The 60,948-nt window shown below is 40.6% G+C and overlaps 3 protein-coding genes across 4 annotated transcripts; all 3 read left to right on the forward strand.

Annotated features, from left to right (window-relative positions):
• The first annotated feature begins 12,386 nt into the window (after positions 1-12,386).
• On the forward strand, positions 12,387-14,728 carry LOC127658295 (apolipoprotein Eb). Its single transcript, XM_052147506.1, has 5 exons — positions 12,387-12,489; positions 12,911-12,975; positions 13,200-13,353; positions 13,512-13,799; positions 13,928-14,728. Exons 2-5 carry the CDS (start codon positions 12,933-12,935, stop codon positions 14,286-14,288), a joined length of 846 nt encoding a protein of 281 aa, XP_052003466.1. The 5' UTR covers positions 12,387-12,489; positions 12,911-12,932; the 3' UTR covers positions 14,289-14,728.
• Positions 14,729-22,160: 7,432 nt separating this feature from the next.
• On the forward strand, positions 22,161-23,721 carry LOC127658221 (apolipoprotein C-I-like). The gene is made up of 4 exons (XM_052147393.1): positions 22,161-22,256; positions 22,879-22,947; positions 23,094-23,232; positions 23,423-23,721. Exons 2-4 carry the CDS (start codon positions 22,893-22,895, stop codon positions 23,481-23,483), a joined length of 255 nt encoding a protein of 84 aa, XP_052003353.1. The 5' UTR covers positions 22,161-22,256; positions 22,879-22,892; the 3' UTR covers positions 23,484-23,721.
• An 8,157-nt stretch (positions 23,722-31,878) lies between these two features.
• Positions 31,879-60,748, forward strand: LOC127657918 (apolipoprotein C-II-like). 2 transcript variants are annotated; one of them, XM_052146911.1, is made up of 4 exons: positions 31,879-31,967; positions 32,526-32,588; positions 33,299-33,455; positions 59,405-60,748. In XM_052146911.1, exons 2-4 carry the CDS (start codon positions 32,540-32,542, stop codon positions 59,583-59,585), a joined length of 387 nt encoding a protein of 128 aa, XP_052002871.1. In that variant the 5' UTR covers positions 31,879-31,967; positions 32,526-32,539; the 3' UTR covers positions 59,586-60,748. The 2 variants fall into 2 exon arrangements, with proteins under 2 accessions (XP_052002871.1, XP_052002872.1); XM_052146912.1 differs by lacking the exon at positions 59,405-60,748 and adding an exon at positions 38,007-38,608 and having other exon boundaries at positions 31,892-31,967.
• The last annotated feature ends 200 nt before the right edge of the window (positions 60,749-60,948 follow it).

Raw genomic sequence — 60,948 nt, forward strand, 5'->3', positions numbered from 1 at the left:
GTAATTTATAAATGTATATTTGAATGTAAAGACATTTATAGCTATATCTTCCAACAGAACATGATACATAAAATATGTTTAGTTTTTTTTGTTATTTCCCAGTTCGCTCTGCTTAGACACTCTCCAAATTTTTGTTAGGACATACCGTGGGTAAGATCAAAAATTCTAAACAATGAATTTGTCCATGAGCATACACAATTCTAATTATGGCCTGTGAGGCTTAGTTATAAAAGATATGAAAGGATTAGTAAAAAATGGTGATATAAAATACACTCCTTAGCATTTTCATTTGTTAATTTATGTCATTTATCTCTCATAATGACACTACATCATGAGTCTGAAGTCGTTTTCAAAATATTCTGATTCACAACCTAGGGATCTAGGGTGGGAAATGAGATGCATCTTAAAAGAGAGTCATCAAGTCGAGAACTTTAGGCACTGATTGGTCTGCATGACGTGGAACAACCCCACCCTGCATCCAAAGTCAGGGTACTATTAAAGAATGTACTGCATTTGTTGAAGGACGCACTTATCGTCTGGTAAATCAGTACGTTCTTTATATACAGTATAGGTGAGACATACTTCATACAGGAATGTGAGCATTGTCCGTGACCTACATATATGATGTAATAATAGCAACTTTGAAAGTAATATACTCTGGTTTTGTTAAACAAGCCCTATTTAAGCGCAAAAAAACTACTTAATTGGCATTAGGGCTACAACCAACGATTATTTTGATAATCGATTAATCTAATGATTATTAGTATGATTATTCGACTATTAGGTGATTACTGCAATGGTTAATCATTTGCTCTAAACCGACTTTTCAGCTTGTGCCTCAACTTAAAAGGTTGTATTAAACGTGCTTACTAACACAGACAAATTTTAAAGGTAAAGAAACGTGTCTATAAAAACCTTACCTCCCCAAAATGTATAGGTAAAAATACCTATAAATGACATTCACTGAATTAAAGGGGAAATTCATATTTTTATTCAGTTTAATTCAGTAAAGAAATTCGCTGCAAAAAATCCTATTGTAATCAAGTGTTTTTGTCTTGTTTTCCATTTAAAATAGTCTAAAAATCCTTAAAACAAGATACATTTACTTGATAAGCAAGATATAAGATCATCTCGGTTACTGTCTTAACCTCTGTTCCCTGATGGAGGGAACAAGATGTGTCGATGTAGTGGCACAAGCGGGGTCGCTCTTGGGAGCCCCAAATTACCTTAGATCTTTGAGAAAAGGCCAATGAAAATTGGTGAGTGGAATTTGCATGGTGGTAGGTCCTGCCCCGAAGGGGAGGAGCTCTACAAACACAGCGACTGGGGCAGAGAGGGCTCTGCCAAAGGGAGATGCGGGTCTACCGTAGGGAGACCGTGCCGCAGAAGTTACATCACAAGCAGAATTTCTCAGCTGAATTCGTGAGCCAGAGGGCTTGGGAGGAAGTACATCAATTGTTCGTGAACTAGCATGGGAGGGGAAAGGCACTATATGGGTCTGGTAGGCCAATGTGATGGCATCCACAATCCAGCATTCCCTTTCCGCTGTCCACCACAACAGACAAAGAGCTGCTCAGAGCGTCTAAAGCTCTGCGTGCGATCCAAGTAGATTTGCAAAGCACACACGGGACACAGCAACAATAAGGCTGGGTCTGCCTCCTCCCTGGGCAGTGCTTGCAGGCTCAACACCTGATCCCTAAAAGGAGTCGTGGGAACCTTGGGCACATAGCCTGGTCGGGGGTTTCAGGATCACGTGAGAGTCTTCTGGACTAAACACAATGCACTTTTCACTGAGAGAGAATGTATTCAGGTCCCCGACCCTCTTGATGGAAGTGAGTGTGGTCAGGAGGGTGGTCTTTAATGAGATGGCCTTTAACTCGACTGACACTAGGGGTTCGAACGGGGCTCTCCGAAGGCCAAACAGGACCATGGAGAGGTCCCATGAGGGAAAGAGGCCTAGGAGGGTTCAGACTCCTGGCACCTCTCTGGAACTTGATGATCAAGTCGTGCTTAGCAAGAGACTTACCTTCCACTGCATTGGGGTGTGCTGCTATAGCAGCTATGTACACCTTCAGGGGGGAGGGGGACAGCCGCCCCTCCAGCTTCTCCGGCAGGAAGGAAAACACAGCAGAAACGCAAGGTCTGTCCAATGGCTGAGGAAGTGGCAGCAGGCCGACATGTTAGCCATGCAATGTGTGCTGCTATGCCATGCACATCTCGGGACTTGAGTCTGAAGCCAGTGCTGTAGCGGTCTCAATCCGAGTGGCGTAACCGCCGCTGAGGACACCATATGCACCAGGAGCCTCGGAAAATATTTCAGTGGTACTGCTGTTCTTCAGAAACAACTGCACGCGCTCGCTTGTGAAGCACCCTAACATTGAGACTGAGTCTAACTTGCAGAGAAAAGAGATCTGAACTGGGCACAACTTGCTCTTTTCCCAGTTGACCTGAAGCCCTAAACAGCTGAGGTGCGTGAGCACCAGGTCCCTGTGTGCACACTGTAACTCTCGGGAGTGCGCTAGAATCTGCCAGTCGTCGAGGAAATTGAGTATGCGAACACCCAATTCCCTTAACGGGGCAAGGGCTGCCTCTGCGACCTTCGTGAAGACACGAGGGGACAGGGACTGTCCGAAGGGGAGGACCTTGTACTGATACACTCGGCCGACAAACATGAAACGTAGGAAGGGTCTGTGTCGAGGTAGAATTGAGATGTGAAAGTACGCATCCTTGAGGTCTATCGACGCGAACCAATCTCGATGCTGGATGCATGCCAAAATGTGCTTCTGTGTCAGCATCTTGAACGGGAGTCTGTGCAGCGCCCGGGTCAGAACTCGCAGGTCCAGGATTGGCAGCACCCCACCAACCTGGGCAGTTAAACCCTTGCTTCACCTTGGCTGGAGGGATAGGCTATATGCTACATGCATTCCAGCTCCCTTTTATACCCATATGTCCAGTGGAGTGGCATACAAATCCCACTCGCCAATTTTCATTGGCCTTTTCTCAAAGATCTGAGGTGTTTTGTGGCTCCCAAGAGCGACCCCCTTGTGTCCCTACATCGATACAACATCGAGTGAGTGACAGAAGGGGAAATCTAGATTTGCTTTAAGAGAATGTCTCTTAAATATTAGTGTATTTTGAATATAAGTGCATTTTTTCACTTGGTTATACTTCGAGTGCAGTGAAGACAAAATATACTTATATTCAATATCTATTCTCTAAAAGCAAGTCTAAATATCTTCTCAGGTGAATGTATCTTTTTTTAAAGGATCTTCTTCGCAAGCCATCACATTATAATCAAGCTGCATTATAATCAGCGTGCAGGCTTGAGGGTCAAGTGTACCCGCGACAAAGTGCATCAGCCGGGTGCAGTTTCAATTTCTCCCCCTTAGATTGGGACATTTGCACAACTCATAGAAGAGGTGCTGACAGCACAGAGAAATGCCAGTTTCAGAGTTTGTAGTTATTTACATAGTCTGCTTCCGTATTATTTTAACTTTAATAAAGCTATAATGCATTAAATATAACTGCATTTAAGATGTAAACGCCAGGGTTTTTAATTTAAAGAAAATTGGCACGCAAGTGTTGCTTAAGCGGAACGGCAGCTCCAGCTCCACTTAGGCTATTCCACAACGAGAGTGCTTCTGTATTTACTTATTTTGTATTTTTGCTTTATAATTCTCTTATACTTTCTGATCTACATCAGCTGATTAGAAGTTTTGAATGTATCTGGTCTGTGAGCTGTGTAATTCTTCCTCTCCTCAGTCAGCGCGAACTGCAGTGCTGTTCTCATGCGTCATCAAGAGTATAATTTGATTTCATTTTACACTAAATGAGATCAAATAACTATTGGGCAACAACATTTTTGTAGCAAATGTTTTATTTTTGACATTGTTGATAACGTCTATCTAATCGTTTCAGCCCTAATTGGCATACTGTTTTTGCCGTACTATATATATAGTAATGAAGTATGCAAAATCAGACACAGGGCTATTACAGAAATACTTGTCCATGCAATTGTTAAAAGTAGGATTATATACTGCAGTGCTCTTTTTCTTGTAAACTCCCCTAAAAACAATGGGGCCTAATTCATAAATCAGCTCAACTAGCTATGAGCGAAACAGCATGTAGCCTACTGTTTCTTACCAAAAACAAAGAAGGCAGCATACTGTATCACTCATGATTCATAAGAACTTCACTGGTTACCTGAATCTAGGTTTTTAATTTTGTTACTGGTTTAGCAACAGTATACCTTAGTCACTGTCTGATTTAGTTTGCTCCTTAATATGATCTTAGATCTACAATTACTGTATTCTACAAAATCAATGGGCAAAACAGAGGAAAGTGGAGAGGCAACATACTGTTATTGTTGCCACAAAATGTTCAAACAAACAAACTCACAAGGTTTTATAAATCTAGTTCTGGTCACATTTTCAAAGGCATTTAAGATGCTACTTTGCCATTTCAAATAATTATATTTATATTTTAGTGCTCTTATTCCCAAAGGGGCCCGAAGGTCCATGAGGACCACGGAGAGATCCCATGAGGGCAAGAGGCGTGGCCTAGGAGGATTCAGCCTCTGGGTGCCTCTGAGGAACCTGATGATCATGTCGTGCTTCCTTAAGGACTTACCGTCCACTGTGTCATGGTACGTCGCTATAGCAGCCACATACACCTTCAAGGTGGAGGGGTGCAGCCTCCCCTCCAGCCTCTCCCGCAGGGGGGAAAGCACTGACCGACTGCGCATCTCCCTCGGGAAGAACACCAATTTGCAAACAGACGCCACTTCAGGGCAAATAGCTGCTTCATATAGGGAACTTTGGCCTGAGTGACCGTGTCTACCACTGCCAGTGGTAGGTCACTTAAATCTTCTGCGGGCCGTCGAGGGGCCAGACATGGAGATTCCAGAGGTCTCAGCACAGGAGTCAGATGGTGCCCCATCCCTGAGAGAGGATGTCCTTCCTCAGGGGAATTTGCCAGTGAGGTGCTGTTGTCTGGGAGGACCAGTATGGGGGCCACGAGGGTGACTTGAATTTCCTTTCAGGGTCTGTGCAAGTAGGCTTACTAGGGGGAAAGCATATATGCGGAGCCCCCGGAGCCAGCTGTGTGCCAGCGCGTCTGTCCAGAGTGGGGCTCCCATCAGGAAATACCAGAGCGGGCAGAGGGAGAATTCCCAGGAAGCAACAGGTCCATCTGTGCTTTGCCGAATCAGCTGGACCACCTGGGGGTGGAGTCTCCACTCTCTACTCAGTGTCACCTGCCATGACAGCATCCATGACAGCATCCATGACAGCATACACTCCTCCTCCGGAGGAGAAGCAGGCGAGTTGTGGCATGTGACTCGGAAGTAAGCCACCTTTACGGTTTTATATATACACAGTCGCCATGTTGTCTGGACAGACCAACACGCACTTGCCCTGGATCAATGGAAAAAGTCTCCAAAGGGCTAGCAGTACCGATAACAACATGAGGCTGTTGATATGCCAACACAGTTGTGGTCCTGTCCAGGAACCAGCAGCTGTGTGCCCGTTTCACACGGCACCCTAACCCAGCTTGGAGGCGTCTCTCGTAAACACGACGTGCCTGGACGCTTTCTGTAAGGAATGAAGAAGTGGTGGCCAATCACCCCGTGCCAGGGGGGCATCCACTTCCTGCAGGGGGCTCTATGCTGTGGCTGAGGACTGGGTTTGGGCTATGGCGAAGCTGCCTTGGCTTTTGCTGCTGCAGGGGGGATCCCTCGGAATCTTGAGCTGTACCGGGTGTGTTGTATTATGTGTTGTATTGCCTCAGTCTGCTTCTTCGCCGCCGAGAACTGCTGGGCAAAGTCCTCGACGGTGCCATTGAATAGGCCAATCTGGGAGATGGCCGCGACTGAGGGTTCCAGTCCAACCCGACACTCGCAGCATCCTGGGCAAGCATGTTTGTCAGCTCTGCTTTGGCCTCAGACTGGGCGGGCAGACCCGAAGGTGGCAGCCCAGTCGAGTCCTCGGCGTGCAACATCGCCACCGCACTCTCCGATGCAGCGATCGAGGACTCATCCTGAACTCTCTTGTCAAGAATATATACACTCTTACTGCCGTCGAAGCGCCCAGGGGCGTACTCTGCACTGACGTGCAGAAGGAGAGAAAGCTGCTGGAATGCGCTGTACATCCAACAGCATATGCTTCTTTCAGAGGTGAATGGAACAGCAGCAGTATTCAGCTCGCTGATACACAACCGCTCTTCTCCGATGAAAAAATCTGAATGATAGTGGGCATTCCTTCTCCTTTTATACCCGTAAGTCAGAGTAGCATGCAAATTCCATCTCGCCAATTAGAGTGACCCCTATTGTCCTTAAGTCGACACAATGTTGAGTGAGTGACAGAAGGGGAACAGCATGTCACTCATATTAAATCAGCTCTATGATGATTAAAAAATAAAAACCTTTAAAAATTTAAATCCTAGACAAGGTGTGATCTCTGAGGACTGTTGGAACAGCAGTGTGTTTATGGCAGACTGACTGGGGGGAAATCAGTATTAGGAAATACAGTATTATACTATTTTGTTATATATATATATATATATATATATATATATATATATATATATATATATATATATATATATATATGCCTAACCTACCCCTTAGTTTTTGTAGTGTTACCTAATACATTCAGGTTAATTCAGTGATGTAAAAAAGTAAAATCTAAAACTAGTTATCGATGTAGGTTATTGGCATAATTAGCTATAAAAAAAATGACCTGTACACTTAGTCAAGAGTTCACACCTGCTTCATATCCAGTCATAAAGATTAGATGTGGTGAAGGGTGCTGCCAAGTACTATGTACTTGGTGTTTTCACTGAATACTCAGCTCACTGTTCTAGAATGTATAAATATGATACTGCTTGATGGACAGGTCCAATAGAATAATGAGCAGAGACGAAGCTGCAGGCTCAACTGCTGTGCTGAACTCAAAGAGAAAGAAGCCAGTAGTGGGCATTGTGTGCATCCTTTCACGTGCTCCTACTGTCGTTCTGTACACCACAAATGCCATCTAGTGGCAGCCCACTATCACTACCAGAAAATGATCATGTTTACTGTACACTATGAATTTAAAACAAATTAAATTACATTACATTAATAAAACTTAATATATTATGTTGTATTAATTAAATTTTTATGAAATGTGTCAATCTTAAAAATAGTCAATAATATAAATTTTATGACTAGGCTGTAGGCTACATTTAGGGTTGACTGAGAACAGTTGTAAATTGTTTTGCTAAACTGCACACATATTTACTAGACCAAACATATGTTTGTTTTTGTTTTTTGTTGTTTTTAAATGAGATTACATCAAAATAAATGTACATACATATATTTCCAAAGTTATATAACTAGTGTGTGAAGACAACTGTTCTTATGCTGGGTACTGCTGTAACACTAACCAGGGATGTTTGTAAAACATTTGTATTGTGATAAGTAAGGAATTAGGCCCACAGTGAATAAACTACTACAGACTTTATACTCATATTGTTTTAAAACATTTCTTATGTTTGCATACGTGTCATTTCATTAAAACACATACAACTTACAGTCACATGGCATACTTACAATGTAATAACTTTAATGAAACTTGCTGATTTTTGTTTGTTCAATAAATAATTGTATTTTTGTGGCCTCATTTCATTGCATTTGTATAAACATTTAACTATCCTGTCAAATCATTTAAGAATGATTTAGAACACTGAGTGGTATTAGAATAAAACAGTGTCACATCTGTCCCGCTTTAACCACGTTGCATGTTTACCTGATTTTCATCTTGCACCTTAGTATGTCCCAATATACATTAATTTTAAGTAGACAAATCAACAATTACACAATGTTAACTTTCATGGTCAGACAGGAATAACAATCTTTTAAAAAACTACAAGATTTAACTCTTGTTACAACTGAACTCATTGCAAGTTCAACCTTTTAAATAGATGCACGAAGACACATGAGCCAACAGTCGTAAACACCCACAGCCAGGCCAAACACACAATGAATTCCACATAAATCCCAGCAGCAGCATGTCGGGAGCTGTCCATGCAGGTTCATAAATATACCTGTTCTGCCATTTCCGAGAGTGTCCCACGCACTTCCATCAGAACAAAAACAACCCTCATCTCCTAAATAGCACACAAAAAAGCAAATCCATTGCCAGAACAATCCATTTAAGCATGTCATTATTATCAGGACACTAGTCAATAGAAAGACATTTGTTTTCACATTTAAAAATCATTGCGTAATTGAAGCAACCTTAAACAAACAGAAACAGTTGGTCTGTCTGAAACAATGAATGACAAACAATTTTTTATATACTGTATTTCTGGTTCCTATAAGTTGACGTAGTAACAGATTTCCCCCCAATGCATTTATTCATATTCTCATGTGACTTAAGAAACACACAAGGACACACAAAAAAATATTATAATGGCACATTGTTACTGTTGACTCACGTATATCTCAGTCTGTTACATGTTAAAAAGAGAGATAGACAATGCCACAGCTTTAGTAAGATGATGACAGTATAAAAATGAAATAAGTGCCAACCATCTACTGTATTTCAGAAAAATAGAATATTCACTTGTTTTTCCAGAGCCAGGCAATGTATAAAAAAAACTGCCAAGCTAGCATTAAACACTGGGTCTATTAACTGAATTCCAAAACAGGGTTATTGCATGTCCGGATTCCAGGAAAGAAAATAATTTTCTTAGACATATTACTGAGGACACAAAGTCCCAAAATACGCATGTTGATCGCCTCCCATTGATGGTCATGAACAATACATCCAATACTACTCTCCAAACATTTTGGACAATAGGGCAAATCCAAAAACAATGAAATACAGTGTCTTTATGCACCCCACATTTAATACATACAAGACATGCATCTGATTTTTTATATTGATTGCCTCCCTTGTACTTGTTTAAGATGATTACATGGTGCTGTGAGTCACCTGCAATATACATGAGCCGCACAAAACAACATTTGGCAAAGAGAAGTGTGGATAAGAGACGTCACATGAGACAGGACAGTGATTAAGATGCAGATGGTTGCTTTCTTTGACACAAAGCAGCTGAGAGCCCTTTGACCTGGAATGCCTGACTGGGGTGAAAACAATGACTAATGTAGACAAACCTCCAAGCGACACCATTTAGGAATGAATCACAAAGCACTCAAAGCAAGACAAGAGATAACAAAGAACTGGAATCCTCACACTTTATAGCTCTTACAGTATGTTTGTTTGTGTTGGATAAATCCTTCTTGGGATAAGCTGCATTTCAGTATATATTATGCATAGGCTGTGGTGTAGCATCTTGGAAGAATAGATTTTATATCGAAGGGGAGCAGTGCAGTTTGGTATATTGGACTTAGAAGTACCATTCCTTTAAATGATGAGTTAGCTGAGGTTACATGCGTTCATCCTTACTGCTCACCTTTCACACATTTATCCAAAAACCACATGACACAAAAACAACAAGGTCCTTTCATGAGCTCATAATTAAATCATTACGCTGAAAGAATTTTTTATTGTTTGTTTTCAAGAGCAGATAGGATTAGACCACATGCATTTTCATCAAGTTCAGTCATTATTGCATAAAATACAACTGAATCAAATAATGACAAATTCCCAACAATGAAAATTCTTTGAAGAATGTCAAAAAATGTATTCACCGCCTCCTAATTGTAAACTCAGAAATAATTTGTCCAATACTTGGCACAGCTCTTCCCCTTATGAAAGCACTGTTATCAAAAACAGAAAAAGGAATTACAGAGGGGGCTCTGTTCGGACTGCTTTCGTCTAAGTAATCCATTGAGAGGGTAATACAAGAGCATGGGAAGGATTGCAGAAAGAGATCTTATACTGAAGCGACCATAACTATCATAAATCTCTTTTTCTTTTGCCTTTTCACAATTTTCTTTGGTCATTACATGTAGTCGAACAGCTACATTTTGTCTTTCTTCTTGTCAGTCATAGTTCAGTAACTTTTCGTATTCAAACTCGGCCCTAGCTTAATTTCAGGAAACATAACCACTGAAAATAGGAATTATCTTTCTATCAGGAAGACTCGCAGACTTGAGTCTTGAGATGACATTTATTTGATGAATATAAAACAGAAAAGTAATGTCTCTCTTTGGCGCAGGCTCCATCTGGCGGTCCGAAGAAGTTGTACTCAGAACCGTCATATCCTGCCGGAGAAAGGAGGCGGGGCGAGGAGCCTACCCCCGTGCAGGACGGAACTCAACTCATGGTGGTGGGGTGGTGGAGGTTGCCGTGCTATCACACTGAAAAAGTCATGTGATAGATTGTGAGCAGGCTTATAAAGCAACGGCTTACATGTGATTGGCTGTGAATTACCCAGCTAATGGTGTGATGATGTACAGCTGCTAATCTTCACGCTAGAACTACACTGCGCTTACATATCTTGATGTCAAGCGTTAGCATTTCGATTAAAAGAAGACATTACATCATTACACTTGCCACATTGGCACAATTCATTGCAACTCTGAATAAGCCTTATTGCTTAAAAGCACTACAGTTTACATTTACAGTTATTCATTTTTTAAGTTCTAAATAAAAGGTTTATTTTCAGGGATGTAGCCTACAATCCCTGATAAACTATGATATTCATCAGAAGTTTCCCTTCATTCTTAACCACATATTGGATGAGCTAAAAAGGAACAACAGCAGATGAAAAATATCTACAGAAGACTATATGAATAATAATTATGTTGAAGTGGACTTCTGCGTGATCCTATTAGGCCTCATCCTCATGTTTGTTTACTCCATGCAGCTGCAGGGTTGAAACAGACAAGGCTGAACAAGGAAAAAGGGACAAGTTAGGACAAGGCTAAACATCAGTGAATATATGGAATTAAATTGTGCTTGACAAGGCTCGTCTCTTGTTGTCACGGAAAAACATAATTACTCAAAACTTATAGATTTGAAAAAAAGATAATAAATCAATCCTGTTCAAATTGTTTGTGATATGTGGTCAGAAAAGAATCACTGAAAGAAATGTAAGGCTGTATTTACTGAGTTAACTGGTAACACTTTACAATCATTTGTTATTAGTTAACATCTGTTAAAAATGTTGTTAACATGAAATAATAATGAAGAATGCGTTTACAGCATGTATTAATATTGTTTAGTTATTAATTATTGTTTAATGTTTCGGCATAAACTGATTCAATTTTAAAATTAGAAGTTGTATTTGTCAACTTAATTTAATACACTATGAACTAACAATTAACAATTGTCATTTATTAACTACTATCAACAAAGATGACTAAATACGTAAAATATATAGTTAATTTTTTGTTTATGATACCTAATGCATGAACTAATGTTAAAGAACCTTTTTGTAAAGTGTTACCAGAAAAGTCGTTGGGTGAAACTAAAGAATGTCTTATCTTTGTTAGATAAAACACTGGGACATTTAAACGTGGAGGACCGTTGTGATCAAGTGGGTGTGGAATCAGCAGACATTCAAGTTATTACTTTACATTATAACTATACTGAAAACATCATACACAGCAATGTTAACAAATGGTATTGTTTTTACTTCTATATTATAATACAGGCCTAAAAATTAAAACATAAAACATGATTTTATTATATTGATTCATATAGGCTATAATTGATTAGGCCTATTTTTTGTATTATCGTTTTTATCCCATATTGCCGTCGCTCGTGTGAATGCTAATATGAATGTGTGTCATTGAGAGAACAAATGGCCACCAGGTCTCCGTAAAGATGCTATCAAGGTAATCTATGTTGACGAGCCATTGCTGTAAATTGAACAAAGGGCTTAAATTGTTGAGTAGCCCTAATGTCGGCGCCTCCATGCTTCAAAGTTCGTATCACCTGCAGGCTATGTAGGCTACAACTGCTAGATTGTCTCTTTAATCATGATGACTTTGTAAGTGAACGTGTAACCTACTGTTCCACTTTTTAAAAGGCCCGTTTGAAAAGAAAGCATCGATTTTACCGATTAGGCTAAACGGTTAAATATTGTTATTAAAACATACGATATTAAAAATACAAACATATATTTTTTAAATGTGTAATAAAGTTTTGAATCGTTATAAATTATAAAAGGCATGCAAAAATGTCTGTTATTTAATCTCTTCAGATTTAAACTCTTGCACTGCATAGCAAGAGAGGCAGAACCTACATCAGCAATTCTTTAGCACGATGTGAGGGGTGATATACCCTCAAAAGCTTTTAAAGGATTAATTAAAATTGCGTAATGTATCTCCAACTGGTGTAAAAAGATGCGGACTTCGCACACATGCTGCAGTGACGCGTGGGATGATGCCTGAGTTCAGAACAAAGGCGAAATCACGTGGCAGCGATTGTGAATGCAGCGGGCACGTCCCGGGACTATATAAAAGAGCTGGCATCCCTTCTCTCTCTACACGGAGAAATTCAGGCTTCTCAGGAGAACTCGCTCTAATCTATTGAGGTAACTTGTTACTGTTAATCTTTATTATATGTGCAAGATTCTGGCATTTGATTGTAAAAAAAACTAATAAAAAGTACTTCTAAGGTCTCTGAACATTTAAACGATTAAATTAGTTTTTATAGGCTAGAAGATCGTTAATCAAGATTTCCAGATGTCAGTTTGTGTATATTTACTGATGGTATTTTTTATGGAACAGTGTCAGGACTGAAATGTTTGATGTTAGCATTATTAAAGTAGGCTATGTGAAGAAACTTTACATTGTTAATATTAAAAGTCTTTCACTGTAGTTTAGAGTCTCAGTTGAATGATAAATTACGTTTTGGTCAATTAAGAACTATAGAGATTCAAATCTATACATGTGATCTATTTTCTCTGCCATTTTTAAGATGTAAAGATTTTTCTTCTTTTACATTTTCTTTAGGTATACTTGTATTTCCATCAAAATGCGGGCTCTGGTTGTGATCCTTGCTCTGGCAGTAATTACTGGTATGAAATAAAGCACTGCACAATCAGGCATTATTTTTACATCTGTACTGAAATACTGAATTAGTAATTTGCAAGATTGGACATTTATGTTTGTAGAGCATCTTTACCAGCATCATCACTTAATTAACTGCAAAGTGTAATTCTCATTTGTCATATATTGCACACAATTGTGAATAATTTAGTATGAAAACAAAGTTTACAGTCTCATTTGCACCCCTTTGCAGGCTGCCATGCTCGTGTCCTGTTTCAGGCTGATGCCACCCAACCCAGATGGGAGGAGATGGTGGACCAATTCTGGCAGTATGTGGCAGAACTCAACTCACATGCTGATGGTGTGGTGCAAAACATCAAGAGCTCCCAGCTTAGCAGAGAGCTTGAGTAAGTCAACATTGTTCAGAAACCCTGTCTTCTAAAAAAACACCACCATTTTGACCACTTAGTAAAGCATTCTGCAAAAAACAAAAATTACTAAAACAACACACATTCATCTTTTCACATTTTCTGTGCATGGCCTGTACAATGCATTGTTTTTACAGCACCCTGATTAGTGACACGATGGCTGAGCTGGGCTCCTACAGTGACAATCTTCAAACCCAGATAGCTCCATATGCCTCTGATGCAACTGGTCAGCTGAGCAAGGATCTCCAGCTCTTGACTACCAAACTGGAGACTGACATGACCAATGCCAAGGAGCGCTCCACTCAGTACCTGCAAGAGCTGAAAACTATGATGGAGCAGAACGCTGATGATGTGAAGAACCGTGTGAACACCTACACTCGCAAACTGAAGAAGCGCTTGAACAAGGACACAGAGGAGATCCGCAAGTAAGTCTGAATGTTTTTTTTAGGTGCTTCAGTGTTTTGCAAGTGGTCGAAATTCCAACAGGTATAGTTTAGCATTCTCTGGATGATTTTTGACTATATCAATTAATCTTCTTTTTCAATTCTTGCAGCACCGTGGCTACCTACTTGGAAGAGATGCAGTCTCGTGCTTCCCAGAATGCTGATGCCGTGAAGGAGCGCTTAGAGCCCTACCTAAGCCAGGTCCAAGAGGGTGCCAACCAAAAATTGGGCACCATTTCTGATTTGGTGAAGACCCAGGCACAGGAGGTAAGCGAGCAGCTGGAAGTTCAGGCTGGTGCACTGAAAGAGAAGCTGGAGCAGACCGCTGAGTCCCTGCGTACCTCACTAGAGGGACGCATGGAGGAGTTGACAAGCCTCCTCACCCCATACTCTGAAAAGATCCGTGAGCAGCTGCAGGTCGTCATGGACAAGATCAAGGAGGCCTCAGCAGCTCTTCCCAGTCAAGCTTAAGAACTCTGTACACTGTACAGTTAGAACAATCTACCGTTAACACCAAACATAAAAAGTAGCAAAGATAGAATGGAAGGTTTCTTTACTGAAATTTTTTCATTTAATGGGAGTGTTAAGAGCTGGACCTGAATTGGTAGTGCTGTCCAATATTGGACAAAATAATAACTGTACTCAACATGTTCATTTACTCTGTATTAACCTACTGTCTGAGGATATCCTTATATTAAATGTCTTTCGTTAGGATACAGTTGAGCAATTTTATGAATCAACTGTCTTGGAAGTTATTAAAGAGGTAATGTTTCCTAGTTAGTGGGGCGAACCTGACATTATTCAAAATAACTGTAAACCAACAACAAAAAGTTTTTAACTGCTGAACTCTCAGAAGATGAGCTTTGTTAGCCACAACTCAAATAAATGCTTGTTTACTTTTTGTGTGTGAACTTTTTGAATGTGTTTGCAATAAATCTGTGTCCAACTACACAACAAATTTCTGATTTGATTCTTCGGTACTGTAAAGTTTCTTTAGTTCTTCACAGTTTTTAAGGACTTTTTTTGGGGTAACACTTAAGGTTCCATTTGTTAACATTAGTTAACAACATTAATTAAGATCAACTAACATTGAACATCACTTTTACAGCATTTAAATTCTAATAAACAAAAAAAAGTTGTATTTGTTTCATTAGTTAATACACTATGAACTAACAATGAACTGTTGCATTTTTAAAAGATTAATAAATGCTGTAAAAAATATCTTGTTAACTGTTTGTTTATACCTAATACATTAACTTAAGTTTACAAATGAAACCTTATTGTAAAGTGTTACCCCCTTTTTTCTTTCTTCTTATTTAATTTTTTAAACTTTTTTAAGTACAAATATTCAATGCAACCTCTCAAATCATATGGGGTTAAGCTACATGCATTACAAATCTAAACCAAAAATCTGCATTTTGTTTAAAATAGCTTTAGATGGATCATTGCATGTCACACTGCAGGACATGTCAACTTCTCAAATAGTTAAATGCCAATATTAGGCTTATATACAACAATCCAGTATAATAATTCCCAGACAAAAGAAACAGAAACCTATTATAGTTAAATGCTTTCCCAAATTATATATATATATATATTATCAGCATATTTGTAATACACTGCACAATAAATTACAAAATGCATAAACAGGCAGTCAATACACTTCAATAATAATCAAACTGTCTTTTTGCTTATTTCTGTCTATTGGCATGTAATCTGAATTAGAATTTAAATAACAGGCAAAGATATCAGTCAGGCTGAAACACGGACTCTGTAACTTTGTACAACTATGGATATGAGGTTGTATTAAGAGTCCGGAACTTATGCGGGTGAATATATTCTAAACATCCTCTCACTCCCCCCATTTCTCAATTCATCTACTGTAAATGTCACACATCTATCTTCCTCCTTTTGCGCTTACAATAGGACTTATGTAGGCAAGACTTACATATACATTTTATGATATTTTGTATAAACACATTTTGGCTCCTCAGCCATAACAAAATCAATTAGGTTTAATACCACACTTTGTGTCCCTCCAAGTTATTAATTGGCATGTCTATTGCATCAGTTTGTGTTCACATGGGTAACATAAATGTAATAACATTAATAACATTACAGAGGCAAAAGTAATTTTGTGGAATTAAAATATAAACTGCAACCAAAGAGAATGTGTAAGACTCATCAAGTTATGTGTGTCAAGGATGAGACCAGAGATCCAAGTGTGGAAGCAAAGTAACAGACTTGATTGTAATTGAAACACAGCAGAGCTGACAAAGCGTGATGGAGACCTGGCACTGAATGCAGTGTGGAGATGGAGAGTGTGTTCATAGGTTTGTGTGCGCTGTGGTAGTGTGGAGCACAGATCCGCAAGAAATCTTCTGGAGGATAGTGTGTTCATAGGTTTGTGTGCATCATGGTAGTGTGATGATCAGATCCGCAAGAAATCCTCTGGAAGATAGTGTGTTCGTAGGTTTGTGTGCATTGTGGTAGTGTAAAGAGCAGAGCAGTATAGAGGGGTAACTGATGACGAATACTTAGGTGAAGCATCAAGGCGAGCGATGCAGCCAACAGGAAGGTAACCACAATCTGTGCGCTCCGGCAAAGACTGGCAACCAATACAGAAAACATGTAATGGGACCAACTAGGTCAGAGAGAGAGTGATGAGTAACTAAACACACAACAACAACAATCTAGCAATGAACCCGAAACAGAGTGGGGTAAATATAGGCAGAAAACAAACCATGGTCAGGAGCTGCGCATCAGCTGAAAATTGGCATGATCAGCATTCCCATGGAAACAACCAGGATTCCCATGGAACTGCTGAATCTGTGTGCCAGCAGCACCTGAAACTCATGAAGAGAACGTAAACACAATGGGACAAACCGGCAGATTCACCGTAAAAGTACCCTCCCCCTTTAGGGACGCCACTTGGCGTTCCCAGAAATGTTACCATGATGAAGATGCCCATCGGAGCCCTTTGTCCGGGCAGCCCAGCTGCAGAAACGCAGCCAGAAAAGGGTAAGGAGAGCCCGCGTTCTCGTCAGACTAAGTCGTCGCACAAATCCAACCCTGCTACCCAGCATTCTACTGGCAAATGACTGAGAGATGTCCGGTCCACCTCTGATGACGACATCGAGGTCTACACAGATACCATAATGTGTTTCATCAGGAAGTGCATAGATGATATAGTGCTGACCAAAACAATATGGATCTACCCTAACCAGAAACTGTGGATTAATAACAATGTTCGGGCGACACTAAATGCGTGGACCTCCACTCTTTATTGTATATTTTTTATATTTTAAACAAGCCAGTTATGCCCTATCAGAGCAGCCAAACATAAGTGCAGGGACAAGATTGAAGGACAGTTTAACACCACCGACTCTAGAAGCTTGTGGTAGGGATTTAATATCATCATTTACATTTATGCATTTGGCAGACACTTTTATCCAAAGCGACTTACAGTGCAATTATTACAGGGACAATTCCCCTGGAGCAACCTGGAGTTAAGTGTCTTGCTCAAGGACACAATGGTGCTGGCCATGGGGTTAGAACCTGTGACCTTCTGATTAACAGCCCTGTGCTTTAGCCACTACGCCACCACCACTCCAAGTCAGTCATCACAGACTTCAAAGGGAATAAAAACTCTGACAAAATCCATGGCTATGTGGGACCAGGGTCTCGACGGGACTGAAAGCGTTTGGAGGAGCCCAGCTTTGTTGCTAGATGCACAAATTGGGCAATGAACCGGTGAATGTCCTGTGCTAGTGAAGGCCTCCAGAATCGCTGTCTAATGAGCGCCTGGGTACAAGCAGCCCCTGGATGGCAGACAACGTTGGACGAGTAGCCCCACCAGAGGACATGTGTCTGGACTTATCGCGGAGCAAATAACAGACCTGTTGGGCACTCGGTGATCGTACTTTAGCCTCTACATCCCAGAACACCATGCCCACCACACGAGAGGTGGGTAGAATTGTGTCCGGAGGGGCGGTTGAGGTCACGATTTCAAAACACTGTGACAAGGCATCGGGCTTAACATTTATAGAGATGATACGGCAGGACGAAATCAAAGCACATAAAAAATTGTGCCCAACGAGCCTGTCTGAAATTTAACCGCTTTGCTCCACAAATATAAAACAAATGTTTATGGTCATTCTAGACCACGAAAGGTACCCCTAAACCCTCTAACCAGTGGCGCCACTCACCCAAGGCCAATCTGACAGCTGGCAATTCAAGAAAAAGGCGTACAGATGCATCTTCCAGTCCGATGACGAGCGTTGCGATAGAACAGCTCTTGAGTCGCGGCAAGCTGGCTGTAGTTTCGAATAAAACAGCGACAAAAATTGGTTAACCCAGAAACCTTGGCAAGGATTTGCGGGAATCTGGTTAATTCTTAACCGGATCCATGTGCACTCCTTCAGACGAGACAATGAACCCCAGGAACGTAAACAATTGCGCATGAAAAGAACACTTCACCTTAACAAACAGCCAGTTCTCTAGCAGTCGCTGAAGCACCCGCCTGACATGCTGGACATGAACACTGAAGAAGGATAAACTGAAGAAGGCACAAATCTTCAAGTCAGCTAATTTAATTTTAATGAATAAAAAAATAATTAACAAAAATATCAGATTAGAGATGTATTAACAAGAAAAAAAGAATGAATACAGCAAAAAAAGCATGTGCTCACCTCTGCCTTGAACAAAACAAATATGTTTCTTTCCACATCTCAACAATCTCAGCTCAGAACATACAGATTTTCACATGTCCTTCTAGGCCTTGTTTTTATGCGGATAGTGGAAGGATCCATTTATCATCGGTTTTTAGAACAAAACTCCTTCTGAAACTATCAGGTCCATGTAACTTGGCTTTTCCTCAAGATCAAAGGCCCTGTTCTCACACTACTATTCTAATAACTCTATATCTCTTTTTGCTATTTTGAATCTCAAGGAAGACGTGTTGAGATTTGCTCCCAAATTCCATTCGATGCCTCCAGGTCTGCTATATAAAGGAACATGCTGTGCCCCTTGTTATAGTGTTCTTTCTCTGCTCTCTTACTTGTATTCACACTTGTAATGTGCATCTGAATAACAAAAACATAACTGTGCACACTGCTCTGAGAGTGCAAACGAAGAAGTAAAAATTGTTTTTTAAATAAAAACCTGAATAGCACTACTGCCAAACATACACCCTTGTACACCCTTCCTCACTCTTTTTACCTATATAATTTCAAGTTATCATCACAATTTAGGCGTAACTGTTTTAGCCCCTGTAGTTTGACATGAGTTCTAAATATGTTAACTAATAATAACTTAATACAAATTTGAAAGAAGAAAGAAAGAAAAAGATTGCATAACCAAACTGAGCTTTACTCCTTAAATGGTCTGTTGTAGTCTTAGCTGAGTGGATCAGCTGATATGCATTTGGTGAAACAGGGATACAGCAACATTCAACACTTTTATTAAAAAACAAATTGTGTCCTGATTGCATGCATACAAGTGTCTGGCAGAAAATAACCCCGAATAACATGTAAATGCTTCAGAACATAACAGAAGGCCCAGACTGTCACAGTCCTGTCACTGTGTCAGTCTGGGTTTATGTCTGACAGGACAACACCTGTCTTGTGTTTCGCTGTCTATTTTTGTGTGGGCGCACAGATTCGCTTCTATTCCCTGCCATGCGCTCTTCAGTCTGTCTTATTTCGGTCCTGCTCACGATCCCTTCCCTGTTATGTCCGGTCTGTCATGTTGTCCTGTTTCCCCTACCCCAGCCTGGATTAATTTTCCCCTTCGGGGTATTTTACATTTATTGTTTTTCCCCATTGTGGGAGTTTGTGTTTGTTTATGCTTTAGTAAAAATAAATGTCCTTATTTTTTAACTCTGCGTTTGGGTCCCGCCTCTGCTTGTCTGACACAGACGTCTTACAAGCTCTAACAGAAAGAATCTGTAATGGCACAGCAAGCTATTGTCCAGACAAGCTGATAGAACTATTCTTGATCCATCAAGAAAAGATATGGGCCATCTTTAACTAGATGAATCTAAAAGAAAAAGAGATGGTAAATTATGCATGCATGACCAGGAAGGCAATAAGCAGTTGGCAACTTCAGATTGTCTGAATGGCTTTAAAATAAAAGGTGCTGGAAAGAAGGCAGTTAACAGTCATAAAAGAAACATTTCACCCCCCACCGACTTTAAATATTCAGATGTGACCAGAGGTAATGTCAGTTCAATGCCTCTTTGTTTGGTGCCATATAAAAAATGTCCTCATTTGCACAGAACCTCACTTCCCCTCTTTTGTGTCTAGACACTTTCAACACTTTTTAAGCTATCAGATTTTAACTGTCAGCAATTCCTTTAAAGATGAAGTCTTTTAATGGATGTGCCAGAGTAAAAGAAAGCATGTAATAATGCAAAAACAAAAAAATAAAACAAAAAAACAGATATATTTTTAACTAGAGATAAAGAAAAAAAAAAAAACAGTTCAGGTCATTGCTCAACAACAACTGTTGTGTGAGTTTGTGTGTCGGTCTTGACCAATATGTTTTCAAGCTGCCCACAGTGAATTTTGTGTGTGCCTCAAATATTTATTTTAGGATTCATGCATTTCAGTTTTATTATAAAATTCCATCAAACTAAATAAATAAAAAAATAACTTTTTATTGTTTTTGTAATTTTTTTTTACACAATTCAATTTGAAGTAAAAATGTTTTAATGTTAATCTTAAAAATAGGCTTATATATATATATATATATATATATATATATATATATATATATATATATATATATATATATATATATATATATATATATATTCTTTTTTGTGTGTGTATATTACAGTAAATAATGCACTGAGTAGAACTTTTGCGTCACAAAATTGCAACTCAGTCATTGTGAGCTTACTGTACTGTAAAATGTACAACATTTTAGAGCCAATTTAACATTTATTATTCCAATATGCCTATATTTCATATTAAAATTAGATAATTCTGAGACATTTACTACCTCTCCAATCCTGCAGCATAAAAGTGAATTAAAACACTATCCAAATTATTTTGTATTTGACATTTATAGCATATTTGACTCTTACGAGGGTGTTGTTTTGGAGTTATTATACTCAGCATATATTAACATGAGTAGGTCCTATTGTTCTATGATACAGTATGTGGAATTGAACACAATTAGGAAGGCTATAGTGTGCATGAGATTGGGTCATTCAAGGTTATTAGATATAATCACCTAGGTGACCTAGATCCATCAAAATCCAAATGTGGTAACAAAGCAGCCGATCAGATGTAACCACACTCTTACATGTCTGTTGTGCTTGGAGGAAGCATCGGGGACTCTGACTGAAAAACTTATGTAACAATGCTCAGATAAACTTCAATTTACCCATATCAATTTTCTATTTAAAAGTACTTTATTGGCATGATTGTGTTTACATACAATATTGCCAAAGCATTAATACCCAAAACAGATAATGACAAGACAAATAATAATGATAAGATAGAATTAAAATAAGGTGCCAGGTAATGAATCAAATAAAATAAAAACTATAATAACAATATACACTATACAATGTAAAATAAAATAAGCATTTAACATGACATTATGAGCATAAGAAAATAAAAGTACTGTGACTGAAGTACATTAAGGCAGTAATTGGTTTCTGAGGGTGTGCAGCTCAAAAATGAATTTAGCTGCAACTGATGCATGATGGTCCTCCCCAGTAAAACCAGCAAAAAATTAATTATCTCTATCTCTATCTAATTTTATGGTGTGGCTAACAGGGTAAATAGCTGTGGAGTTTATCAGTGTCATTATAATGATAAAGCCCAAAATGTTGGGGCTCCATGGCTCATGACAAATGTGCTGTCTGCATTGAAAACTAATACACAATAGTACTTTAAGACTGATAAAAGTCTGTTTTTAATTCACGATTAACAACTAAAATTGAGATTACATCACAGAATGGTATATTTGCTTTTAAATCCCCGATAATGAATGGACGTTGTACTATCCATGGCATCAGTTTACCAGATAAACAGAATAGGCCTATCTGCTGTTTTGTAACAGTACTCTTTTATTTGTAACTGATGTTGTTTCAAAGGTTACTGATACTGGGTTCCACTGTGGCTACATCCTTTATGTGACTACCCAAGAATATCTGATAAAAACCCCTGGAAAATACAAGAATTAAGGCAAACCGTGTTTAATCACCACTAAAAACATATTTACTTTACTTTAGCCATTTGAGCAACTCTGATGTTTGCGACATGACAGAGCACGCAAATAAGGACAACAGTGAAATACGCAGGAGGTCTTGATAGGTCAGAGGTAATGTTATCGCACTACGTCAGCTCGATGCCGCTATATAGGGCCAATCCATCTGTGGAGCATTACAATCTCAACTGAATTCCCTTGAGGGCTACAACAAAGGTATGACCACTTCTATCATATTTTAAAGCTTACTTGTTTTGATAAATTATTTCCAAACTGTTAATATTTTCTATTTTAAACGGTGTAGCTACATAGCGAACTGGGAAAACTATAAAACTTTAATTCCTAATGTCCAACAAGTAATTCATGTTAAGCAGTATATTGGCGACATCTAGGTGTAATGATTTGGCATCGTCGCTAACGTGCAAAGGTTTTATTTATTTATTTATTCATTTTTTTTTTTTTAAGTAGCCTTTTCTTGTTAAATGAATAAAAAAATCGGATCAAAATTGCACATATTGCCTGCTGGGAAATGTTTTAAAAAAATAGCTTATTACAACGTATAACAAAACCCCAACGTTTTACAACACTTAAAGGCCTACTAATTTTCGTATGCTATTGTATTCAGTAAGTAGATCGTTCTTTAAAAATGAATAGGCTATTTCAAAGTTTTTCAAATGGCGAACGAAAAAAGCTGTCCACACCACCTGGTGCTGACGTATGAGGATACTTGCGATTATTTCTACGAATTTATTAAAAAAAAAAAATAACCCCAAAGCGCTCGAAATGATGATTGTGCTTGGTCTTCGGCATTCTAAAGGAGTTATATTTTCTGTTACAGGAAAGACCGGCAAGATGAAACTGTTCCTAGCTGCAGCCGTGTTGATGCTTGTGCTTGCTGCACACACAGGTAAAACATCTGTCCCTTCTCGCTCTCACATTGACTAATGTGTATTGATGAATATTCTCAGAAACAGGCTTCAGTAGCTATAATGCAGTTTTACAGCCATACATCATAGATCCACATGCACAATTTACAACTTAAAATTTAAACAGAGGCCCAGGAGGAGCCCACACTGGAGCAGCGCTTTGCCAACTTCCACACCCAGGTGAAAGATATCGCAGGGGACCTGACAGAGAAGACCAAGAACGCCTTCGAGCAGTTTGAACAGAGCGAGTTCGCTGTCAAAACTAAGTAAGATCATGATGCGCGCGCGCGCACACACACACACACACGCACGCACGCACGCACGCACGCACGCACGCACACACACACACACACACACACACACACACACACTGCATATTTATAAAACAAAATTTTTAAGGTGTTCCTGTTGTGTTATTTTTTTTTTTTTAAATGTCAATTGTTTTTGTCTTGGCAGGAACTGGTTTACTGAGCAGTTTGAGAAGATGAAGCAGAAGCTGGGTGAGGGCTTCAATTAAAATGACAACTGTTGTCCCGTTATCCCTGCAATCACAGACTACCTGATATCACCCAACTCTTTTGTGCCAGCTGGCACAATTGTTACAATTCATGCTGTTATGATCGGTGTGACTTTTGTGTAATCTGTACAATAGTTTATGGTTTTTGTGAGATGCTATGTTAAATATTCTGTAAAATTTTGGAAATCTAAAAATCTGATTTTTTTTTTCTTCAATAGAATAAACAGTGAAAAAAGTACCACGTTCTTGCTGCATTGTTTTATTCACATGAACCAAAATTTCAAGGTAATGTAATATAAAATATTAACTGAATATGGAATAATTATGAATCCATTATTTGAATTCAAATGATTTGTATCGACAGAAATATGAAACATGAAATTGTTTGTTACATTTTTGGTGGTAGTTATTTTTCACAAAAATAAAAAACAATAAAAACATTATATAAGCACACCCTAAAATGCACACAGCATTAACATGGGTCAATCGATATATATACATAAATATATGCACAGTTAAATGCAAATAAGAGGTCAAAGAGCTTCCTCTGTCAGGCCACATGAGATTAAAGTCACTGTTTGTTCACGGTTAATGATCCGTACACTCCTGATGTCAACCTCTCCAGTTCAGCAGTGAGGTGAATGACCATATGACCCCTTTTCCAAGAATTACATCCCATTATAGAATTTCGCAGGTCTAAAAGCAATAAATGCAATCTTTCTTTGCTGTTCAGTGCCTCAATGGATCAAGGTTGAAACCTTTTCATTTGAGCTGACAGCAAATTAAATGATTGCAACTGGTCACAGGAATCATTCAAATATAGTAATCTAATATCTATGTAGATCTCTAGAATTCTTTGCTGCACATCTATGCTTGATTCATTGTCAATAACTACTTCTGTATGCTCATAACACTTAACTATGAATATTGATAACAATACTGCATATTAGCTCCAATCAGAAAGGGAACAAATCTAAAAAAAATAATAATAGAAAAATAATTGCAATTTCATTGCAAGAACTGATGAAGAAAGATTGATAGATAAATGGAGAAAGATAGAAAATCACATGGCCCCATCCCACCTTGGTTGCTAGTGGTTCACCTAAGTGGACACCCCAAAAACAGCTAAATCTTTGCACATCGCTGCACAACTACTGCACAAAAAATGTCATTATGAATGTAAACTTTTATTATTTGTGGAAAAAATAATTGTATCACTTCTCTGCAAATCTGTTAATTAATTTATTTTCTACATGTTTCAGTAAACAGTAGGTAGCGCTTGCATAAAAATGATGTGTGATCTGTGAATTGATTCAAATACTACTGCAGCATGTTTTCACTTATCAAATAAAATTGATGGAACCTGAGACAACCTCAGCACAAAAACATAAAAAAAAAAAACCACAACAGTAAACTTTAAAGGTACAAATTTACTACACACATGCATATAATGTATTCAGGTCTTGGTCTACCCACTGTTGTATATGTGAGCAATTGTTTGAAATCTATCAGCACCAACTAACTAATTAATTTTATTGTTCTATAGATGTCCAGACTAATGCTTTTTGTTCTGGGCATGACACATATTTTATTATTTTATGATGATATGCATCGACAAACCTTAACAGAAATTTCTGTATCCTGCAACATATTTCTAAATAATTTACATCTATGGTACTTAGCATTTATTATAACGGCCAATCCTTTGTCCACTCCTGATCCAGAAGAAGACACTGCTTGTGTTTTAGAAAGGGCAAAGCAGACGTACAGGTACAGCTCTGTACAATTTGTTTAAAAAAGAAAATACCAAATTGCATCTAGTCTCAGAGGACAATACACCCAGATAACTGTGCAGTACATTCCTATTTTGTTTGTGGACATATTGATTTACATTTTGTTTGTGTCTATGTCTGTAGACATAGGTTAAAGTTCTAAATGTTGGCATTGCTGTGGCAGTGCTTGTACTATGAGGAACATATCAAGCCTGTAGCTGACTCTTACAAGGAGCGGGCTAAAGACAGAGCAACTTCCCTGGGAGAGACTCAAAGACAGTGTGTCAGATCGACCTGATATACTTCAAACAGTCCAAGATAACTTTGTAAAAAACATAAATAAAAAAAATGAAGAAGAGCAGACTTAGTATAAGTTTTCAGTAGGCCTATGTTAGTGTGGTAGAGTTAAACCAGACTTCAAACTAGACATTCATTGTTGTCATGCCATTGCAATACAGCACAACTTAACAAAAATGGAAGAAAAAAATATATAGACACCCATGCATATGGTAGACATAATTTAAAACTGAAACTTTATTCATAATTCTATTTTTATATGTTTCCTGTGAACATCAAACTAAGAAATATCACAACAGAGATATGGATTTCAGAATCTTAATGAAAAAATGAAATGAAGAAGTGATATATGTTTGGGAAAACAATTATATTTAAATTAATCAAAAAAGAAAAAAACAAAAACAAAGAAATATAAAAAAGGTCCACAGGTTCTAGATTAGACACGTAATGTTCCAAAGTCGAAAGATTAATGGATCTGACCCGGTCCATTTGGCATTTGGAAAGCTTTTTACAACCTTTGAACAGCCTTTGCTCCACTCTTATTAGTTTATGTACATCAATGTCAATAATATGGATTCTGGCACTCTTGCAAAAAAATAAACAAGCTGTCCAACTTAAGCACAATCAGTAATTTTTGTGCTGAATATGCTGTGGAAAAGTTGCACATTCATTTGTATATTTAAAAAAGGGAAATGGATGATTGAGCAGAGTGGAATTGTTTTTTTGTTGAGAATTTTGAGTCTTAAAAAGTGCATTCATATATTGAATAGATATATTATAAAAGAATGAATATGTTATGTAGGCCTGTATCTTATCTTTTTACATAAGAGGACAACAAAATAACACTTAAAAATAATTAAGTTTAGGTCATCGTTACAAAATGATGCATATTCTGTCATCTTTAATGCAAGTTTAATTAAAATTTACTGTGGTCTAACAGAGAATTTGAACATCTTCAATGAGTGATTTCAAGTATCCTCTACTGCCTTTTAAAAACACATGCACACACACACACAGACACACACATGTTGGTCTACCTATCATTATGAGGACTTTCCATAGACATAATGACTTTTATACTGTACAAACTATAGATTCTATCCTCTAAACCTAACACAACCCCTAAACCTAATCATCACAGAAAACTTTCTGCATTTTTACATTTTCAATAAAACATTGTTTAGTATGATTTTTAAGCGATTTGAATTATGGGGACACTAGAAATGTCCTCATAAATCACATTTATAGCATAATACCCTTGTAATTACTAATTTGTAACTTACAAAATTGTCCTCGTAAATCACAAAAACACGCGCGCACACACACACACACACACTGGACTTTGAGTGGGCAAACCAGTGTGTGCATGTTTGCCCTGTAGGATCAGTAGGTCCATGTGTGTGGGTGTGTGTATGCATGCAGCACAAGTGTGACTGTGTGTGTGTGTGTGTGCGCAATGACGTTTGTTTGGTCAAATGGTCAGACAGATATAGGGATGGAAGGCAGACAATATATACTGCAGACTCAGCTGATGAAGTTGACTTCAGTCCCTTATTTCTCTCTACAGGCATCTCACTAGCACAAGGTAAAGTGAGTCTCGACTACACGCTTCTAATCATGCATGCATTTACATTAAGGAATTACACCTCTAACAATGCATCACTAAATATCTCATTTTGCAGAACACTGCATATTGCAACTATTGCATAAGAAAAATACTACATGACAATTTATCCTCAGTATTATAATGATCATTAGGTTGGTATTTGCGTGTGCATTTAAATATCCCAAATGACAAGACTATTACAGTTACAAACAGGTGATTTTCAAACTACTTTTTGTAGAGTACTTCAAGTGATGTTCTGCAAGAGTGTCATGTCTAAATTTCTTTCTCTTATCTCAGATGAAGCTGACATTAGCCCTCATCCTCGCACTCCAAGGTAATATACCAGTTCTTGGATTCTTGAAAAATACAAGGATGTCTGGTCCTTTTTAACTGGTGCACAACTGAACAACAGAGGGCATGTAGCCTGATCATCTCTATTTGCTCATCATTTAAGATTCTGAGAAAATCAGAGGGAATGTTTTAGGCAGACATAGCTCAGTGAAACTCTGTGACTAAGTGACTACGATATAATTAAAACTAATTGTAATATCAATATAGAGAGTTGAGGGTAAGTCATTTATTAATTATGCCAATCATATGTAAGTTAAAAGACAGACTGAGGATTTGACTGCGTCTCACCAAATAACCATGTTGAGGTGAACAGTTTTTTAGCAGATGCCCACATAGATATACTACATGTTCAGAACTTTATCTGGCCCAATTCCAGACTTGACCTAACCAAGATTTGACCAGTGCCTCAACTGGTGGGCAGCCATGCTGATTTAGTAGGGAATTGTGTACATTAATATCATTCTGAAGGTAGATGTCTTTTCTACCTTTCTCTTTTAGTGTCAGTGTGTGTATATGCACAGAATTACCCCGAGCCCGAGAAGGAGTTGGTGGAGAAATATGAGGGTCTTAAGGCAGTTTTCTATAAGAGGATTCTCAATGCTTATCAAAAGTTCATAGCTGCTGTTGAACCAATGTTAGAGAACACACCCGCAGGTGGAACAACCAAGGAGTACTTTGTGGAATTATCGAAAAGCCCAAGAGTGGATAGCACCATCAAGATTCTCAAGTAAGCATTACACACTGTGTTCTCCTCATATCTTCAACAATCCCTCACCTCGCTTATCCCCATTCCAGCCTCTAATTGTTCTCCATATTTAATCTCTGTGTTTATGACTCTCTGTCATCATCTCCTTGACCATCCAGTTCCATTCAGTAATTCCAACAGATTCTCCTTGATAACAACCCTACCCCTTCATTCATTTCATTTAGCTGTCATTCAGTCCAGCTGTTATGTCTAAATAAAACTGTTGTATTTTGTGTGGTTCTTCCAGTGGTCTGGCAACTGAGCTCGAGCCTGTTGTGGACAAGGCCCGTATGGCTGCTCTTGGTGCTTACGGCCAATATCTGCGCCCCTACATCGGCGAATACCTGGACAAAGCAATCACCAACATCAAGCCAGTGTTGGATACTGTCCTGCCTCAGGAGAATTAGAGCTTGTTAACCACTGACTCTGTGAGACAAGGAAGATCAGTCAAGATGTGCCCAAGCTAGTTATGTTTTATATGTAAACATACAGTACTTCATGCATTGTCATTACTTCAATCAAAATCTATATATGCTTGATATGTGGCTTTGTGTCCAGCATAGCTATTGTGTCAGTACCAGTTTTTCGCATGTATATATTGTATCTGTGTATTTGATACTGTTCTGTTCAATGCAGGAAAGAATAACATCCAATCCAGTATTAATAGAGAATTATGTGATTTTTGTGAGAATCATAAGGAAACAACAAGACTCATTCAAAATAAAAAACTCTGGATTAAGCAAACTCTCCAAAGACTTTGAGAATGCTTAAATTTAGGTTGAATGTGTACTGAAAAACAAACAAACAAACAAACAAACAATCAAACAAAAAAGAGTAAAAAAGGACAAAATTATTTGACATAGAAAAATTAAGATATCAAAATTGAATTGATCAATTTCAACAACATAATTTATAGAATTTGTCTATTACAGAACCAAAGAGTCAGTGTTCTCACAGACATTTCACTCTTCAGCATAATCATCAACAATGAACTGTGGAGTTCCTAAAAGAAGAAATTAAATAAAAATAAAGAAACAATCCCAATAACAGATTCTTATCTAGGCCAGAATCGGGGAGGTGGTTTCCCCTAGTGGCCAGAGCTGTAATTGTTTAATATGGGAATAATACGGTATAGTAATTTAGTAATCTTAGTTAATGTTAATTTCAACATACTAATTTCTTTTAAAAATAAAAAGTTGTATTTGTTAACATATGTTAATGCACTATGAACTAACGATGAACAATTGTATTTTTATTAACTAACTAATTTATTAAAATGTGAATAAATCCTGTAATATTATATTGTTTATTGTTTGTTCATGATACTCTATGCATTAACTAACGTTAACGAATGGAACCTTGTTGTAAAGTGTTACCAAGAAAACAAATTAAATTTATGCATAATTAGGTAATGGTGTTATTTTTGCAGTAGCAGTAACTATATATTGCATGAGTGGGGGCCATTCAAGTATTTACAAAATTATTCGCGGGCCATACAATTGTTTATTGAAATTATTGTAATATTGACCCCAAGTGTGCAAGAGTCTTTTTTCTGCAGTGAGTGTAATGACTAACCCATTTTTAGCTGACCTAGTTCTCAACCAGGGGGACAGGGCCCTTTGGAGGGCCTCTGCAATATTTCACAGTGGCCACAAGATTACTTAAAATTATTTTACATAAGTCAGATTTTTTTTTATTTTTTTTTATTTTTTACATTTCAACATTAATAATGAAAATAAAAAATAAATCAAGATTTAAAACATGTAAATCATATTGCTTTAATTCATCCCCTCAATACCTGTTGGTTTTATTGAAGAACACACAGTTCTGGACTCTTTTTTTGTTTTACTGACACGTCTAGCGTCTCTTTGTAAAATGTTTGAAAAAGGGCTTTGAATGTTTTCTTGTAAAATGGGGAGCCTTATGGTCAAAATGTTTTAGTACCACTGAGCTAACATATCAAAAATGTAAATACTGTATGAACCTATGCTGAGTTTCATATGGGTGAACGTTAAGAAGTAACTTCTCAGACTGGTTGAACTACACGAAGTATTTACATTTCTATCGGGAAGACACGCAGGCTTGAGTGAAGTTTGAGATGCCATTTATTTGATAGATGTAAAACGGGAGGTGATGTCTCTCTCTTTGGCATAGGCCCCGTCCAGCAGTCCGAGGGAGCTGTACCCGGAACCGTCATGTCCTGCCGGAGATAGGAGGCAGGGGCGAGGAGCCTACCCCCCTGCGGGACAGGGCTCAACTGGTGGTGGTGGGGAGGTGGAGGTTGCAGTGTTAGCACACCGAAACAGCAATGTGATAGATTGTGAGCGGACATATAAAGCATTGGCTTACATGCGATTGGCTAGGAGTTACCCAGCTAATGTTGTGATGTACACCTGCTGGTCTTCCCGCTAGAACTACGCTCCACTTCCATTTCCTGCACTCTCTCTCTCTCTCTCTCCCTCCTTCCCTCTCTCTCTCTCTCTCTCTCTCTCTCTCTCTCACACACACACACACACACACACACACACACGCACGGCATAATGTTAATTACTTTCAAGTTGCCCGTCCTTAAAAAAAAAAAAGAGAAAAACTCTGGGTAGTGAGGCACTTACAATGTACAGTAACTGAATGGGGACAATTCGTAAATGTGGAAATGCTCACTGTTTAAGTATAGCCACAAGATGCATGTTAAAATAATTTTAGTGTGATAAAATCACTGACTAACCTTTTCTGTGTAAAGTTATCTCAATTGTACAACTTGCCATGACATGACAATGTCATCCAACAAACATTACAATGTAAACACCTTTACAGCTCAAATAATTCACAAGTTTTAATAGAAGAATAATGGAAATGCTTTCATGAAGTTATAACCTTCAAATATCTGCTTTGAAACCCTCCAAAATATGTCCCCATTTACTTCCATTGTAAGTGTCTTTAATGTAACGTCTATTTTTGCTTCTTTTATTTCTTTTTTGTATTTTTTTTTAAGAAAAGGAGGGAGGAATCAAAAACAAATTCAGTGGTAATCACCATTATGCCACAAATGCTGTTGATTGAGTTTAACTTGTATTGAATCCAGAATTTTCCATAAACACAACGGTGCACAAATAATCTGATGTAAACAAGCTGACGTGTCTATGGTGAAACAGACTTAGGACTTTATCTGGAAACGTGTGGAAGTTCAATTGCACAAAACAAGGGACTGCCTGTATTTATCTGTCTAGAGGTGGTGGATAGGGTGCAGATTACAAAACACGTTATCACCATGTATTATCATATTAGCAAGCACAGAAACAAACCCCCCCTTAGTCTTGGATGAAAAACTGTTGATCGAACTCAGCAATAGACAGAAAGTCTGCTAGTTTAAAAGTGATCAATCTCTTTGCCACTTTTTGTGAAGAGCCATATTTGTTTAACAGGTAATCTCTTTTTAGTTCACCATAGACACGTCAGCTTGTTTACATCAGATTATTTGTGCACCGTTGTGTTTAAGGAAAATTCTGGATTTAATACAAGTTAAACTAAATCAACAGCATTTGTGGCATAATGGTGATCTTGCAACCTACCCCCAGTCAAATACAGACACTCTCACACAATTATCTGAGAGGGTTGCACTTTGGCCCTTGGGTTATCAGGTAAATACCTCTGCACCCATATATAAGATTTTTTGCTGCTGAGCATTCTGACACACTTTCTGCTGAGGAGAAACTGTGAGTACAGCCATATTTTCCCTACTTGTATTTAAGAGTGAAAATGCATAATAAACATTTTTAGGTAATAGGACAGATTTATTATGCTTGATTGCTAAGCAGCTATGGAGGACTCCATCAACCTGCTGAATTCCTAAAATGCACATGGCATATGTCTGAATGGTGGACTTTAAAGTTATTGCAACATTTATCATATGCAAGTTTTAATATCACTGCAGATATAATATGAAGATAGCATACAGATTTGTTATCTTCATATGATTTGAGCATTCCCTAAGTAGGCTCCAACATGACATATGGAACAGAGCCTTTTAGTGTACTTAGTGTACTGGTGTGACTAGTTTTATTTTCATTTATGCAATAGGCAGATGCTTTCTAACCAAGTAAAACCCATCATGTAACATTAGAGCATGTATTTGGCTACTGAACGGATGAAATAACTAGTATGCACTGGAGTTCAAATTGTCACAAGGAATCAATTACTGCCCCTTGTGGTCAAATTTATATTTTCGCTACTGTGCACCCATCATCTGATTACTGTTTTATTAATTCCATCAGATCTGCCTGTCACTATGAACAAGCTACTGGCTATCACAGTGCTCATTGTTGTCCTTGCTCTGGGTATGTACACATGCATGCACTCAACTGGTCTATTATTGAGCCTTTTCACATAGTGACACCTTATTTAGCCATGTAAATCCTGCAAACGTTTTTATATTTAAATTTGTATCATTATTTAGTGTACATTTATAACATTGTGTAATTAATTAAAAGAAGTTGACACTATAGTGATGTAGTTTCAAATACAGCTGCTGAGGTAGTGACAGTAAATGTGGCATTTATCTCCTCAAGTCAAGTTTTTATTTAAATAGCAATTTTGAAAATACACATTATTTCAAAGCACTTTTGCAGAAAATCATACTATAATTACTGTATGTTTTAAATATCCACAGTAAACAGCTTCATTGAAAAACTTTTTTGAAAAATAATTTTTATTTTCCTCTTAAAGAAAGTCGAGAAAACGTTATGTTTTTTATTTCTTCCTTTTGCTGCTGGATCAAAGGGTCAATACTTCCGTGTTCCAAACCCAATTATTTAATGATGGAATAATGAAGAAAGGTACCATACATTGTTCCTGGCGGGCTCCTCAGCCTTACATGCTCCATTAGGTTCGGATTAAGGTGGGGTGGGGTTAGGGCATCTGCTGCCTGCCAGGAACAAACTGTGGCCCCTTTGTACAATGGGCCGAAAATATGAAAAGGACCCATTATTTACAAATGTTTCAATTTGCCTGCATGACCTGAGCACTGAACTTACTACTGCCCCCGCAGAAGCGGAGAGCTTCCGTATGCCCAGACAGGCTGAGGAGGAAAAGGGAACCATTGCCAGTGTGGTGGACACCCTGAAGTTCTATTATGACATGAGTGTTGACACTGCCAGTGGTTATGTAGAGACCATCAAGGACTATAAACTGGAAGAGAAAGCAAAGTAAGTGAAAATGTACAAATTCCTTTGACCATTGCTTAACCTTGCTGATATTTTTTTTTAACCTGAATAAGATGGTTTGCTGGTATTACCTGATTTAAAGGGGTCATGTCATGCATTTTTTTTTAATTATTATTATTATTTTCCTTGAGGTTTTCTCATAATATTAGTAAAAAAAATATTTACAAAAAAATAAACATTCATAATGTAGTATTATATTATGTTTTTTCACCCTGTCTCTGACCCTATATCTGAAACATTCAGTTTTTTGTGTGCTTTTCCCTATAAAGGGAATTTCCTCACCCACATACCATCCCAGATGTGTATGACTTTCTTTCTTCAGTAGAACACAAAAAATATTTTTAGAAGAATATTTAAACTCTGTAGGTCCTCACAATGCAAGTGAATGGTGATTAGACCTTTATAGCTCCAAAAATCACATAAAGTAAAACATTGGTTAAATCCATATCTTCGGAGGCAATAGGTGTTGGTGTGAAACATATACAAATTTAAGTAATTTTTTTACTCTAAATCTCCACTTTCACCGTCTAAACTTAATTTTTACATTTGAAAGTCACATGTGGAAAGTTTCACAATTGAAAGTGAAAAATAAAGTGGAGTTTTAGAGTAAAAATTACTTAAATATTGTTCTGTTTCACACCCACACCTATTATACTGCTTCAGAAGATATGGATTTAAACATTGGAATCATATGGATTACTTTTATGTTTCCTTTATGGGATTTTCCTTTATGGGAATTGGGATTGTATGGATCTGCTGAGCTGAAATATTTTTCGAAAAATTATTGTTTGAGTTCTGCTGAAGAAATATAGTCATACACAGAGGTTAAATTGGGCCAGAGCGCACCGGAGTGCAGCTCCGCCTCCTCAGGTCCACAACACACCCTGCCGGAGTTCAGCTCCGTCTCCTTCAGCACCAAATATTGTTATTCCACTTAAATTATTTTTCATCTCCTGACTCCTGGCAAATACATGGCATATGAGACTGAATAATTAGCAAGACTACACAGAGACACCCAGGCTACATGGAATTATCAGACGTCATAAATGCATTAATCGCTGGTTCAGCACCCCGCCCACAACCATCAAGGGAAAACTGTCACTATTCTAAGACAGCGACGTTACCATGGAATCCAGCTAAGGCTAGAGCGATCGAATATAAAAATAGCATGTAGCTAGAACATGTTATATAACTAAAGCATGTTAGTTTACATGTTAAATGAACTACTAAATGAAGAATAACATCAGCTGCGTGAGCATTTAAAGTAATATATTGATTTTTAACAGTTTGCATATAATGTAGGTGCACGACAGTGACGCCAGACTGCTCCTCTCTGTACTTATATGAGCCCATTAATATCCCATTTGTTACCTAATATTTATACACATATTACACAGAAGGAAAGGCTCCTCATTATAGGTCAGTGTGCTAGTCTTAAATAATAGTAATAATAATAATAAATATATGTATTTATGAAAAATAAATACTAGCTGAAACACATCTTGAAACTTTAAACTGCCACTGTTGATGTCTAATAAATTTTACCTTTAGATTATTTCATTTGAAACTGAAATATTTTGTCAAAATATAACAGTTCCTTTTACTGTAAAATCCTGAAACAAATTGGTAAAGGTGATGTGTGTAATTATTAATATTTTTAACTATTTTGGTAAAGGGGCCACATCGGGTTTTAAGTAGTGCATGGGGGGGGGCCACATTGTAATGCTTTTGAGATACAATGTTCTGCATTGATTTGGTTTTTGTAACTTTTAAGGCCAGAAATAGTTGTGTACTCAATTTTCTGAAGTGTATCTGTGACTAATGGGACTATTCTGCAATTGCCTAAAGTCAGTGGCGGCTGGTGATAATTATTTGGGGCTTTTTTTGTGGCCGAAAATAAATACAAAGCAGTACCAAAAAGCATGTTGACTACTTGAACATAAATTTTGCTCTCCTTTCTTTCTGGCCAGCAAATTTCTCAATGACTCTCTGATTAAAGTCAGTCATCTCAGTAACAAGTCTCTTTCCCATGGAGAGCAATGCCAGTGCATTCAGCCTCTCCTGGGTCATGGTGTTTCTGAGAAACGTTTTTATTCTTATCAAGGTTGAGAAGCACCTCTCAGCTTCAGCCGTGGTCATGGGTGTGGTAATGAGAACTTTTAGGAGAGTCACAGTTTAGGAAAAGACTTCTTCGAGATTATTCTCCATAAACTTTGATTTGATTTGATTTGAAACAGCTGGAATAGGTCCACAGCACCATGGCAGGCTTTGAATTCTTCCTTGCTGTAGATGAGACTGAGCTCTGTCTTCAGCTTGCTTCCACTGAGCATCGGGTATGCTTTCATGGTGCTGCTCAATGCATCTTCAGGAAAGGTATCCTTGTACTCATCAAACCTGTCCCCCTGCAACAAGGTGGCACAGACAAGGTGGTCTGTGAAGGAGAAACGCTCCCTAGTGTGTCCCAGGATGGTGTCACAGACCTATAGAGTTAATTAAATATATATATGTATAAATGTAAGGTAGTAACCTGGAGTAGGCCACTAGTTGTCACAGTTGCAATGACTTTCAGAATAAAAATAGAGCCATTTGAGTTTTTGTCCCATACAAGACAGTAGTTTTTGGTGGCTATATATTTCATTTAATCATTTATTTTTATGTTGCCAATTTATTATTTTTGGGATGCTGTTGTATAATATTAAAATTATAATTTTTGTAAGCATTTATACCAAACAAAAATGTTTTCTTGAGTCTGTAGAATATGATATGTGGGCAGGACATCTCTGCAGCACAACAATAATGTAAATTGGTAATTTGACTAATTTCTATAACAAACTCACCTCTGCTGCGATTCTTTTACACTCTACTGGACTGAGCGCCCGGCGCATCTGTATTGGACAAGAACCACTCCTTTGCTCACCAATGTTTTTTTTTTTTTTTTTTTTTTTTAGCGAACTGCTTTTTTTTGTAAATCAGTGACAGAGTTTGGTTTAGCTGCTGCCATTATCTCTGCGAAAGTGATCATCCTAGCAAAGTTTTGGCAGAGTCGCCTGCACACTCGCAGAGCATAGAGCATTAAGTTGAATGACAGGTAACGAGAACCAATCAGATTGGATAAAATAACATGTATCCAATTCTGATTCGCCAGGGACGCAGCGACCTGCGCCCGGAGGAGAATCTTTAAGAAACCAATTAGAGACCAGCTTCAGGTCACATGCTGCCCGAAAATTTAATGACTCAGATAGACATCCATTTGTCCGGCATCCCTCGCCCATTAAACCGCATGAAACATATTGAAAAACATAGAAAATAGTTAACCGATTAAAGCCAGTTTTTATTAAATGCTGAGGCTCTTACTACCAGCCTGCAGATTGTACGAGTAAATTATTTAATTTTTTTTATTTTTATTTCCATTTTTATATAATTTTTGTATTCATGTATATTTCTGGAATTTTGATGGGGGCGGCGCCCCAGCACCCTCTATTGACAAGCCGCCACTGCCTAAAGTATTGTATTGCGCTACAAAGATAGATACTTTTCTATCAGGCATTACAAACCTCAATAAAGGTGGAGATTATAATTTTTTTTTTCCAACTCTACTTCCCTGTTAATTTGTTATACAGTTTTACTAATAATAATAAAAAAAACTTTATAGAACGTTTAATGTTTCTCGCAAAGCGGGCGAGTTTACTCTTTTTTTTCTTTACCCGTTTACATGCTAAAAGTGTCGTGATGCGTTTCTCCTCGATGGTTTTTCAACACTCAACAGAATAACACAGGCTGCATGAATATGATAAATAATTACTGCAAGAGTTACATTTACATACAGGTGCGAAGGGACTTCAACGTTTCTAAATTGTACAAATAAAAAATACATTTACATATTCGTCTCTGGCTTGCAATATTTTCAAACATGTTCCTTTCATACATTTTACGAGGGTGAAATCCGTTGCCTGCCTGTTAACATTCAAGATAAAAAATTATAATAAAATAAGTGAATTGTAAAGTATTTGTCTTTGTTTGAATAACTACTCAACCCTACCTTACACATTAATACTGGAAAAAGAGCCCCTTTGGTGTAAAAAACAAGTCATTTTACGGCGGGATTTTGAATGATGACCATTCACGGTAAATAAGGGCTCCCCCTCCCTACAAAAGCCAATTTAACCACTGGTCATACACCTCTGGGATGGTATGAAGGTAAAGTAAATGATGAGAGAATTAACATTTTTGGGTGAACTGTCCATTTAAGACTTCAATATACAAGGCCACTATTATGACTAGCTAACATCTTTGCAGAGAAACCTCTCTAAAACAAGCCAATTGTTCAGCCTGAACTGGCGGGGAGAAAAACAACCAGCTTTGTTTGGTTTTAGCTTCTTTTTCCAGCAGGGCAACAGGTACAAACCTTGCACAATGACTTTTTTGTTCATGACAACCTGAAATTTGCTCAGTATATAGAACTTTTGGTAGCATAGGAGAACAAAACTCATAGTCATCTTTTTCACTCTGACAAATCATTTTCCCCTCCTCAAGGAACCTGTATGATGAAACAGTCAGTGCTGTAAGCACCTATGCAGGCATCTTCAATGACCAGATCTACCACATTTTCTACTCCCAAGATAGCTCATAAGGCCCAACTCACATAGTAGCACACCTCACTAGAACTCTACATCTCTTCCTTGTCCTGAGTCTGTCACCATGCTGGAACCACAATTTCATGAACCTGCAAGAAGACAGCACAGGCTGACTGTTGAACCTATCTCTTAGCGGTCTGAGACCTCTGCCCTGTCAACTATACAGCAATATACTTCCAAAACATGTACTGCACCCTGCCAAACAAAGTGGACGTATATGATATGAAGTTCTGGGGAGAAAATCCAAAGGTATAATCCAATTGAACCTCAAACTGTTTTTGGCTGAAGACCAGAGACCCTACACTACTAACTGTTATATATCTGGCGCCCCCTATTGTGCGGCAAGGTTAAACCAGAATGTGACTGAAATATTGACTGTTAAATTGTAGTTGATTCCCAAAGATGAAAGATGAAGATATTCTTATGTTGTCAACATTTAGTGGTTCTGTGTCCACGATAATTAACACCTTGCAATAAAAATCCACATTTGTTTAAAATCAAGTTTTCTTTACTTGTGTATATTACATAAATTATTTCACAAGTTCGCAGGTAGTCAGGGGAATAGCAATCATTTCAAAAGTGAGGGGGCAGAATTATTTGCGCAAGATGAACATAAATATATAAGCTCTCAATCAATATATATTTTTTTATTAATTAATTTCATGATTGACAAGTGAATTTTATCTTTTGCATTTATACATTTGCTGTTTGAAAGACACAATGTAAACACATACGCCCTGTGAACAAGCACGGGGGACGAACTTTGGTTTCATTAAAAGTGAGGGGTACATGTCTCCCGCATCCCCTGCGTATTCTACGGCCAGGGTTGGGGAGTAACTTAATACATGTAATGGGATTATGTATTTAAATACAAAATATAAGTAACTGTATTACACTAGAGTTACAATTTGAATAATTGTTATTTAGTATACTGTTACATTCAAAAAGTATTTTGATTACTGAAGAGATTACTTTGCATTTTATTGTCATTTGTTTCATTTAATATTTAGTCCTTTCAGATGGAAAACATTTATACATATAAATGATGCGATCTAAAGTGCATTTGAACAGCGGTGAAACACTTTCTTATGATGTAGTACATTCATACAAGCAGACGGAGAATTGATTTAAAGCAAGTTTGGACCAGAAGAAATAGAAATAAACCTAACTGTCAGCTTTACGCTAAACTAAAATGCTATTTCTAGCCATTTTACATGCACATGTTACCAGACAAGATCATATTAATTATATCAAGAAAAAACACGTAAAATCAAAATTTCTTTTTTCTAGTAAGACCTTTGATATTAGGGCAAAAATGTTATTCTTGATTATAATTTTTGTATTGTTTTATTGTAAAAATCAGAGAATGTATTTAACATTTTGTCTTACTGTACTGGGAGAGTTTATAGAGTCAAAACAAATGAAAAAATCTACCAGTGCTGAAGAAGTAATCCAAAGTATTTATAATATGTTACTGACCTTGAGTAATCTAACGAAATATGTTATTAATTACATTTTACAGCATGTATTCTGTAATCTGTAGTGGAATACATTTAAAAAGTAAACCTCCCAACCATGTCTAAGCCCATGCATAAAGTCCTGCAGTGCATTAAAGGTGTTGTAAAGGTGCTTTTCATGCATAAAATGTTCCTACTGCCTTAAAGATATTAATTAAATAAGTGCCCTGAGATATCTCACCGATCTCTGTAGACTTTGTAAACAGCCAGTTGCGGATCCTGGCATAGGCGATATCGGCAGCAGCCAAGGGTGGTAACGATCTCTGGGGTGGCACGACAGGGTACCTGATGTACCTTTAATCTCCTAAAGGCATCACATATATTATTGGTTACAATATGAAAAGTAGCACCTACTGAAAAATCTACCTATTTGCTAACCTGACTGTCCAAGAGAATTGGCAATTTCTCTCCAACTCTTCTCTTTCTCCATCAGGTTGTGGTACAGTTCAGAGGAAACATCAAATAGGCACTTGTGCTCCTGCCAATGTTCCTCTAACTTTTCTTCCATTTCTTCGGTCCAACGAGACTGTCTTGATACCGCAGCCATGTTCTGTTGCAGGTACATCAGGACTCCTCCCACTGAAACTTCACGTGCCCCGTTTCTTTCTCTCTCATTGGCTGTAGGTCAAGGCTGCAATTGTATTCAGTCAAAACATATTTCAAATTGCGTGATTTGGAATCGCAGACAGGTACAAATATTTAACATTCTAGATATCTCGCTGACATCGGCGACGCGTCGGCGCTTCTTTCAAATCGTGTCTTTGATAATTCATACATTGTGATTGTTGTTCACGGGAGTGAGCTCCAATTTGCCTATGATTTCATTCTTTTGTCGGCGATCTCCACAAAACTGCCAGCGAGTGAAAATCGTGTAGTGTAAACTCGGCATAATGAACATCACCTGTACCTTATCAGAAATGTTTATACATGATTTTGCCTTACTATTAACTATTTTCAGAATGCAAACCGAAACTAAATGTTTTAAAAACTTTTTTTTTTTTTGAAGAAATGTAAGCTTCCTTATTCAATATTTGTTTCATTTAAAAAAAAAATTGCCAGTACACAAATATACAGTAGCCTACATTTTAAAATATGAAATACATAAAATGCCACTGTGTATTTCTTTTATTTCAACTCAAAAAATTTCATTATAATAATTAAAAGGCTTTTATAAATCACAGATTTTCGTTTATAGAACCAGAGTGTGTTAGAGGTGCAGCTGGTCTATTATGAGTAGCCACATTTTTTACCTGTATGTGCGGGGGAGTGGCATGCAAATTCCACTCCAATTTTCATTGGCCTTTTCTCTAAGATTAGATGTGTTTGGGGATCTCAAGAACGGCCGCTAGTCTACATCGACACAACGTCTCATTCCCTCCATCAGGGAACGGAGGTTACAACAGTGACTAAGACGTTTCATTTGATAATACAGTAGGTGCAACACGGGAAGGAGGAGGGATGTGCCATAGTAGAGTCCTTGCCACTACCATCCACCCCAACGGAGCAGCCACGGCCATCCGCCGGGGGACGGAGGAGCCCGGCCACCTGAGAGCAGAGGAATGGGCGCTGACCGCGAGGGGAGGAGGGGCTCCTAACCGACTGCCTGGGCGGTCAGGGCCGCTGCTAGGGGCGGGGGAAATGAGACGGGGTCTGAGACCGCCAACCGCAAGCGGGTAGGGACTCCTACCCAACCGCCTGGAGTGGGAAGACCGCTGCTAGGTGCGGGGGAGACACCTTCCCCCTGAGTTGGCATTTTCCCTCTCTTTTTAAATATTAGTGTTTTCATTTGGTACCATCACCGTTACAGCATACAAGTACCAAATTTATTTTTTGTTGTTTCCCTCCCCTTGTCCCCTCCCTGATCCAGGTAGATGGGGATGACCTGCCAGTAGAGTGGGCGGAAGGCCTGAGAGAATGAGGGAAGAATTTGGCAGGGCGGAGGGCTGGGCCAGGTCCTGATTCCGCACACCTGGCCCCTACTTAGGCTGATGAAGCCTGAGAGGGATAAACGTCACAGTTACTGATGTAACCTCCGTTCCCTGATGGAGGGAACAATACGTTGTATAAAAGTAGTTTCGCTTGCAAACACACACACATACCAAAGACCCGGCCATTTCAGAGGTTGGTTTAGTGTTGTGGCAAGAGGGACACAACATCTTGTTCCCTCCAGCAGGGAACAGAAGTTACACCAGTAATCATGGACACCCTATCTCTCACTCACTCGACGTTGTGTCAGTGAGTTGACACTAGGGGTCCCAATGGAAAATGCCACAAAAGCTGAACCGGGTTATGCAGACTGGCGGTGCAAGACGGGCAGAACTCTTTGTGCCACATAGTCAGCGCAGCAAGGCATCACGTAAATACCCCCAACACACTGGCAGGCATGAAGCAGTCCCCTACACCCTGGGGAGCAGCTATCTGCTCAGAAGTTTAAGGACTGGCTGGCCCAGCCGTAGCCTTCTCTCTATTGTTTTCCCCAAAAAAGTAAGAAATCGTTCAGCTGGGGGACATATAAGGTCCACGTTGGGGGGTGTCCCTCCAAAGAGGAGGACACCGCGGAGACCACAACTGGCCCCAAAGGGGAGGGGGGGGGGGCTTCTAAGTGGAATACAACTTCTGTCGGAGCAGAAGCACGTTGTGAGGAGCAGCACCGGGGTAGGTCCTACCCAAGGAGGGGAGGAGTTACTACAAAAACAGTGACCAGGGACAGATGGCCCTCTGCACAAGGAAGATGCGGTTTATCAGCGGGGATACCATTTTGCGGAATATACATCACACAGGATTACCTAAGGAGACAACCAGTACATGTGGAGCACTTACATCAGTACGGGGCCCTAAGTGACGCACGTACTGGGGTGGCAGTGAGTCTCTCCAAAGACTTGTTGGCCACTGGGCTAAGGAGGAAGAACATCCAGGGTTTGCACTTTTGCGAATGCAACTGGGAAAAGAGCACACATTTTCACCTCAAGGGAGGGGAAAGGTGCTATGCGCAAGTGGTACACCCAGCCAGCTGAGCCGAACTTACCTGTTTATGTCACCTGATAACACACAGGATGAAACTGGCTCAACCCTGAGGTTATAAAATCTTGCAAAGATATTAGGTGTTGCCCAGCCCACAGCTCTACAGATGTCTGCTAGAGAGGCGCCGCGGGACAACGCCCAAGAAGCCGCAACACCCCTAGCGCATCCGCTGTGCTGTTGAGTTGGCCCAGGATGTGAGTGGCCCGCAGTGGCTTGAGCCCTACTCCAAAGTAGGAGTCGACGGGTGAGTTGTGATATTTGACAAGAGCGTAAACTGCCTTGGCAATTGTCGATGGGTTGTCCATCCAGACCAACACATGCTTGCTCCGGATCAATGGCAGTAGCCTCCTCAGGGCAAGTAGTACTGCAAGCAACTCGAGGCAGTTGATGTGCCAAGACAGTCGCACGCCGGTCCAAGGGCCGTTTGCACACGGTGCCCCAGCCACACTGAGAGGCATCTGTCATAACCATGACATGCCTGGGGACCTGGCCTAGAGGAACTCCTGCCCGTAGGAACACTACGTCTGACCAGGGGCTGAATAGACAACGACAAGCCTACGTGACAAGAACGCGGTATGTGGCGCCATTCTCGTCTCTCGACTCGGATCTGTAGCCAGTGCTGAAGTGGTCTCATATGCATTAACCCAAGCTATGTGACCATCGCTGAGGATGCCTTATGCCCAGGAGCCTATGAAAGGATTTCTGTGGGACCAGCATGTTCTGTCTAAATGCATGCAGACAGTGCAGCACAGACTGCGCTCCCTCGTTAGTGAGGCACGCTGTCATCGAGACCGAGTCTAACTCCATACCTAGAAAAGAGATTTTCTGAACCGGGGTGAGCTTGCGAAGCCCCAAATGGCTACGGTGCCTGAGAACCAGGTCCCTGTGTGCACACAACCTATCCCACGAGTGAGCTAGGATTAGCCAGTCGGAAATCCTCTTCCCTTAGCGGGGCATGGGCTGCCTCTGCTACTTTCAGGAAGGCGTGAGGAGACAAGGACAGGACGAAGGGGAGGACTTTGTACTGGTATGGGTCTGTGCCAAGGAAGAATCGAGACATGAATGTACGTGACCTTCAGGTCTACCGCCGCAAACCGATTCCGATGCCGGGCGCTCTCTAAAATGCATCTCTGCGTGAGTATCTTGAATGGGAGTCTGTGCAAGGCCCAGTTCAGAACTCGCAGGTCCAAGATTGGCCGCAACCCGCCGACTTTTTTGGGTATGATGAAGTAGGGGCTGTAAAACCCCTTCCTCATCTCGGCTGGAGGGACAGGCTCTATCGCATCCTTCTGTAGAAGGGTGGTGATCTCCACATGCAAGACAGCGGCATTCTTGCCTCTCACCGCAATGAAGCAGACGCCGTTGAACCTGGGCGGGTGCCTGACAAACTGAAATGCATAGCCAAGTCAGACGGTCATGGTCAACCAGTGTGACGGGTTGGGGAGCGTGAGCCATGCCCCCAAGCTCCGTGTGAGAGGGACCAAAGGGACTACCGTGTCGGACATACCAGCGGACGGGGCCTCACGACGGGGCGGAGCCCAAGGTGCTGAGTCTAGAGACATCAAAGCACTTACCTGGCACCTTGTGACCGCTCCCGGAACAGCCTGGGATGGGGAGGAAGATCTTCGTCCTCGAAGCCTGTGGAGACCATCACATCAGGGGCAGGTTTGTGCTACAGCTGGGTGCGTGGAAGTGGGGGGCCATGTCCGGGGTGCAGTACCTGCCAAAGAGAGCCGGTGGCCGGTGATCGTGATAACAACTATTTACGGGAGACCGTAAATAGTGCCCAGGGAATGAGGAAACTGCTCATTTATGGAAAATGTGGGTACCGTTGGGCGTGCGGCAAAACTAAAGTCAAATGAAACCAAGGATTCTCCACCTGACCCTCCAGCAAGAGAGGGAGTGGTCTGCTTACCAGCCCCCGTAGTGCAGTTTCCTGAGCTCCGGGGCTGCCCGTCTTAGGGGCACTCCGAAGCCTTCGCAGGGCGAAGTCGGTTGCCGAGCACAGCTCCTGCATTAGTCCCGGATTAGGACTACCCTTGTGTAGTTCTCTTAGTACCGTGCCTCGGGTGACTCTGCCAAGTGGCGGCACTTTGCGGGCACAGGTGCACCGCAACCACTTGGTCCACTTAGGGAATCTCTGTATAGCCCCTTGCCACCCCGCCATCGAGGGTAGTGAGAGCAGAGGAGCTCGCAGACTGTGTGCAGGCAGTGAAAGAGACTACCCTCCGGGAAGAAAGGAACAGGAACCAATCATCAAGCCGCGAGGTTTCGGGGGGGAGCCGAGGGTTCCACTCCAGCCCGACATTAACAGCTGCCTGGGCAAGCATGGCCATCAACTCTGCGTCAGCCTGCGACTGAGCTACCTCACCCGAGGGTGGGAGTCCAGTCGAGTCCTCAGCGTCAGACATGAGGAGCCCACTCCCTGATTCCGTGATCGACAACTCATCTTCGTCACAAGCCCCGAACGAAATTGTGGGTCTGTCGTAAGACAGACCGGCAACCTCGTTCCAGAGCTCGGTCGGATCATACGAGCGTGACGGGAATGGGAGGTCTGTGGGGGAACACCCAGCGGAGAGGCTCCCATTGATGTCCCCATATCGCCCCCAGTAATAACTGACCCCGCCTCATACCCGTCGGTAGAAGGGGAGCCGCTGGGGTGGCTTGCCCTCTTACAAAGGTGAGCCGCAACCGCAACATAGCCATGGTCATGTCCTCGCAATGGGGGCATGAACAATCCATGAACGCTGACTCCGCGTGGGTAGCACCCAAGCACATAAGGCAGCGATCGTGGCCATTAGAAGCAGAGAGAAATCGACCGCAACCAGGAATTACATACAAACGAAAGGGCATCTTGAAAAAGACGCTTTCGTTTGTGCCACTCTTTTAGAGAATTATATACTCTTTTATTGATTTTTATATATACGTTTATATATATAAAGAAGGGCTCTGCTGTACTGCCGAAGCCTCCAGGGGTGTTGCTCGACACAACCGTAGTATGTGAGGGGGAGAACCACTACAATGCGCCGTAGATCCAGCAGCTTTCAGCAGAGAAGAGATGAATGGAACGGCAGGAAGGACTCAGCTCAGTGAATGTGTCTGCTCTGCTCCAAAGAAGATATCTGAGTTTGTGTTTGCAAGTGACACTCCTTTTATACACGTATGTCCGGGGGAGTGGCATACAAATCCAACACACCAATTCCCATTGGCCTTTTCTCAAAGATCAGAGATGTCTGAGCTCCCACGGGTAACCCCTAATGTCAACTCATCTACGCTCGTCGAGTGAGTAACAGATAGGGAAGGTGACCTGAGACTGCAGTGAGAGAGAGGGAAAGAGAGGGCAGCTGCCTGACACCTGTGTGCATATTTGTCTTTGGTTATGTTTATTATTAAAATATTATTTATATTTTAAGCCGGTTCTCAACTCCTCCTTTCTATTGAACTGTGTTACAAGTACTTAAAGACACAAAGAATGAATGGGCATTTAATGTCATATGTATTTAATCATATCAAATTCAAAATAAACATTTAATTACAAAGCCTAACAAAACATGTACATTGCAAAATGTAAAAAAAAAAAAAATCTATATTTCATAATAAGAAATTTAATCAATAATAAATTAAACTAAAATAATAATTTAAAAATCAAAAGCTTTTTAAAAAAATACAACACAAACCTAATCAAACTGTTTTCAGAATAATATTAGTTATGACAACCAATTTAAGCTTCTAAAAGAACGGGAAATACATGTATACCGATCCAGTAATTAGCAGATAAACACATAGCTTAATAAAGGAATTGTTTACCAAAAATGCTAGATGTAATAAAACTTTACATAGATAACAACTGTGCTCTCCGGCATGATTGTTCTGTCATTAGTTCCGCCCGTAACATTCCGGAGGCTGCAGGCCTGAAACTGCTTTGACTTAAGGCTGATTTATACTTCTGTGTCAAACCTACGGCTCTGTTTTGTGGGCCTCAGTCAGGCTTTACGTCTGTGTTAGGCCTGCCTTTGTCTTGTATCTGAATACATGAGGCCCAACAAGGCCAGCAGGAAACCCCACATCAAGAATGGCCCACATTCACTCCTAGGGGGCACTACAGGCCATGCCCAAATGTCCTATTTTCAAAATAATGTAATTTCCACCCCATTTATCCAATTCTTCTAAAACTAAAATTGGTGTTCATGCCTCATTTCTCATTTGGAACAAAAAAGCCTCAAGGATCCATAAGCTCCGGCATGATGGATTTTCCTGTACACTGAAAATTTAGGATTCAGACAGAAAGACATGATTTTGGTTCCTCCATTGGGAGGGATTAACCCCAACCCTCTACTGATCAATTTTAAATAATTTGCCATTTGAGGAGGAGTTCACATTGCTGCTTGCAGCTATATTTATTATTCTTCTTCTCCTTGAGCCCCAATATCTCAAAAAGTCACTGGTCAAAAAAGTTCTAAATTGGCACATTGATAAATGCCAACGGGTACCTTCACACCAAGAATAGCCCACATTTGCCCATAGGTGGCACTACAGGCCACACCCAAAATAATATCTTCAAAGTTATGGTATTTTCACCCCATTTGTCTAATTCTTCTGAAACTTGGTGTACATGCCTCATTTCTCATGGGGAACAAAAAAACCTCAAGGACCCATAACTTCCGCCATGATGGATTTTCCTGTACATTGAAAATTTGGGAAAACCTAAAAAACTCTTCTTCTCCTGAACCGTAGCTCCAATTGACTTTAAATTTGGTACAGATGTGTAGAAATGATGTCTTTCAAAATGTTACTTTGCAAAAATGAATATGATACAAAATGGCTGAAAGGGTGTATTTATATAAATGTCCACATTTTATCAATATATATGTGTCAATAAATCAAATGTAATTTTGACTGATGGTTTTTTAAACCTAACATGCATCAAGATGACATCACTCTGAAGTACTGCACAAATAATAGCCCATATTCGCCCTTAGGGGGCGCTACAGGCCACGCCCTAATTCCCATTTTCTGTTAAAATGTTTTCTAATTTGGTACATTGATACTACAGGCCAACAGGAACCCACAATGTTTTAGACATTGTTTGGCAAATAGCAGGGTTCCTCTGTTTGGCCTGCGTTTTAGCCTACATGATAATGTTTGTGAAGTTGGACTGAAATTACTGAGTCGTATTCCTGGAGGCCTATTTCTCCAAGAGCACTTTTTAATTCTTGATAAAGCATAAGCTATGTCCATCCAATGCATGGAAGCTTTGTGCTGTGAACTTGAATTAAAAGAGAATAAAAGAATAGAAACAAGAGAAAAAAAAGAGATTATGTGTCTTGTCATCAGGGCCGGACTGGGACACAATTTCAGGCCAGGAAATCCTACACCCATCCAGGTCATCCTATGCACCCGAATAAAATTTAGAAACACGGACAACCTTGTTTTTTTCCCCCCTAAATTACATTTATTTCACAGTATGACCATAACATAAAAACATAAACAACCAACCTAGAAGTAAAGCAGTCCTAATATCAAATGGGTCTGCACATAACGTACATACAAGCATTTATGTCAAATTCTTACATTTGATCAATAAATTTAGTTATAATAATAAGACACTATAGGGCTATTACCCATCAAATAAAAAAAAATGTGCACTGCAATTACAACTGCAATAAATAATGTTATGAGATTGACGTTTTAAATAAATGTTTGAATATAAAAAAAATGCAATACTTAAACATTAAACTAAACTGCCAATAGGTGGCGGCAAGTGACCGTCTTAGTGAGTCATTCATACAAAAGATTCGTTCAAAACGCTGAATCATTCAGTAACAAAACACTGCTGTAGCTTTCCTTTGGAACTATTTTAGTCAGTGAAATAGAACAAAAACAGTTAAAGGTGGGGTATGTGATTTTCTTTTTTGACCATTTTTTCAAAATAACTTGAAATCCTATTCCTAACCCACTTACTGGCTGTAAATTAGAAGCACTGAAATGAAAATTAAGCAATTTAATCATCTGTGGAACGGGCAGGACTCGAAAAACTCCAGCCAATCATTTTCAAGACCATCTAGAATCATTGGACAGAAAATGTGTCAATCAAACGGTCGTACCATGCCCCCCTCCCCCCACCACCCTGGCGCGCGTGTCCCGTTCGTGCGCATACTCAAAGCTCGTGACCCAGTAACAGGAAGCGATTGTATTTATGTATGGAGAATAGAGCTTTTATAGTGCTAGTGGGGTTGTTCTACATGAATCCTGTTTTGAATAGAAGACCGCTGTACAGACGCCAGGGCTGGCGATGTTCTTTTTTTTTTTTTTACAGTTATGAGAAAATCAGCTCTACACCTTTCAAGAGTGGTATGCGACCCCCTCCTCCTGCTGTGTCAACAATTTGCTCTGAAAAATTGTCTGACAGGTGAATGCACTGTTTGACTAGTGAGTCTAGAACACTGCTAGAACACTGCGTCTGAGTTTTCGCTCGTGCATGATTGCGCGTCCATGTTTTTCGAATGGGTCGAGTCAGGGCCAGCGTTGGAGGAGAGAAGGTAGGACCTTAGAGTTGTGTATTTTCAAAATCTGCCGGCCGTTTTGCAAATCACATACCCCACCTTTAATATGGTATGTGTCTAAAATGTAAGTAACTTAATTAAAAATATTAACTATGCTACTTGTTTATTGAACAATAAATTCAATGTAACATTTTCAATCGTGATAATATTCTGCAAAACAGCTCCCTTAGTTGTGTTATGTTAAACTAAATCATACGTTAATAGAAAAAACAACAATTAGAATTTTTACCTCAGTACATTTCTTCTGTGAGTTTTCTGTGTGCACAGCTCATTTGTTTTGATTTCTCCACGAATGTAACGTTAGACGGGCGCTACCGCTTATATTTGCTAGCAGTTCAATACTAAGTTAACAAAGACAAAAGTACAGTATTTACAGATGAAACTGACCTGCAATTGAAGCCCTGAACAGGTCAGTAATTTTGCAAAATGTTGATGCTTCTTCTTGGAGTGCTTTCTTTTTTTTTGTCCTTTCCCTCTCTGCTCCACCTGGCCGTTTTCTCTCCATCATCGGGTGCTGCTCGCATTTTCTGTTTAACCGTTTGTCTGAGGCGTAAAGTCGAACAGATTCATGATATTTATTTATTTTTGTTATTAATATTAATAATAATTTTATTGAATGACGAATTCAATAATGATCACTGGTAAAGGTAGTAATATAAAATAATAATAATTTAAAAAATAAAAAAAAATATTAAAAAAACGCTGGCTGGCAGCAGGCCAACTTAGTCGCCAGGCCTAAGTTGAATTGTCCCGGTGCTCCCGATGGCCAGTCCGGGCCTGCTTGTCATGTCATATAGACTATAGGTTACATAATAGTGGGCTCTAGCTCTATTGTATTTCATATGAATAGGCCTAGACTTTAAATATTTACAGTATCTCTATCATAATTTACCAGACATTGATCCTTTGTCTGCTTTTGTGATTCTGACAGTGATTGTTATTTATTGGATTGCACCATGAGCCTTCCTATTATATTAAGTTGTTAGTAGCCTTAGGGGCCTACATAGTCATTATGCTATACCACATTGCCCTCTACTGGATGTACATTGTACATTGTACATTATTGTACATTGTATATAATTATTGTGTTGTGTAAGTATGTGTACATTTGATTTGTAAATTGTGTTGTGTAAGTATGTTGTTTATTGTAATTGGTATATGTCTCGTCACTGTCATGACTGCTATGTTGCTCGGAACTGCACACAAGAATTTCACCGACTGTTGCACTTGTGTACATGGTAGTGTGACAATAAAGTGATTTGATTTGATTTTTGATTTGATGTATAATGAGCTGCAATAAACTCAATTTTAGCATTTTAGAATGCCAAGTCCTACTTCTGCGGTTATTTAGAGAAAGTTACTCAAAAGTAATGCAAAAGTAGTGTAAAGAATTACAATTCAGAGACAGTAATATTGTAATATAACTTATTACTCTCAAATGACAGTAACTAGTAATCCATAATGTTTTACATTTTGGAAGTAACTTGCCCTGTGAACGATCCTGCAAATGAATAAAAGCTCAAACGTCTTGCCATAGCAGCTCATCGGTTCTCAGTATGCCGGACACATCCGAAAGAGGCAATTCTAATTTCATTGTACTGTTGACTCGAGAACTGTTCCAGTTCTAGGATCATATTGCTCCCGCTTATCGGCTCATTTCGAGTTGGCGTGTCATGCATGTCCAAGAAACAGGTTAAAAACTTGTGGATCAGCCTTAACTCCAGACGCAAACCGTTTCAAACGATTCCATCCGATTTGGTAAACTGGTTCAACTCGTTCACGAACAGGACATCACTGCAGATAAATAGCCTAGCTACCCATGCTTGCATGCAAAGTTTTGCCAGTTATTCTGCTTTACCAAGCCTTGTATCCTTGTCTTTTGGATTATCTCAACCCTACTCTTGTCTCTTGGATTACGTCTTTGCTTTTGAGATTCTTTTTTATGGATGTCTGGTTTTCAAATTTGTATCTGGTTTGTGATCTATGTATCTGTCTGTTTACAGTTTTTGCCTGTTGGATTACCCTCTGTTTAATAAAACTCTTCTAATGGATCATCCTCAGCCTTCCTCGTCTGATAGCATACTCTTTAGTGTCTCCAGGCTAATTTTCTGCTCACAGGTGTTGAGTGAGTGTTTTACATTTTCAGTTTTTCCATTGATGTGCAGTCCACTGTGATACCTCATCATTTCACTCCTTCATGCCTAATTCACTTTGATAAAAGCCATTAATTTTGCATGAGACATGCACGCAAGAGCGCACACAAGGGCGTCTGCAGGATTTAATCAGACGGTATGCACAGAAATCGGACTAATATACACTTATAACTCCGGGGGCATCCACAATGTATTTATTTTGTTTTATTTTATTTTATTTAGCAAAAACACCAAAACACTCAGTTCTGGTGACTTTAAGCGAAGCATTTGTTTCTCTCGAGTATGTGTAGCATTCATGTAACTATTGGCTAGCAGTGGTTCTTAACCCTGTTATTGGAGGCCCCCCCAACACTACACATTTTGGATATCTCCCTTATCAAACACACCTGATTCAACTCATCCACTCGTTAGTAGACTCCAAGACCTGAGTTGGGTGTGTCAGAATAGGGAGATATACAAAATGTGCTGTGTTGGGGGGCCTCCAGGAACAGGGTTGGGAACCACTGGGCTAAAGCATTTTTCCAGTACCCGCTCACAACAAAAGTGTTTTCGCAAGAAAAAAGCAAGACACCACAATGAATAGAGCAGAAAGCAGGTGTCTTGAAACATGTACATTTGAAGTTATTTTTAACTTATTAACATGGCATCCAAAAATGCTAAAAAAAAACATGACACAGTTGTCAAAATACACACACCTATGAATGTTTATATGGTAAACTATTGAAGAAGTGCGAGCGGACACAAAACACATTTGGCTTAACAGCCCCTTATTCACATTACACTGAACTAGCTGAAGATTCTTGAAGTTGCCTCTCAAAAAGGAAGTCTTTTGTTTCAGTTGATTTAACTTTATCCAGCACTGTTTGTTCTCTCTGTCCTTAAATATCATGATACTGTTTTAATAAGTGAGAAACTGCTCCAAATTATTCCATTAGAGAGCAGTCCGAATCTGACTTCAAGTTGTGTTCCATTGGACTTTTCCAAGTAGGAAGTTGGAAAATCTTTTATAAGTAAAGACTTTCTGAGTTAAATGGAATGCAACAAAGTATACATCTATTTTACGCTTTTAAGAGTCATAATATAATGAAACATTTGTGATTTTTATGCAGCAGAATAAATATTAATTCAGTCAGAATACACAGCTACTTTTAAAATGTCATCAATGGAGAAAGATGTTTTTTGTAATTCCAACATCTAACAGCAGGGGCTAACAAGTCCATGCTAACCAGACAAAAAAAAAATACCCCTTGTTTTAGAGCTCCTGATCTGAACAAATCTTTGCTCCGTTTTCTTTTTCAGCACTAGATGGAGGCAGATGTACTGTATATATTTATACATGTCAGCAACAAAAATATAATTTGTCAACGGTTGAGAAGAGAAACACATTATACTTTTAAAATGTTCATATTAGGAATCTCAATAACATTCACAGACATCTCCTCACACACATACATATACACGCAAGTGACAGCTGTGTCCATTAAAACGTCTACCTCTAGAGAAAACTCTATTCACTTCACCATCTGTCTTCCTACCACTGTCATCTAACTTTTATTTTCATTTCCACCTCCTTCTTCTCCACCCATCACCCATCCCAACTAAACCCTTACTGCCTCGTCCATCCCTTTCCATCATCAGTCTTTCAGTTGGTGCATCTGTTTCAGATGTCAAATATCCTTGTGTTTTCTCACGCCTCTTTGTTTTTTACTCCCTTGTCAGACCATTCTATTTTAATTTCCTTTTTGGCCATTGCTTTAGTCCATCAGTAATATTTGTCTCTCAGTTATTACCATTTAGACCAGGGGTCTTTAAATAATTAATGACCTATAGAGACAAATACTTGTATGTTATATTTTAATGTTACTTACTGCGTTTTAATGTAGGTGGAACAATGGTAGCTTTGGTTAAAGTTTAATTGAGATGCATATTTTCATTCTTTCACAAAAATTTGATTGAGATCTAATAATAATATAATTATAACACAATAATAATAATAAGAGAATGCATAACATATTAATAATAACATCTCTGCTTTTAAACACATATAAACAGGGAGGGAGTTCAGCACCTCACCAACTACAGGGCCGACCTCGGAGCTGCTGATGGTGACACCGCTCTGGCAGAGGAGTTGAATCTCTTCTTTGCCCGCTTTGAGGTGCCACCACCAGGGACAGCATCACCAAACCCCGTGGTCCACAGCAGCTTAAACCTCACAGTAGAGGAGTATGAAGTGAGGCGCACGCTGCGGGCCATCAACCCGAGGAAGGCTGCGGGACCTGGTGGCGTCCCGGGACGTGTGCTGAGGGACAGTGCTGACAAGCTGGTTGGAGTCTTTACAAGGATTTTCAACCTGTCTTTGGAACAGTCCACAGTACCACCCTGCCTAATGTCCTCCACCATAGTCCCCCTGCCGAAAAGACCCCACATTTCCAGCCTCAATGACTATAGGCCAGTAGCACTGACACCAGTGGTGATGAAGTGCTTTGAAAAACTAGTCCGGAGTCACATCATTGCAACATTGCCACGAAGCCTTAACCTCCACCAGTTTGCCTACAGAGCGAACCGATCCACGGAGGACGCACTACATGCTGCACTGTCACACCTGGAGCAGCAGGGGAGCTATCTGAGGATGCTCTTCGTGGATTACAGTTCTGTATTCAACACCATCCTCCCACACAAACTGGTGGTAAAACTGGGCGACCTGGGGCTTCCACATTCCACCTGTATGTGGATACATAGCTTCCTCTCAGGCCGCAGACAGAGGGTCAGAGTGGGCCGTCATACATCCACAGCCCTGAGCCTCAGCACTGGCTCACCCCAGGGCTGTGTACTGAGCCCCCTGCTCTACTCCCTCTACACACATGACTGTGCCCCCGTCCACCATAGCAACACCATTGTGAAGTTTGCTGATGACACCACAGTGGTGGGGCTCATCTCTGGGGGATGAGTCTGCCTACAGGGATGAGGTGGAGCGGCTGACAGCATGGTGCAGGGGCAACAACCTGCTCCTTAACACTACAAAGACCAAGGAGCTCATAATAGACTACAGGAGAAATAAAACGGACACTCCACCACTAATCATCAACGGGGACTGTGTGGAGAGGGTGGCAGACTTCCGCTTCCTGGGAGTCCACATTGGGGAGGGCATGACCTGGAGCGCCAACACCTCTGAGCTACTGAAAAAGGCCCAGCAGAGACTTTACTTCCTGACAATACTCAGGAAGAATAACATCACACAGAAACTGCTGGTGTCCTTCTACCGAGCCTCCATCGAGAGCATTCTTACATACTGCAACTGTGTATGGTACACCAGCTGCACAGTGGCTCAAAGGAAAGCGCTGCAGAGGGTCATCAACACGGCCCAAAAAATCGCCGGCTCCAGTTGCATCAAAAAAAGCACAGAACATTATAAAGGACTCTTCACACCCTGGACACTCTCTGTTTGAGTTGTTGCCATCAGGCAGACGATTCAGATCAGTCAAAACAAAGACAAACAGATTCAAACACAGCTTTTATCCTACAGCAATTACCATACTCAATACTGCTAATTAATTATGAAGTAATACTGTTTACAATTGACTGTAAAAAGGGATGTGCAATGATAAAATGTACTTTTTATGTGGGTATGTGGGCATACTTGGGCAGTTTTTATGTACAATGTTTTTTTATGAATGATGTACTGACTGGTGAGCACTTTAAATTTAGTCGTACTGGTGACAATGACAATAAAGGATCGATCTATCTATCTATCTATCTATCTATCTATCTATCTATCTATCTATCTATCTATCTATCTATCTATCTATCTATCTATCTATCTATCTATCTATCTATCTATCTATCTATCTATCTATCTTTCCCCTTCTGTCGCTCTCTCCACGTTGTGTCGGGGAAGCGACACTAGGGGTCTCTCTGAGCGCCGATATTCACCTCTGATCTATTGAAAAGGGCCAATGGGTGTTGGCAGTCAGTATTTGCATACCCGCCCCGGACATACAGGTATTTAAGCGGGGCAAATCACGGGAGTTCATTCAGAAAATTTCTTCGGAGCCGATGGTCTGTCTGAAGTTGCTGCGAGTTTACACACCACTATAAAACGTTCCTGTTTCCTCTGACGATCTGCATGCTGTTGGATCTTGACGGCGCACAACAGCGGCTTTCTCCTTCACTTTGCACGGCGTGCATTGTTGCCCCTGAGCGCTTCGACAGCGCAGACACACATACACACTGTGTATATTAAAAGCGTTATTTTCCTTAAAAGAGTAAATTTCTCTAACAGAGCAAACACAGCGGCGTTGAACGTCCTTTTCAGGACGCGTCTTTCTGAAGATGCCTTTCTGCCCCTGTGTAGTTTTTGGAGGCGGTGATTTCTCCCCACCTCTGACGGTCATAAAAACTGCCTGGCGTACCTGGGTTGCGAAACACGCAGGCAGCGTTTTTTATGAATGGTCTATGTTTTCAGTACGAAAACATAGCCATGACAGCATTGCGGTCGTAGGCTTTCTCTTGTAGTGAGAGAGAGCCGCTTCAGCCGCCCCCCGCACCTCGCCTCCTTCCCACGGGATTGAGGCAGGCGCCGCGGGCGATGAAAACGATCTGGGATCAATGACGGGCTGCGTTTCACCGGGTGAACCCCCTTGAAACCCCCCGCCTCCCCGGCACGCTTGCTGTTTTCCGTCCGGGCTCGGGATGAGCATGCTCTCCAATGGGTTATGTTTTCAGCCTGAGAACATAGCTGCAGCAGCGTTGCGATCTCTGCTTTCTTGTGAGGAAGAAAGCCACTTCAGCCGCCCTCCGCTCCTCGCCTCCTTCCTACGGGATTGACGCAGGCGCCGCGAGCGATGAAGATGATCGGCTAATGGCGGGCTGCGTTTCGCCGGGTAAAAACCGTTCGAAACCCCCCGCCCCCCCTGCACGCTTGCTTGCTCCCCTCACGAGCTCGGGATAAGCGCGGTCAGCCTAACGGCCGGCCGCCCGGTCCCTGGAGCTCCCGGACATTGGATGACGACATCACCGCTGCATCGGAGAGCGTCACAGCGGCATCGGATGCGGATAACTCGCCTGGGCCGCCACCTACGGGTCTGCTTGATTTGTACTTGGGTAGTCCTGTTCTTGACGTGCTGCAGGAACTGCACTCGGACAGGCGATGTCCACCCTCGTGGTCCAGAAACATAACAAATGGACTGGATCTGGTCGCAGTACAGGAGGTAGACAAAGCACGCTTTCTCAAAACTCTCCAGTCTCCCAGCTCCATTCGGCGACACCACCTGACGACTCCACCCAGCAGTCCTCAGTGGTGAAGAAACAGACGGAGGCCAGGTCACACGTCCTGCCCCGCCGTAAACCTGCCGCCAGGGGCCATGCCCTGTCTGCTCGCCGAGGGCGTCCTCCTGCGGCATTCAAGGAAGAAAGGAAGTGGTGCTCCGCCTCAACGAACGAGAGCGGGCCTAGCTCTCAGCCCCGCGTTGAGCTCCCCGCAGAAAGGGGACGCCCCCTCGTCTCACGGTTCTCGGAACTCAGGCTTCTCGCGACAGCTCCTCCCTGGCGAATTCCCCTGAGAAAGGACCTCCTCTCTCAGGGACGGGGCACGCTCTGGCACCCGCACCCAGACCTCTGGAACCTCCACGTCTGGTCCCTGGACGGGATGCGGAAGAGCTAGCCAGCTTACCGGCGACCGTTGTGAATACAATCAACCAAGCCAGAGCCCCTTCTACCAGGCACCTTCACGCCCTAAAGTGGCGCTTGTTCGCAGATTGGTGTTCTTCCCGAACTGAAGACCCGCAGAGATGCGCTATCAAGTCAGTGCTCCTGTTCCTACAGGAGAGGCTGGACAGGAGGCTGTCCCCGTCCACAAGCACGACCTGATCCTCAGGTTCCTGAGAGGCGCCCGGAGGTTGAATCCCTCCCGGCCAGGCCTAGTTCCCTCCTGGGATCTCTCGGTAGTCTTGGGGACTCCAGAGACCTCCCTTCGAGCCGCTTGAATCAATTGGACTCAGGGCCCTCTCTCTTAAGACGGCCCTGCTGATCGCACTCGCCTCCATCAAGAGGGTCGGGGACCTGCAAGCTTTCTCTGTCAGCGACACTTGCCTGGAGTTCGGTCCGGCAGATACGTCTGTGATCCTAAGACCGCGACCGGGCTATGTGCCCAAGGTTCCTACCACACCATTCCGAGATCAGGTAGTGAACCTGCAAGCGCTGCCCCGGGAGGAGGCAGACCCAGCCCTTTCGTTGCTGTGTCCAGTGCGCGCCCTGCACATTTACCTGAACCGCACACAGAGCACCAGACGCTCTGAGCAGCTCTTTGTCTGCTTTGGAGGACGGCAGAAAGGGAATGCCGTCTCCAAACAGAGGCTCGCCCACTGGGTTGTCGATGCCATCACACTGGCTTATCACACCCAGGCTGTGCCCCTACCCTTGCGGGTCCGAGCTCACTCAACAAGGGGTGTTGCATCCTCGTGGGCACTGGCCAAGGGCACCTCCCTAGCAGACATCTGTAGAGCCGCGGGTTGGGCAACACCCAACACCTTTGCGAGGTTTTACAACCTCCGCGTTGAGTCGGTTGCGTCTTGTGTTTTCTCAGGTCCGAGCCCGTAGAACTCGGTAACACGTAGACCGACCGGCCGGGTGGATCGCTTGCGCCCAGCGCCCTTTTCCTGACGTCAAGGTAAAGTAGTGCGCCTTCTTCCCAGGGCGCCCCACTCCGAGTCGGGACCCTGGTCGATTCCTCCCCAGCCCTCCGGGTCCGCGGTTCAGCGGAGGAACTCGCCGACCCAAGCCACTGCGGGTACCCTGGTGGCCACCCTGTACTGGTATAGGGGCTCCACAGGTAAAATAAGAAGGCCTCCTGTTCGGACTCCCCCTGTGTGTAATTCCACGGTTCTGTCCCCTTACGAGCGGACCCCCGTGTCTCCCTTAGGCAGTTACAGCTGCCCCGGTCGCCGTGCTGTAGCAACTCCCCCCTTTTGAGGCTGGATCTACCACCGCGCCATACATTCCACACGAGCCCTAAGACGGCTGTGTGACGTGTCTACCACTTTTCCTCTACCACTTTTGCTGCCCCGGCCGTGAATGCTCTATGCGAGAAACATAGAGAGAAAAGAGGCCCAGCCAGGCTGGCCCTTTCCCATGTTGGCAAACATCGCCTTGTTCCCCTCCCAGGGTAACTAGAAGGATCCCGATGTTCTTATGGGGCATTGGGGAAGGGTACGTGCAGCCAGGTACAGACGATGCGCGGCACTGGATGAAGTCCCTGCCCGCCTCTGTATCGGCGGTTCACGTACACGTTTCAGCGCATGGCAAGATTGGAATGGGTCCCCTAGTGTCGCTTCTCCGTCACAACGTGGAGAGAGCGACAGAAGGGGAACATTTGGTTACGTATGTAACCTCCGTTCCCCGAGGGAGGGAACGACACTTTGTGTCTTTCCTCCGCCATGTCGCTGAACCGAGCCACTGTTGTGGCTGGACCATTTCCGGCTCCTCAGAAAAATCCTGAATGAACTCCCGTATTTGCCCCGCTTAAATACCCGTATGTCCGGGGGCGGGGTATGCAAATACTGACTGCCAACTCCCATTGGCCCTTTTCAATAGATCAGAGGTGAATATCGGCGCTCAAGAGAGACCCCTAGTGTCGTTTCTCCGACACAACGTGTCGTTCCCTCCCTCGGGGAACGGAGGTTACATACGTAACCAAACGATCTATCTAAACGTTCTACCTAAATCTTGCTTTTATGCATGTTTTTTTTTTTTATTTGATCCTTAATATGATTTTATATGTGTTTCTTGTGTGACTCAGGAGGCTGTTCTCCTCATGCCAGGCTGCTATTGTAAATAAGAATTCTGTTCTTAAGTGACTCTCCTGGTTAAATTAAGTTAAATAAAAAATTAAACAAATAATAATGACAATGCTAATAATTGGTGGATTTACTGTAGCAAGGGGGGGCCATGGACCCCCTGCCAAATACCCATAAAGTTTACTGTATATGATTTGTAAACAGTCCAGTTCTTTAATCATCTCAAATTCCTTTCTGTTTATCTGAATTTCAGGTTACATTACAGAGCGATGAAAAGCAGACTTCATACTGTACCAGGAAGCACTGTTCACAGACAGTTACACAAACCAGGCACCCCTTCCCTAGCCAGTGATGGACACCATTCAAAAGACCCCACACACTGCATCTTTTCTACCGCTTTGTTTTTTCATTCATCATTCTCTTTCAGTTTATAATCACTCTTCTATTCAGTCTTTCGTTATAAACTGAAGCACATTAGCAACAGTTTTCAGATTTAACATTGCTGAGAGTGCTGATAACAATTCATGTATGGTGCATATTTGAAGCAGTTTAAATGATCTTTTCTTTCTATTTTTCTTTTCCATCTCAACTATGTGAATGTCTAAATATAGCCCTTAAACAATCTACTATATGCAAGTAAGTGCATTTTATCCCAATTTACAATTCCCTCTCCATCTGTTCTCCATCTCTTAATTCCCTTAAATCATCGGCAAGATAGTATTCAGATTTATTCTCTCATCTAAATTTACATGTGCCTCATTTTGGATGTTTGTTTACAACATTTTAAATTGTTACAAAATTCACTAAAAACTTAGTCTGGATTCTGTACCCTACTTCTGCATGCCAGATGGACCATTTGCCACTCTCACTGTTTATTGAGTGGTGGTGTAAATGTAAACTTCATGCAACCCCTCCCTCCTCTGTCACTGTTTCCTTGGACTGCTAAGTGAGTTCTAAATCTGTGTTTAAGGGTTTCATTGACGGGCTTTTAATACTGACTGAGTGATCTAAAGTCTTCCACAGCCCACCATATTGATCCAAAAGTGTGTTTGGATATAAGGACACCTGTGTTTCATAATAACAGCAGTTATTTAGGCTCAAAGTTTACCAACATAATAATATGTTCGGTGATAAGTGGATAATGCATCAGAAAGCTTGTTTGTTTTTGGTACCAGTGAGCTATAAACAGCCTGACTTTATTATAGCTCCAAAAATGCACACAAATCACAAAATGCATGAGTAATCTAATGGAAAATTGGAGCTCACCTCTGGATAGAGTGGAATTTTAAACTGTACTCAGTCGTGCTGCTTTTGCATTCAATTGTTTTTTGCATGTAGAGGGCCCAGAGAGATCAAACGCTGTTCTCAATTTAGCATTAATGTAGCTGAAGAGGACCTGTATCAAAGAGAGTATCTCCACATCTGAAATGTTTTTTACTGACCACTGTGTTGTCAGCACTCCATCTCCTTCTGCCAAGAATACATATTTATCTTTCACCTAACAAGCACCATTTTAGCCACATGCCAACAGCAGCAGATAATGTTGGTAGCTTTGCACTCTGTGAGTACAAATAAAATCTGCATCCATACTCTTTTAACCAAATTTTGTATTATTATTATTATTATTTCTATTTATTTAAACAAGTGTGCATTGCCAGTGAATATGGGGAACCTTGATATATTAATGATGCCACTGTATATTAAGGGGCATGTTTACTCAGGCTGAATCAGCCTCTGATGAGACACAATTACACCAAACTGGGTCGAACATGCTGCATCTTGTGTATATCTCGGAAT

Source organism: Xyrauchen texanus, chromosome 17 (genome assembly GCF_025860055.1).
Source record: "Xyrauchen texanus isolate HMW12.3.18 chromosome 17, RBS_HiC_50CHRs, whole genome shotgun sequence".
Taxonomy (NCBI): Eukaryota; Metazoa; Chordata; class Actinopteri; order Cypriniformes; family Catostomidae; genus Xyrauchen; species Xyrauchen texanus.

Excerpts from the sequence above, each read along its gene's own strand:
- LOC127658295 (XM_052147506.1), top strand. The coding sequence starts at position 12,933 with ATGCGGGCTCTGGTTGTGATCCTTGCTCTGGCAGTAATTACTG. Across the intron at positions 13,354-13,511 it reads CAGCTTAGCAGAGAGCTTGA|CACCCTGATTAGTGACACGA; the intron begins GTAAGTCAACAT and ends TTGTTTTTACAG. Across the intron at positions 13,800-13,927 it reads GACACAGAGGAGATCCGCAA|CACCGTGGCTACCTACTTGG; the intron begins GTAAGTCTGAAT and ends CAATTCTTGCAG.
- LOC127658221 (XM_052147393.1), top strand. The coding sequence starts at position 22,893 with ATGAAACTGTTCCTAGCTGCAGCCGTGTTGATGCTTGTGCTTGCTGCA. Across the intron at positions 22,948-23,093 it reads TGTGCTTGCTGCACACACAG|AGGCCCAGGAGGAGCCCACA; the intron begins GTAAAACATCTG and ends AAATTTAAACAG. Across the intron at positions 23,233-23,422 it reads GAGTTCGCTGTCAAAACTAA|GAACTGGTTTACTGAGCAGT; the intron begins GTAAGATCATGA and ends TTGTCTTGGCAG.
- LOC127657918 (XM_052146911.1), top strand. The coding sequence starts at position 32,540 with ATGAACAAGCTACTGGCTATCACAGTGCTCATTGTTGTCCTTGCTCTG. Across the intron at positions 32,589-33,298 it reads CATTGTTGTCCTTGCTCTGG|AAGCGGAGAGCTTCCGTATG; the intron begins GTATGTACACAT and ends CTGCCCCCGCAG. Across the intron at positions 33,456-59,404 it reads AAACTGGAAGAGAAAGCAAA|GTTACATTACAGAGCGATGA; the intron begins GTAAGTGAAAAT and ends TCTGAATTTCAG.